Source organism: Malus domestica, chromosome 02 (assembly GCF_042453785.1).
Source record: "Malus domestica chromosome 02, GDT2T_hap1".
In the NCBI taxonomy this organism is placed as follows: Eukaryota; Viridiplantae; Streptophyta; class Magnoliopsida; order Rosales; family Rosaceae; genus Malus; species Malus domestica.
The window spans coordinates 32,035,425-32,096,372 of record NC_091662.1 but is presented as its reverse complement, the minus strand read 5'-3'; the positions used below and the strand labels follow the sequence as shown (position 1 = coordinate 32,096,372).

Sequence of the window (60,948 nt, the reverse complement as noted above, 5' to 3'; positions counted from 1 at the left end):
TAATTGCTTTACATGAAGTAAGTTGTGAATGTTCTTGGTTAAGATCAATGATCCATCATATTCGGAATTCATGTGGTCTAATTTCGAAGATAGACAATCCCACTGTCATCCATGAAGATAATGTAGCATGTGTTGCCCAAATGAAAGAAGGATTCATCAAGGGTGATAAGACGAAACACATATTTCCAAAGTTTTTCAGTGCACATGAGCTTCAAAAGACTAAAGTTATTGAAGTCAGACAAATCTGTTCCATAAAATCTGGTAGACTTGTTCACCAAATCTTTACCAAAGTGCACATTTCAGAAGTTAGTGCAGAGTATCGAATTACGTCGACTTACCAATCAGCTAAATTTGGAGAATGCGAAATCAGGGGGAGCATCCATGATACATGCTTGTTGTACTCTTTTTCCTTCGATTAAGATTTTTCCCACTGGGTTTTTCCTATCAAGGTTTTAACAAGGCAACATAAGCATACTTAACACTATATCAACAATCCAGGTAAAGTTGTACTTTTTTTTCCTTCGCTATGGTTTTTTCCCACTAGGTTTTTCCGAGCAAGGTTTTAACGAGGCAACTGATGTTGATATGTGGGCATCCAAGGGGGAGTGTTGTAGAGATAATGAGTGAAGGAATGCCCAATCAAAGAAATGAGACTTGGGAATAGTGTTTGTTTGAAACTTTCAAAATGTAATCATTCCTCATTTGTAAGGTTTCACGGAAGTGACTCTATAAATAGAGCACTCCGTATGCTATTGAGACACACTGCGAAAGAAAGCAAGAGAAATAATATCAGTATCTCTCACTTCCTCTGCAATACTTTTGTGTTATAGTAATAGTGTGATATTTTGCACCTGTTTCGCTCCGATCCTTAGCAAATGTTATCTCTCTAACTTTTGCTTATTTATAACACATATCTATTTATATGTAAATGATAACTAAATGATCTTGTATGTTATTGATTTTTTACAAAAATTATATTTACAAAGTTATTTATTATATGACCAGTTGTGATCATAAATACAAAGTTTTGTAAATCAACCACGAAGAGTTTTAAATAGTAATTCCTAATCATCGTGAGTCACCATATTTTTATGAATATTTTTGTCAAACTAACCCCTCTGCTTGACCATGATATTTACACATCTTTCGCCGAAAAATCAAAATGATTTACGATGAACAAATTCATGCAACACTTCTATCGATTTTCAGTTTTAGGGACTTGAGTGAGAAGTTATGTCAATCTCATAAACAATTTTGACTAAAAAGCCTTAAAATTTTACTATTGCATAGAAACCCGATCACCCATCCAATAGGTGAATTGGGTTTGGTTAAAGTATTATTAACCTGATTGAAACCCACCTATTCAAATGTCAACACTTTTTTTTTTGTGAACAAAAAATATTATCTATATTAAGGGGAGGGGTGGACTTATTCTCATAATGAGTTAGTAATAATATGGCTCAAATTCGTCTTTGGCGATAATTGAACCTAAGACCTCTCGCTTACAAGTGAAGAGGAATACGACTAGACCGTAGTACTAAGTGACAAATGTCAACACTTTTTAAACATACATTATATTAGATAGATGTGTACATAAAATTAAATAGTTATTAAACACATTTGTTTATGTATACTTTATTTAACCATAAAATTAAGATATTATGTAACAAGTAGTGATTTTACAAAACCAAATTCACATGATTTAAAGTCTAGTATGACATGAATTTTGGAATATTTGTCACTCATACTCACATTAAAAATTAGAAACAAAACAATTAATTCTAACTCGTGAAACTCACCAACTCAATCCGCCTGAGTGATTTGGGTGGTTAGGTTGGTTGTCCATTTTCTTGAGTAAAAATGAGTTTCAACGATGATAATCCGAATTTATTGAATTGGCCAACGAGTTGAGGTTGGTTATCCGTTTTCTTGAGTAAAAATGAGTTTCAACGATGATATCCGAATTTATTGAATTGACCAATGAGTTGAGGTCTCAATTGACCAATCCAACTGATGCTTACCGTCAAATCGACGGTTATAGTAACAAGTAAACATTGAGCAAAGGAATGCTATGTATTAACCTAAAACTTTTCCGGCCAGAATGTCACGTGAGTGCTTCCCAGTCGAAACCCCATCCATCTTGGCGCGCAACCACCCTCGAAATTCCAAAGCAATTCGCAAAGCCAGGGTTTTAGTTTCCAATCTTAAAACTCCAAAACCCCAAATGGCGCTTTCTGCCCTATCTCTATGAAACCCTCAGTCTCCCTCCACCCTCCTACCATGGCCCTAGCTTCCAGTCTCCGCTTGTCTTCCTCCATCCTCCGCTACCGCCTCGCCGCCCCGCTCAACCCGACCCGACTCTCCGGTCTCCGCCACAACCTCTCGGAGCTCCGCTTCCTTTCAGCATCATCCTCCCGCACCAGGACCCGCGTCCGCCCAATTAAAGCGAGGCTCCTTGACGAACCCCAAAAGGAGGACCCCGGTGAGGCGCAAGATGGGAACGGGAGTGTGCTGGTCAAGGACACAAGCGAGAATAGCGAAAGAATTGTCCGCGTTGAGCTCCACAAGGAGGCCACTGAAGCCTACATGGCATACGCTATGTCTGTCCTGCTCGGCCGCGCCCTGCCCGATGTTCGTGACGGTTTGAAGCCCGTGCACCGCCGGATTTTGTAAGTGATGTTTGATTATACATTGTTTGGTTGCTGAGAGAAGCTGTAGGAATGCAATGCACGAATTATTAGTCAGAGACTCAGATTGATGCCTCATATTCTACATTTCTCTCTAACCACAGGTATGCAATGCACGAATTAGGGATTGTATCGCGGAAACCGTTCAAGAAATGTGCTAGAGTTGTTGGAGAGGTTAATAATACTACGACACTTTTTGTTTCTTTTATTTGAAGCCCCAGTATCTTTACATTTACACTTAACATGTATCATCACGCTTTAATGCAGGTTCTAGGAAAATTCCATCCCCATGGAGACACTGCCGTGTATGATTCCTTGGTGCGAATGGCTCAGGTAACTATAGCATTTCCTATTAACCAACAAGTGAATACATTTCTAAAGTTAAGGTGGAAATGTTAGTTGTAGATGTACAAAATACCGCAACTTATGTTCTCTCTCTCTTTTTTTGGTAGCCTCCTTGAGCCTTGTAGTGTTTCATTTTTCTCATTTATTACAAATTTTGATTTTCTCAACTTTAGGAGTTAGTTTCTGTAGAACTATTCTGAAACGTTCGAATGGGTTCTTTCTTCATTTGGGTCTTCGTGTGCCTGTCATGTTTTTTTTTTAAGATGTCTTTCTGGATGACATTGGAAGTTTATTGAAAAGTGTAATCACAACAGTTGTTGAGAAACCACTTTGCCCAACATTTGGGGAAAAGATGATTTGGAGAATTATAGTGAAGTGGGGATGGAGGTGTTATGGGGAAAAAGTCAGATTTTGGTCCTCACTTTTGGCTTCTGTGTCATTGAGTTTTGTTCTATGCCATTTTATTATGTAATTGCATGGAAAGCAGGCTTGCAATTTGTAGTTTTGGGGATCTGATTATGAGAGAAAGTGTACTGTTTCCTTTGACGTTCAGGTTCTGTTGACGTGTTGTTTTGGTGGATTATCTGTCCAGTGGACATTATTTTGTTTTTTTAAATTTTAAAAGAGTTTTCTTCCCTCTTGACCATTTACACTAAATTGGAAGGGTGCAGTGCCTTGTTCAATCTTAGTTTCTTCATATAGATGTAGCTCTGTGGGTTATTTTTCTTTCTGCTCTTGGTGGATTTTTTATGAAAAAGTTTTTCCTTACCAACAAACTTGCGCGTCTTTGGTATTTATGGCTGGAAAGAAAAAGAGCTTTTGACGGTAGAGTAATCAATCTGGAGAACAGAAGCTCAACATCATTGGTAACTCTTTGAATGTACAAGAAAGGCTACACCATCCTTTGCTGCTTCTTTTGATTTTCTCTCTTTATGTATATTAATTTCTGTATCCTAGTACACTTGGGAATGTCCCCTTAATGTCATTACAGCAAAATGCCATTACTTAAGGAAACCTCGTTTCCCGTAATTCCAGCTTCTGGATTCTGCTGAATTTGCTGAATTCTTTAGTTTTCTTTTTCTTTGCTGAATTCTGATGTTATCGAATTTTAATTAGTTAGTTCAAGTGTTCTGATTTCTTTAATAATATTTCCAGGATTTCTCCTTACGATTCCCACTAATCCAAGGGCATGGGAATTTTGGTTCTATTGATGCTGATCCTGCAGCTGCTATGCGTTACACGGAATGCAGATTGGAAGTATGTTCATATGTTGTAGTTACCTTGAACACCATATTGGTCCTGACATGCTATTCTTATATTTAGGATATCGAAATAAATATTAAGATCCTTATCATACATGTTTACTCCAGCAATCGGTCAACCTCTCTCTCTCTCTCTCTCTCTCTGTGTCCTTCCCCTCCCCCTCTCCCTCTGATATGCATGTCAATTATAATGATTCTGTGATAATTTTTTAGTGTTTTAAAAGTTAAAAGATCTTGATCCAGAGTGTTAACTTTATGTCCATTGGATAGTGGCAGAGTGTGAACATGTTGCATTGTGCTGGAGTCCGGATACGTATTCAAGCAGTTTGTGAACCATTATTCAAAAGCATTTTTTTTTTCGTTTTTGCTTTTTCCATGACCAGAGTGTTAATCTTTATTAAAAGTTGTTATTAAGGCCCTAAAAAAATCTGTTTTTGATAACTATTAAAGTAAAGTTATGACATGATATTGTAGTAGGCATGCTGATATTTACGGTGCATTACTTGTTCAATAAGTCCCCTTTTTCTTTCATATGCTTTATTTTTGCAGGCACTGACAGAAGCAATGCTGTTGGCAGATTTAGATCAAAATACGGTAAGATCCATTCATTATCTAGTCATACAGCTAATATACTTGCATCATTAATATGTTTGTGTGCACAATGTGATTAATGTGGTACAGGTTGATTTTACTCCAAATTTTGATAATTCACAAAAAGAGCCATCAGTTTTACCTGCTCGACTTCCAACTTTATTACTGAATGGTGCTTCTGGGATTGCGGTAATTTTTTTAAGATTTCATTGTCCTTCATAATCAAAAGCTGCTGCCTCTGTTTTGTTCTTGTTCTTCTTCAGTGATTGTGTGTGTGTATATATTATATATATATATATATATATATATATTATTCACACATATGGGTATATATATTTTCAGGTTGGCATGGCAACCAACATTCCTCCACATAATCTTGGGGAATTGGTAGATGTTCTTAGCGTGTTAATTCACAATCCAGAAGCTACGGTAAGTGGTTAAAGGTTTTTTTTTTTTTTTTTTTTTTCATATATGTTTAGGTATATTACAGTTATTCTTTTGAAAAGTAGAAGTTCTGTTGTACATTAAATTTTCAATTGGTTAATAGTGCATGTTGATAATACTTGTAAATATGTGTTGTATCCTTCAAATGACTATCACAACGTATTGTTGGGGAAAAAACTTTCATTGTAAACAATAAAATTTAGTCCGTTAACGAAACCCAACTGAATGTAACAGAGCTTGACCTCCTCTTCTTTTATCTCCAGTCGCATTGTTGTTTCTATCTTTTTCTCACACAGTGGCAGCTCTTATTCCACTGACACCGTTGAGGATATACTTTCATCCTATATCTGTGCTAGAACCCTTGTTCTGTCAAACAAACTTTTAACACATTTTCCATTCAAAACTACATCTATTGATTTGTAGAAATGCAGCAATTACAAATATAACCATGGGCTACAATGGGTTTTGATATCTTTCGGATTGCTCTTGAAGTTGAGCCATCCTTTAGGAAGATTTGAAACTTTGATATTAAAGCATCTCGCTTATTGTGCCATACGATTTAACGTTTAAGTATGACTACCTTTCCTTATCACTTTTCTTCATAGAAGTAAGAGGCTTCATTGGGCATATTCTGAACCCTCGATTGAACTAAAAAGAACTTTTATTCTATTTCTCTTTTCTTTTTGTGGTTTCTTTATTTTCCCTTTCATTTTGCCTTTTGAATTTTTGACGTTTTGTTTTCCCTGTGGTAGTTGCAAGAATTACTAGAATACATGCCAGGACCAGATTTTCCAACTGGAGGACTGATTATGGGCAACCTTGGGTAAGTGGGAACTAGTTATAGTTTGCAATTAGAAACATGGTCTATTCTAATATGCACAGATGAGATATGGATAGCATCCTCCTTTTAATAGCTCTTTCCTTGGTTTTTACTAGTTTTTATCATTTTCAACGTTTTCGCTTGAATAGTTTGTTTCTACAGGGATGCGGTAAAATTCAATGTGGTGATGGGAAGTGGTGATAACAGATATGCCTTATATTACACACTTGCTGCTATTTTCATGGGGCTATATTACTATGTTTGTAGTTGACAGTTTTATTACATTTGTCTGAACAACATAGAGAAGAATAGTGCACCTACTGTGATTGAAGATATCAAATAAGTTTATGAGAGAAATATAGGAATGCCATGGTGATATAATTATCCCTTTTTCTTAGCCGACTGCTTCCTTATGCATTCATTAATTTTTTAATATATGCTCATTTCTTCAAGAATCTTGGACGCATATCGAACTGGAAAAGGACGTATTGTTGTAAGAGGGAAAACTGATGTTGAATTGCTTGATTCTAAAACAAAGAGAAATGCAATTATCATAAAAGAGGTAACTATCTTGGTCGTATTGTATAGTTTGCATTAAATATGCATATCCTTAGTTTTATCAAAGAGTTACTTATTTTATGGATTTTCTGCTCTGCGAATAAATTAGATCCCTTACCAAACCAACAAAGCAGCTCTTGTGGAGAAGATAGCTGAACTTGTGGAAAATAAGGTGACATTCTTGCAAGAAGCAAACGATCATTAAAAAGTGCATTCTTCACTTAAAGTAATAAGATCATACACTGTTGTTAATTGTCATCACTTTTTTGTTCCTTTCATGTTTCCCTTTTCTTTAATTATTTTTTCTTTTTTCTCCCTTCAGATTTTGGAAGGCATAAGTGATATTAGGGATGAAAGTGATCGTTCTGGAATGCGTGTGGTCATTGAGGTATGAAATTTGTTTTATGCCGTATGCTGCTCTGTGTAGCTTGTAGCTTTTAAATACAAACATGCCGAAGAACTCACATACTATGGGAAATTTAGTTTGTAAAATGGTATGCAGTTCTTGTCAAATACTAAAAAATTATTCTGCAATTGATTGTGATCTGTTTCCATCCTCTTTTCAGCTTAAGCGAGGATCTGACCCATCAATTGTTCTAAATAATCTCTATCGCCTCACATCTCTTCAATGCAGTTTTAGTTGTAACATGGTGGGGTGAGTGATATCTTTCTCAATAACCATGAATATAGGTCGAGAGTTGAGATTTCTGGTTCTTGGTTCTTGACTGGTGTATACATTTTTTTTCCCTATACAGCTCTAGCCGGCTTTTTGAGCTAAAATTGAAACTTGATATTTTGCCTTGAAAGTGAATATTATTTCTCAAATGTTATGACTTCAAGGAACCAAGATATATGGTTGGAACTCCTACTTGTATACTAATTTCGTAACGAAAATGAAATTAGTCTATAGTTGTTGGATTATGTTATTTCAGTTAAAGCTAGTAAAACAAATATCTCAATTGTTGGTAGTGGTTTACAAGGCTGTCTGATCAAATGAAACACAGAGCCATGATTTTCAAGGCTCAGAGCCTTATGGGTTCTCATTGTATTTATTTCAACGTTGTTGGGACTTGGGATACCTTGAAGGCAAATTTGATGAAAGCCATTGTAATGTCCACAAGGATGGGGTGATAAATGCAACAACCAACTAAAGCAAAGTGAGAAAGGTTCAATGAGAAGTAATGAGTTTAGGTTATTAAGTTTGGTTTCTGTATGAAACGCTGTATAAAGGAATGGTAGATACAATCGGACAAAAACAAGGTAATTAATTCTGTGAAGTTGTGGAATACTTGTTGACCATGCTTGCATCAGATGGCTGAAAACTGCCATTAGTTCTTCATTGTAAACCAGAAATATCAGTGAAATACTGTCAATATTTTCGATTTTTATGTCGTGGTCTATCTTTGGAATTGACATCATATATACATGTATCATTGGGAAGTTGTTTAGAACCAAAGTGGTGAAATGTCCAATGTAACCTTTATTGCAATGTCACACAATATATTTAATAAAGAATCCCATGGGCTGAATTTGTTCCTTCGAAATGAATCTGGTGTTCCTGAACTTTGGTTTCCTCTTTCTGAAAATTGCATTGAATTTTTCCTGCTCACGTGATTCATCACAATACTTGGATTTTCATTTAGTATTTTTTACGATTCACAGTATTCATAATGGGCAACCTAAGCAGATGGGTCTAAAGGAATTGCTGCAGGTACCTATGTTTGATCTCTATAGTATGGATGCCCAACACCTGTTCTATCTTTTCACACATGCATATATTATTATCATAGGAAATAGAATGCTTAAGCAAAAGTTTTCTTCAAAATTTCTCTTCGAAAACTTGACTGTTGTTTGGTTTATTGTGGGTAAATTCTTTTAAATTTTTTTTTTGCTGGATTCCTTTTCCCCCTTAAGAATTCATGTCTTACTTAGTGCTAATTGGGCTGATGTTGGTTCATTAGTTGATGCTTTATAGTTGAATTTATTTTGGTTTTATGGTTTTACACTGAGGGCATGTTTACTTAACGGAAATCGAAAAATGGATGAATAGGAGAGCATAAAAATAGAAGAAGTAAGGAAAGAGAATCAAATCAACTAGCCCTTCCTAGTTGATTTAATTCCTTATTTTTAGGTATTTGATTATGAATTTTAAGGAAAAACTTGCATTTTTCCGATTCCTTACATGTAAGTAAACACAGGGGAAAATTAAGGAGTGAAATGATTCCCTTACCCATATTTAGGTAAACGCAGGTAACTCAAGAATCAAAGTGATTCAAATTCCTATTCCTCATAAGTAAATTCTTTCTAAAGTGTAGTGGACTTCATACATAGTAGGGAAATAAACTCTTTCTAAAGTGTAGTTGACTTCAATACATAGTAGGGTGGGCTGGTTTCGACAAACTATACTTACATTAAGGGCAAACTTCTTCAAAATTCAGAAATATTTCACTTGGACGGTTAGGTAGTTCAGATTCTTGAGGCTCCTGGTTTAAGTGTTATTTGCCATTTAGTTCCCCTGCCCCTATTATAAGTCTAGTCACCACAGCAGTCATTGGGAAATTTAGATGTCTGATTTGATAGATAATTTTGCAGGGATTTTATTTAACTTCTTGGATAAATTTTTCTTAACTCAAACCTATCTTGTTACTGTTTTAATTTTATTCTTTTTGGTTCTAAAGCATGCAACTAATGGTTGATATTTGGTTCATCACTCCTAATTTGGCTCATCACTCCTAATTTGGCTCATCACTCCTAAGTATTGATGATTAATTTATTTTCAATCATTGTCTTATAGAGATTATCATATTCTAGCATTAAATTATTGGTAGTTGCCTTGATACAAGGTTCTCAATTTCTTAAATGTTGAGGCTGTGATCAATATTACTTTGTTTATTAAATGTTGACAGGCATTCTTAGACTTCAGATGCTCTGTTGTCGAGAGACGAGCTAAGTTCAAACTTTCACAAGCACAGGACAGAAGACATATTGTTGAGGTATGCTAGTCATTTTCCTAATTCTAATGAATTATATTCTTAAGTTGTCATAATTATAATATAGAGATTTGTGGACATCCATGTATGTGGTTGGATCTGTTCTCTAAACCACAGGTGAGAACTTGGAGAAGACTTCATTCTTTTTCCCATTGCATTTCATATTATTCTAGCTTGTGTTTATGCACTGCTGTGTTATCGTGACTCCAATTTGATATATCCATACTACACTGCAGACTCATCGTTCATATGTATGTTTTTGTTGAAATAGGGCATTGTTGTGGGCCTTGATAATTTGGATTCAGTAATTCGTATACTAAGGGAAGCTTCAAGCAATGCAGTTGCATCAGCTGGTTTAAGGACTGGTAAGCTCCTCTATGTTTTTGGGTTTTTTCTTATCTTCAACTTAAGTAGATAAGTTATGCTTGAAAAGAACTGAGACATTGTATTCCATCATTGTCATTAAACTTCCGTTTTTCTGGATATATAATTTTTTGTGCTGTTTATGTTCTCTTGATTCGGTTTTGAGACTTCCCTTTGCTAACATAATTTTTTGGCACTTATTTGGGGTTTAGTGCAACAAAAGTTATGGACACTGATGGTTTAATCAGTCAGAACCATTCAGTGAGCTTTTATTTTTGTCAAATTTGGTTTTTAGGGGTAAGGTTTCATTAGTGCCTCACTTAGCGAGGCTTTTTATGAAATAGGCTAGAATTCCAATTCAGTAACAGTTAATCTAATCATGTTTTTCAATTATTTCACATTTCCTTGATGTCCTGGATTTGGAATTTAGTTTCTTTGACATTTGGAGTTCTATCATCTCTGGAATGCGAACTTTATATTCAGTCCATAACCTGATATGTTATTTTATTTTTTTATCAAATGGATATCTTAGCTTGATCAACTGTGTAAAATCTGCTTCCCAAGCTGAAGCCACAAAATCCTAGGTCACAATCCATTGCCAATTGATTTTGGGTTGGATGTGCTAATTTTAAAAGTGCATAATAATTTGTGAAGCCATATATATGTCTAGCTGCAATATATGTCACCTTACACCTTAGCTGGTTCCTGAGTTTCCTTATTGTCACCAACGGTGAAATTTTTTTCAGTTTGTTTTCATATCATTTACTTAATTGTGATGGCTGTTATTCAGCAGTAGGTGTGGGCCAAAGCACTAATATTCTCTCGTATTCTCTTTTACAGAGTTCAGTCTTTCTGAGAAACAAGCTGAGGCCATATTAGATATTAGTCTAAGAAGAATTACCCAGCTTGAGGTGCATAATAGTCTTGCCATTCAATTGCATTGTTTGGTTGCTTAATGAGAGGCATTGCTCCTTAATTTTGTATCCTGTTCTTCATATTGTGCAGAGGAAAAAATTTGTAAATGAAAGTGAATCGTTAAAGGAGCAAATTTCAAAATTAGAAGAACTATTGTCAAGCAAGAAATCCATGTTACAGGTAAAAATCTAATTCCAATTGGTTGCGTGTATTGCAAAGGTGCAAGTGCATTTTCCAGTTATATAGTACGGGGATTGTATTGATTTTCCTCTTATTTGCTAGCCCTACCTCTGCCTAATTAGGGTAAGGTTATAGCCCAGTTGGACTCATCTTGGATTTGGTGTTATAGTTAATAAGTATTACATATATACTTTTTTGTTGAAGTGTTCACACCTTTTGCACGTTTTTTAGCTCTACGAAATAAATTCATGTATTATAGACAATCATATAATATGTACGATGAACTTTTTTCTTCTGTATAATCATTGGTGCATAGGCTGTCTTTGTATCTTTTTCACTTCTAGATATTATTTTCTCTACCCTTGTTTAGAAATGGTTTTAAGTGATCTTAAGCTATCCTAGTTTATAGGGAAGATATTTTATTTGTCCCATTATTATGAAACATTCTGTACTAAGGGAAACATTTATGAGATATTTAGGGTTCAGATTGAATTACAATGCATTTTCTTTTTTTCTTTTAATTAGTTGATTGAACAAGAAGCAAACGAGTTAAAAAGCAAGTTTTCCAGTCCGAGGCGTTCAGTGCTGGAGGACAGTGATGGTGGCCACGTTGATGACATAGATGTTATTCCTAATGAAGAAATGCTTTTGGTAAATGCTAATATCATCTTTTTCATGGAATTACATTTTGGCCGTTTTTCCAAAGAAAATATAAAATTAAATAAACCATTTGTACTTCTTGTTTCTTTCTTCAAATTTTCTTTGCATATAATTTTCAGGCCTTCAGTGAAAAGGGCTATGTTAAGCGGATGAAACCTAACACTTTCAATCTTCAAAATAGAGGAACCATTGGTAAATCTGTTGGGAAATTGAGGGTAAACGATGCAATGTCAGACTTTATTGTTTGTCGCGCACATGATCATGTTCTATACTTCAGGTACTTCTCTCCCTAACTTGGTCTAATGATTTGAAGAATTAACATTTGGAACTCTATGTATGTACTCGAGGACTTATAAAGTGGTACTTAGTATCGTAATGTGGTGCACTCTTGCACTTTTTGTGCTGATGTTGAAAAAATAATATTTCCTTTGCTATAAAGTGGTATTTGGAGAAGGAGAACTAGATCCAATGATTTAAAAGGCGAAGGCAAATCCAAGGCATTTGATGGATAGCCTCACCTAGGCAATATCCTCGAGGCGTGAGAGAGAGACTGAGAGAGATGAGTTTGAGCTTTATAAGAACCCTGCCCAAAACAACGTTGTTTTGGGCTTGGGCAGTGTTTGTTTTTAAAAAGAATCAAACGCTCAGGTGGCACCTCGACAACTCCTAGACGAGCATATAGCCCACTCCTGCTTGGCAGAGGTGTTTTCTTGATAGCCCTGCCCAAAAAGGGCCTTGGCTACTCTCAATACTAGTTTTTTAAAACATTGACTAGATCCAATACTTGTATCATTACCAATGTTACTTATCACAATGGTAAGTTCACATCATTCAACATGATGAGACACTATAAGACCCTATAATCTTTGTTGTTCCAACTGGAATTTTCTTCACTGCCACCAAGTGGAATTTTCTTCATGCGTATGAATTTTCTTCACTGCCACCGCATAGGAACTTAGGTACTATGCATGTGAAACATACTTAAACTGCATACTGATCTCATCCCATGAATTATTCATCAACATGTGGTTTGGTGTATGGATTAGTTCCTTGTATGGTTATATCAGGGGCATCATGATGTGCCCCTGTGCATCTACTTGTTCACTGTCGTCGCATAGGATGTTGGATGATAAAAACAGTAATGATTTTCACAGGCTTCCAACTTGTTCTGTATGCATTTACTAATTATAGCCTACTTTATGCGGAACCCCAGAAAATATCAAGTTGTTGAAAACATATTGATAAATCATCAATGGACAATCAATAAATGTAGATTTGATATTCTGTAATGTTAATTGCTTATACTGGTGCATGTAAGGGTGTCACTTGGCTGAAATCTTTTCTTTATAGATTGTTGCATTTGATTTGGGAGCTCCTAATCCTAAAAGACTGCAAACCTAGTTCTTGGAGTCATGCTCTATGGCCTGCCCATTGAAAGTTAACAAGGAATCTTCTGTTTTACTTTTACTATGAGTGGACATTTCCATCTGGTTCCAGTATTAGAATTGTGATACATTTCAAATTTGTTTGTTTGATTTTATCTAGATTTTACTTCTAACTTCCTTGCATCCCATGTCTTTGATTTTGGTGATGGATGACTTACAAAAGTTGTTTTGCAGTGATAGAGGAACAGTTTACTCTGGTCGTGCGTATAAAATTCCTGAATGCACCCGCACAGCTGCTGGGACGCCATTGGTTCAGGTAATTTACCCTTTCTCCTTGGCTTTTACTAATCAGTCACCCTTTTCTTGACATTCTATTAAAAGTTACTTATGATTGTCATTGTTTTTACACTGGAGCCAGATCTTAGCACTGTCGGATGGCGAAAGGATTACTTCTGTTATTCCTGTGAGTGAATTTGCTGAAGATCAATTTCTACTTATGCTTACAGTAAATGGCTACATAAAGAAGGTCTCTTTGAGTTCTTTTTCGTCAATCAGGTCAACAGGAATCATAGCAATCCAATTGGTTTGTCCTCTTTCTCCGATTTAGTCTTGATTACTGGTCATCCATAAAATTTTCTTTTGGCTCACAGCTCATCATTTATGTGACAGGTTCCTGGTGATGAACTAAAATGGGTTCGTTGCTGTACAAATGATGACCTTGTAGCAATGGCTTCTCAGAATGGAATGGTCATCTTAAGTTCCTCTGGTATTGTAAGTATACAGCAATTTCCTTCTCGTTCATACATTCATTTGCAGTTCAAACCTCTATGACATTTTTCAACTTTTACAACTACTACTAAAACTATTAATACTATTTTTGTTATTACTAGCACTACTACAACTATTTTCTTTCTCCTCTCTGAGGAGGCACTGTAGTTATTCATGACCATTGAAAGAAGATCATTTTATTATTTAAGTCCAGAACTTATTTCTGATCAGTGTTTGCCTGAAACATGATTTGCCACATTGCAACAGCAAGAATCGGAGCTTGCAAAACTGCTAATTTTTATTTTATTTTTTATGCAAAACTGCTTTGTATAAGGTGGTGTAAGCGTACTAACAATATGGTTAATTTACACTACTTTAAAATAAGTTTGGATATGATATGATAGGGTAATGTTAAGTAAGGATATGATAGGGTAATGTTAAGTAAGATTCATCATATCATATAATCATATAGAAAGAAAGTTACAGGAAGAAATATGAGGATATACATGCGATTCCAATAGAGTTCTGAAAAAAAGTTACCTATGATTGATTTTGTTTTCTTGTTCACATATTAATATCGTTAAATCAATTCCTGTAGTTTGTTTGTATGTACAGAAAGCATTGATTGATACAAAAGACCGCAGAAGTGGAGTGCAATTTGGAAAGTTTATGTGCTTAACAAAATTGTATATATTTTGAAAGTAATAAAATAAAATTCTTGACCAAAAAAGAAGTACCTAAATGATTTCAATGATAGCATGTTGTAAATAGTTTCTAGAAGACTTATGCGGGTCATACTGATGCTACTTCTGAGATCCTAGTAAAAATCTCTGTTTAAAAGCTGTTTTCATGTGAGTCATGCTTATGCTACTTTCAAGAGATGCAAGTAAACCAATGTCCCTATGATTAATTCTAGATGCATCTGGATCATGATTACCTTTGATCTAAGTCATCCTTCTGTTATGTCAATGCGCTTTATAGTATATAACAGTTGAATTTGGAGCTTTATAGTTTATAGCAGTTTTTGGAGTTCGGTTGTCTTATCAGTGTTTTAATTTTTTAGATAGCCTTCATGGATAGCTTTTTATCATTTTTTCGTTATACCGGATGACAAGTGATGCCAAGGGCTGTGCCGTTACTGTTGCTTAGTTCAAATATAGGTTAGGGAAGTTGTAAGAGTTTTTTATCTGGGGAATTTATCATCTTGTCTAATGTGACTAGTACATGGCTAGTACTATCTGTGCTCCAATCCGTGGTCATTCAACAGAAAATTTATCTAACATTGATGTAAAAATCCCTGAAGGATACTTTTACTTACCATTTTGCATCTTTTCATGTTCTGTACCAGATTCGAGCACAAGGGAGAAACACTAGGGGTGCTGTGGCCATGAGACTTAGAGAGGGGGATAAGATGGCTAGCGTGGACATTATACCAGCAGCTATGTGGAAAGACTTGGAGAGGGTGTCTGAAGCTCCCCAAGACGCGTAATTTTCTTTAGAAATAAAATTGAGTTGTTTCTAGCTTGTTATTAACTAATTGTTGATCAGCGTGATACTTGACTTTAGGGGGGGTTAGCTTGACCGACCAAAACCTAGTAATAAAATTTTCCTGGATGTTTGGGTTCCACCAATCTGAGTGGCTTCTCATTTAATCAAGAAAAGGGAGAGAATGTTGACAGTTTTGGGCAATCTGTAGTTAGAAAGTGGAAGTGATGGTGGGATTGAAGGCAAGTTAGATTAAGAAATAAAATAAACCAAATTTAGGGTAGGGGTTGATAAACAAACAATCGGAGGTAGAGTCATTCGACACGAGTAGGTCATTTGTACTATAGACCTACTAGTGGGCTAATTACCGAGAACCAATAGTTTAAATTCAGCAAACAAATGGCTGGAGGGAGGTTAAAAATAGCATGGGTTAAAGCTGTAACCAATGATATAATTACCATGACCTAATGGTGAGTTGACCCTAGTTATTGGAATCAATAATTCTCCAGAGCAGTGTAACCAGAATTATCTGATATGTTAATCTTATGTTTTGTGTTTATTTTTCTACAGTACTAGAAGTCTGAAGGGCCCGTGGTTGTTATTTGTGTCTGAGAGTGGATATGGAAAGCGTGTTCCCTTAAGTAGATTTCACTCCTCCCGGTTGAATAGGGTTGGTCTGATAGGTTACAAGGTATGCATATAAAAAAAAAAAAATTCTTTGTTGAAAGCTTTGTGATCTGTTCTTCGTCTTCAGCTTTTGGGCTCATTCCTTTTTCCCTGCTCTTTAATAGTTTGCCTTAGAGGATCGCTTGGCAGCAGTTTTTGTGGTCGGGTTCTCTGTGGCAGGTGATGTTTGTAAATTACTTTTTAGTCTATACTCTGATGGCTACGAGTGTTCTCTGGAGCCGTTTTAACTTGAATGTAAATTAACAGAAGATGGAGAAAGCGATGAACAAGTGGTTCTTGTAAGCCAAAGTGGCACAGTCAACAGAATTAAGGTGCGGGATATTTCAATACAGTCCCGCTATGCAAGGTAAACTTCAATTTTGGTATTTTATTTCCTTATGGTCGGAAATTTAAATTTAAATACGATGGAACAATAGGATTTGCATATTTGGTGTTAAAAAGTCAAATCCTTATTCTCTCTTATTGTGGCCGTGGTTGAATCATGCCAGTATTACATACTTCATATCGATATACATGTTTTCAGGGGAGTTATTTTGATGCGGCTAGATCATGCTGGAAAGATTCAGTCCGCTTCGTTAATCTCAGCAACGGACGAGGAGCCTGAGGAGGTAGAAGTTGAAGCTGCCGTACATGGCTAACTGTTAATCTTAACAAGTGGATAGCTCTTAGCAATAGGAGGATCAACTTGTAGCGCCAACCCTTGTTTTTGTTTTGGCCGGTGTTGGGGCGCTAATCAATCGTTCTGTTCTGGCCGGTTTTGTGGCGCTAATCAATCGTCTTGTGTTGGCCGGTGTTGTGGCGCTAATATGTATGTACAGGTAAGCTAAACCACAAATTTGGTGACCGGATTCTACCGAGAAGGGTGACCGTTTGTACCGCTAAACCCTAAGGTTTCTCCACGGTGGTAATGTATATCGGTCATTTGGTAAGGGTGTCCTTGCTTAACCTACCCTTTTTACTATTTTCAGATATCAAATTTTACCCGAGTGGTAAATGACAATATTACCCTAGGGTAAAATGGTTAACAAATACATGAGATTAAGGAAACCAAACCCACCTTGAGAAATACATCATATGGCCCTAAAATTAGAGATTAGCGAGTGACTTACTTGGAACGGATTCACTATCATTATGATGTTTCCGTTGAACAATGTTTTAACATATGTGAGTTTTTCTCTATATGGTAATGTTTATTGAAGGATGAGACTAAAAAGAGTGAGAATCATTTCTCTTTTTATATTGCGACACCAAGATTGAATACACAAAATACAACCTTTGTCAGATTTGGAGATCGGAAACCAAAATCTCCAGCCAGCCTGCTGAAACATGATCCATGATCAGATTGAATTTTGAGCGAATCTAACACGACCCAACAGTTGCCCTATTTTGATGGAAATTTTGCCGCAAAAAATGTGCTCGTGATTATTTGAACAAAACGATTTGTTAAAACAAGAAGAGAGTAATGTATGACAAACAACCATCTGATGTTATCAACTGATAATTTAGGCCATGCTATTTATACAAAACATCAAGAATCTTTCTAGTCACAATAACTTGTAAGAAGTTGTTAATTTTCTCCTAAACTTTTTATAATTAGCCAATTTCTTCTTACATCGGTTTTAAAAAATTTCATCTAATTTTTCATCTCTTTTTGTCACATGGCAAATGTGTGAGGGTAATAAAATAATTTATCCTTAATACAGTCAGCATATTTTTTTTCTTCTTTTTTTTTCACTTCTACTAGTTGACTCCGTATACTTTTTATTTGAATTAGTCATGGGGTTCCAACTTCCAATTAGTAGATGTAAGTATTGGCATTGCACCCAGCTGCAAGTATTATCATTCTTGATCAATTGGCTATTGCTTTTAGGTGATGATTTTAGTCTTTCACTCAAATTTTGTTCCAATTATTTTCATGTCCAAACCGAAAAACCTGCCCAACCCAATCCGCATAACAATGGGTTGGGTGGATTGGATTACGTGTTTTTTTTTGGACAAAATTTTGGATTACATGTTTGAGAGGCTGAAAATGGATTCTAAAAATCACTACCCGAGCCTATTGGGTTGGCCAACGGGTTTGGGCCCAACCCGGACCGACCCGCCCATTGCCCACCCTATGTTGTAAGCATGATGGATGGAAAATTGGATAAAAAAAATTTCACAATCTAACGTCATGGGGGGCATTGGCTATTTATAAAAGTTCAGGGGATTAATCGGCTAAAATTAAAGTTCATAAAGAAAATTGGCAGCTCTATACAAGTTTAGCGGACAGGTCGACACATAGGTCTATAAATAATGTGAAGAAAGAGGTTAGCTAAGCAATGAACCAAGTAAAAGAGAAATTAGATTGTTTATAAGTTGAACACAAAATATCAATGGTACGACCAACATCCACTCCTCCACTGTTTCCCGATACAAAAGTGGTGTTTTGCATACATGCAATTGCAAAGAACGTTGGTCTTTTGTGCTATGATAGCTCAATTCTTGGAACATAAGTAACTGCTACGTTTCTTCCCATTACCTGCAACATTTGGAAGAACAGAAGAAAGCATAGATTCAGAACATTCATGTATGGCACTCGGAAAATTAAACAGTTTGTAGCTTGAACTTCGTATGTGCTGCACACGAGGAAGTATATACATTTCACTGAGCAAAGACATAAATACTGTTATTAAAACAATCGAGAAAGCGTCAATCTATCCTCATTCATCATTACTTTACAAAGTTTTCAAATATCCTCCACTATTCCTAGATCATATTTTATATGCACCAAGTGTATGTCTGGTTAATTTTCAGAGTTTCAGACTATAGTTGTCAGTACCGAGAAAAGTATACCTACATGATGAAACATGTGAGTTTCCACTACTCGGTTTCAAGGGCAGCAATTTCATATCTGACTTCTTCCAAATGCTCATTTATAGCGGTCACAGCATCCTGCACCCCTCTAATGGCCTCCTTGAGATCATTATCATACTGGGCATTCGCTTCTGCTTCTTCAGTTCCGGCAGCTTCTGTTATCTCGTGGAGATGCACGCACTCATGCTCCATTGGTCTGTTAAATCTGCAATTTTCATGACTCACCAGACGCTCTGAGGGTCTACCAGCCCTCTTCAACACCTGAATTGTCACCGTCTTTAAAACACAAAAACAACCAGTATGCTTCATGTCAGAAAACAATGGAGACAAATCTTGCAACAAACAATATAAGTACAAACATTGCTCACAGTAGCAGAAGTGCACCAAAGATTGTTCCTTTTTCTTCATTTCTATTTATACAAGAAATATTAGAGGAGGGGAATTCGCACACAAGACCTTGAGTAATCGTTCTTAACTGCTTGAGCTACGAGCCCTTTACGTGGATCATGGGGTTCTTTATCTAGTTGTTCTATAACTATAAGGCTATAAGCATCTAATTAACTTGATACCAACAAAGCAAAGCCTGGCCAAATTATTTGAGCGGCAATTACACATGATAATATGAATTAAACAGAAAATTAAATTAAATTAAACAAAACTGGAAGGATATGATGAATTAAATTACCAAATTCAGTTTCTGCTTCTCGTGGGTCTGAACAGCTCTGAGGAGATGGGCTAAATCAATCCGGGAGAAATCGGGATCGTTGAGGAACAGCGATTCGATCCGAAGAACTTGCTTCGAGCACTCGTTGAATTCGAGCGTCACCTCACTGCAAACTTGCTGGTACGCCAACTCCGCATCTACTCCCGACGACGGCGGCGACGACTCTATATACTCCCCAAACCCTCGTTTCAGCTTGGCGTAGGCCTCCGCCCTCCGCTGCTGAATTCCGAGGAACTCGCGGAGCAAACCGACGGTTTTTGTTTTAGATGCCACACTTTCGTCTTCCATTGGGTCTGTGATTGATACCTTCTTGTCAAATTCTTCCATGCTCGGATCGGATAGTTCTTCCTCCTCCCTTTTGTCTTCCAGGCCCGATGGAATACTCACATTTATTCTCCCAAATTACCTTCCAAAATTTCCACGCAAACTCACTCGGGGAAAATTTGGGCTAAATGCTAAATGCTAAATCAAGTTCAAATTTCCCTTAGAATTTAGCCCATAAATCGGTGTGGGCTCCACCGAACCGAGTGAAAATATTTATCGGAATTAAAATTTTTTTTTATTAAAATATTTATAAAATTAATTTACGATAGTCTATATATTTATTTATTTTAAAAAAAATTAATTTAAGAAAAAAATAGCCTAAATTTATTTTTTAATAATCCCGGGCTAAAATTTTAGGCTAGAACGGTTAGAACAGAAAAACTGCTGTTTCTGGGCTAAAAACTAAATTTTTCGGGCTAAAATATTTGGCTTTTAGCCAAACCATTGGAGATGGTCTAAGGGGTGTAGTCAAACTAAGATTTTAAAGGATTTTAAAGGATTTTAAAAGTGATAGATTTGATAGGATTTAAGATGATTAAAGACTCTTACAAAATTCATATGGATTTTAAAGAATTTGAAATCCTAGGAGGTGAGGTTGGATTTTTTTTAGTTTTGGTTATATATACTTTTTGCTTTCAAAATCTCACAAAATCCACAACTTTTTAAAATCTTTTAAAATCTTAATTTTTTTAATACACTTAAATTTAGATGGATTTTAAAATCCTTTAAAATCTTTTAATTGACTACATCTAGATTTTAATGGATTCTACAACCCTTTAAAATCTTTTAATTGACTACATTAGAATTTTAAAATATTTTAAAATCCTTTCAAATCCAAGTTTGACTACACAGTCAAGACATCTGAACCCCATTTTGCAATGCTGAATGCACTCAAATGAGAAATGCTAAGAAGAAAGACTCTTGGGATGCCACGCCACTTTATACAGTCCGCTGGTATTGGGTGGAATAAAATCCCGAAATTTCCAAACTGAACCGAACAAATCTCAAAAGCATACCGAAAACGTTTCGAACAAAATTTTTTGAACCGTTCGGTATCCGATTCCAAAAAATTTATGCTTTCTTTCGATAATCCCGTCCCGAACCGAAAATTAGATTATAATAATTAATAATCAAATTATATTATTAAATATACAATTCTAATTATTATAGGCTGTTAGATTTGGTTGATCATTCATTTATAATTAAAACTCTCTTGAGTCGCTTGTCTTCATTCTGTTTCTCTCTCCACTTTTCTTCGCTCTTCTCCGCCCAAACCCGAATCTCTCTCTCTCGACTAGCCTCCTCCTCAGTCCTCCCAGGAGTACCACTCCATCCAATTCCTTGCCCGACTCGCAAATCTACCACCCACACCATTCATACACTTTGATTCTCCCTCTCTCTCTCTCAAGTCTAAATTGGACCAAGTCTCTCGGTCTCGGTTTCACCGTCGCAGATCCTCGCCTGGAATTCTTACGACGAGAAGCCACGTTCATGGAGAGGCGTCGTTAGGGCGCCGCCGCTGACAATTTCTAGGGTTTGATTTATAGGACTCGAATTATTTTCATCTGTGGTTGATTTTTAGGTTTGTGAAAATTTGGGATTTCTGAAATTTTGATTGTTTCTGGAATTGTATTTCTGCAAATGTCATTTGCAACATCTTAAAGATTTCCCCCGTGCCGAAATCTTTCCCCCCCAAAATCTTAAAGATTTCTGCAATTGTCATCTGCAATTGTTATTTACAACTCGCATACAACCATGTGTATGTCTTGGGTTGCATGAGGTCGTAAGCAATCAGTGGCAGGGAAGAAAAATTTCGTAACGCTAATGCCATAATGTACACAATATTTGATGATGCTGAAGACATTTGAACTTGATATCTAATAGCAATGGTCTTTCATATCCCAAGCGGTTAACACGGCTTAGTTATGAACTCCAAGTCTTGTGTTTGAAAGCAGAAAACATCTTGAAGACAAGGTCTAGTAAAAATTAAAAACTCATGGAGGGCTTTTTGACTACTGTCGCTTCTTTTTCTGAGAGATGGGGGGCCGAACGATCAGAGTTAGCGTGAGAAAGAAGACGGCAGCAGTGACTAGCCCCCTCCATCCTCCCAGATGGCAGTTATTGCCTCTATCCCTCGCTGCTGCAATTTTGTGATCAACATCGTTCTGTTGCTCTTCTTCTTTGTCTGAAAAACATACAAATAACAGAAAATTTAGAGAAAAATGAAATGAATACGGGGAGACCCCTAAGTGCTTTAATGGAGCATAATTTACCTGACTCCATGATGAGGGTATTCAACCATTTCGGCCTACAGAAATCAACATTTTTCATTTCTGCTTCATCGAACCAGGATAAGAAGTATCTTCCTGATATGTGCTCCAGCGGTGACAAATCTCCACCGATGACAAATGGATCATTAGGATCTGGAGTGGTGTTGTGTTGGGTACTCATCTTGTCTTGGTGCTCTTGCACAAGCTCAACCCCGAACTCCTTTACCCGAATAAACTTATCAGGTCTCGTCGTCATGACGGAAACAACCACTTCATCTCCACATTCTAATATTATTGTCTGATTGTCCGTTTTCCAATGGCTCAACCATGTCAAATCTCCTCCTCTATTTCCTCGACCACGGTATAATCGTGGGCCATAGATCCATTTCATACCCTTGCTCTTGTTACTCACTTCAATATTCATTACTGGATCACGACCCGAATGTCCCAAACTTACGTATGCATGGTTATGGTTTTCATGGATAGCAAAGATGTTCAAGCCTCGAATTTTGTGACTTGTAAGAAAAGGCACAATAAAAGAAATTGAGGACTTGGTACTTTTATAGCTGAACCGGCCAGGAACCTCATTCCCAGCAAAAAATGTGCTGTATATACCATGTTGATGCAGTCCCTGTGTACATGGCACGGAAACGACTTTATTAGGCAACTCTTTCCGATAAGAGAGAGAGAGAGAGAGAGAGAGAGAGAGGCACCTGAACGGGACTCCAAATCCAATCAACACGTTTAAAATTTTGCAAGCCGAAACTTTTCCTCATTTCCTAGTTGTGCAAGCTCAAAAGTTTCATCATTTCCACATCAACTCTGCCAATAGGTTCTAACTTGTGATAGTACTCCCACTCAATTACATTGTTGTTCTCACCCTCATAGGTCAATGCTCTCAACTCATTGGCTTGATATGTTATAGTTTTTAATGATATGCAACCATTTACACAAAGGAGTCCAATTTTCGGCAACCCCACAAGTGATTCGAGCCTCTTACATCTCGATAAAGAGAGACAACGGAGCCTCCTCAAACCTTTGATGAAAACAGGTAGGCTAGAAATTGGATTATCCTCTAAATATAGTTGTTGCAACGAGGATAGATTACTTAAATCCATAGCAAAGGCATCATCAGAAAGATTGCACCTACTAAGGTTTAACTTTACTAAAGAACATGGCAAATAAGTCAAGATACTCGAACTTGTACCAGGCCGTAATTCACTTAGAATACCATCTGTTTCGAGAGCTTTCACAGATTCCATCTTCTTCATCATCTCATCAAGATTTGAGCAACCAGATAAATTGAGTGTTTCTAGTGATTTTAGCATGCACATGTTAGGAAGCATCCTAAGATTCTTGCAATCCTCCATATTCAAGTACACAAGTCTCTCTAGGTTTCCAATGGATTCATGAACATCAAGCAGGCTTTCGCAATCTACAAGAATCAATTCCTCTAGATTGGGGCAGTATGAGAAGTCCACGGTTTGTCTAAGGCCATGAGAATGGCTCACATCAAGGATCTTCAATGAAGGAAGAAACTGCAGGAAAAAAAATTAAAATAAAGAAAAAAAACAGAGAAACAAAATTTGTGGGAGTTAATTCTAACATATGAAATTAGTCAACGAATCAAAACTTAAAAAAGCAAAAGAAGGAAAATGAATTGAGATGCGTAAAGTAACATACTTTTGTTCCTTTGTAGACTTGTGTCAAGTTACTAAATTGCATTTCAAGAACAATTAGGCACTCCAAAGGAAAATCAATGGGTATAGAATCCAAAGGAAATTCAGGCCAACACAACCATCTTAATCCTGTAGGGAAATTTGCGTAATATCCCTCTAGCCGTACACGTCTAAGATGGAGTAGTTGTAATTTGTGCATCCTTTCAAATGCATTGGTTTCAAAGACTGTCTCATTTGTGTTTATTGGACCGTTTGCAGGATGCGAATGCATGTCCAGGACAATACCTTGGATTGTTTCTGTACCCTAAAGAAAAAAAGGGAACAACATTAATATGGATAATTTTCACAAGAGAAAAACATATATATATATATATATATATATCTAAAAGGCATGTTTCTACTTACAGTCTTTTCCCTCAGTACTTGGAAGGAATCCTTACGACGCCATAGTCTACTACGTTTCTCAGGCTCTTCTGATTCTAGGCGAACTATTTCTCTTCCCATATCACGAATCAGATCGTGCATGTTCACCTTGTTGTCTGTATCAATTTTCACCAAGCATCTATCAATGAGATTTTGAATGCCAACAGTTGTATAGAAATCACATCCATCTAGTATTCTAACAACGTAGTTTTTGTCCCTTCCTATTAGGAAACAAGCAATGTGGAGGAATAATTTCCGGTCATGGTCATCTTGTAAACTGTCATAGCTTATTCTTAGTTTATTCATGATTTCGCCGTTAGGAATAACTTTTAGCTTCTCCAATGCACTTTCCCACACACCCACACTTTCACCTAACAGAGAAGAACCCAAAACTTGAAGAGCTAATGGAAGTCCTCCAGTATGTTGCACTAGCTTTTTTGAATATTCCATGTAACCTTCAGGCGGATGGTCCTGGCCAAACGCATGCCAGCTTAAGAGCTCCAACGATTCATCGTAATCCAAAGTTTCAACTTCGTGGACCTTAGTAACTTGGTGCGCCTTTAGCAACCTTTCATGCCTTGTTGTTATGATTATTTTACTTCCGGGATAAAACCGATCTTTCATCCGTAGTACTGCATCTAATTGGTCCTTATGGTCTACATCGTCAAGAACAAGAAGAACCCTTCTAGAGCTTATGGCTCTTACAATCTTACTTATTCCTTCACTGACGTTGTGCACTTTCTCCTTCTTCCCCTTCAAAATATCATAAAGAAGTTGCATTTGCATTTGAACTAACCCGTTCGGTTGACTTGCCGTTTCTCTGATATTTTCAACAAAGCTGCTCCCTTCAAAACTTGTAAAATTTGAATTGTAAACATATTTAGCAATTGTTGTCTTCCCTATTCCAGACATCCCATGCACAGCAACTATACCAACATCAGTTGATCCATCTTGTAACCATAAATTGATGTGTTTGACTCGAGATTGGATTCCAATCAAGTTGGATTCAACACCCAAGGGCATGCGAATTAGCTTGTCACCAATCACCTTGACAATTTTTGTGATAAACTTTGACTCGTACCTACGAATTTGAAAAAAAAGAAAAGAAATATAAATCAAACATGTTGTGTACCTAAGAAAGTTACAAAGGTAACAACTGGAAGGATGCTAAACTTACACATTATTTTGACAGCATATCTTAATTAGTTAAAAATAAAAATGAAACTTTGTTGACAATATGAAACAAGGGAAAACGAAATTATGAAAGTTATTATATGCACTTTTAGAAAAAGAATTATTGTATACACAGAGGTCAAGTCTAGATAACCAAACTATTTTAAACTGAGAGGGGATTCGAACTCGAGACCTGTAGAACACATGGGTTTAGAGAGACAAGAACAAATTGTTCATGTGAAAAAAGAAGGCAAAACAAATTGTTGGTTAAAAATAAATTAACCTTCCAATATTGACACTAGAAAGATAAAAGAGAGCAAATGAAAGTTACCCATCAGCTTGATTTGATAAGACCATCCCTGCTAGATCAGCAAGCTCTGCAAGTGCCTCCCTCCATCCCCGCACCTTATTCGGCGACTGAGTTTTCTCGTGACTTGCAAATGCTTTTCCGATGCTTCCCGTCTGCTTCCTCGCATGGGATGGATCGACATCGTAGAAGACTGGTAATACTACATGGTCCGAGGTAGTCCTCTTGCGTTCAAGGATCATGACAAGCTCATCAAGGCACCATCCGGATGACGCGTAATCTTTCGAAAACACGACAACAGACGTTTTTGATTGCCGGATTGCTTTCTGTAGTCCTGGCTTGATATCTTCTCCTCTCTCAAGTTCGTCGTCATCTCGGAAGGTGAGAAATCCTTTGTTGTTCAAGGCTGTGTAGAGGTGGTCGGTAAAAGTCCTGCGAGTGTCTTCGCCTCTGAAACTCAAGAAAACATCGTAACGGTAACCCCAATGAGTGTTGGAATCGGAGGATGTTCCTCGAGCTGCTCTCACAAGCGCCATAGTTTACGATCGATGAAGAAACAAAATAAATGCTGTGTCTTTGCCAGGGAAATATTTAAGGCTCTAATTAGTTGGCTCATTCCTATCTACTTCCTGGAAAAATTGCAAGTGAAAACGCGTCTGATCTTTTTGTAATTGACTCGTTTTATTCAAAGCAAAGTCACTTGGGTCGTTCTAGTCAAAGCAATTATTATTGTTAATTGGGGCGTTTTAGTCAAGCAAATGAAAATTTTAAATCTTTAAATGGGTCATTCGTTCTATCTTTTTAGATCATATTTTGTAAACTAAATGATGTGATAAATGATGGTTAGATTCCAATTTTAATGTTAGTAGAAAGAATCAAACCATCAACCGTCACATCATGTGGTTTACAAATATGATCTCAAAAGATGATCGCTCTAGCATCACCAAAAAAAGTATACGAACAAGTTTCACAAAAAATATGAGGTAAAGTTGTGAGTCACTCTGAATAGTACTTGCCTTACTACTTGTCATTATCCAATACTTATATCCACTCATTTTTTTTTATTAGATTCTTAACCATTTTTATAGTGCAACGTGTCATTTATCCAATCTTATGGTTTCCTCATATTTCTCCGTAAAAACCCTTTAAACCACCACATACACCGACACCAAGCCTCCTCCATTCTCCCTACTCATCTCAACCAACCCTCAAGCAAAATAACGTCTTTGCCAATCTCGACCAAATTGCCTTCTCAGTCATGTTTTTGTTAAAAAAAAAATAGATTTGGAAAGTGGAAACAAATATAGATGGTCATAGTAAAAATAATTATTGAGTTGTGATGTCGATATGGAAAAGATGGTTGGGTTTTTATAGAATAACAAAAAAAATCCTAATTTTTTCAATTAATTGTTTTGTCATTGGATTAATCATGGTTCTTGATTTTATACTCATCTGAATTCCGACTCACCTGAAAATGCCATGCGACACAAATGTAACTTTAAAAAAAAAAAATATCATTGGAAATCCAACGTCCAGAACATTCTGCTATTAGAATCCAATGACTTATACCCATAACCGTTTATTTATCTAAATGGTTACCCATAACCGTAACCATTTAATTTAAATGGATGGGTAACCGCAGTTACCCATAACCAATGAGTATTTGTCCATCCCTAATTGTGGCGGGCCGAAGACAGCTAAAGTTATCGTGCCACTGACAGAGTTCACGTGTACATTGCATATGTCAGACACCAAAAAAAAAAAAAACCACGTGGTTGATGTCATGCTAATGTCAACCTTGCCCACTGAATGGGCTTTACATGGCCCACCACTTACCGACATGTTAGATTGTTGCAACGAGCCGCACGATAAGAAGTTGTTAAGTTCACGCGTTCATTGCACATGCCAGACAAAAAATAAAAATAAATAAATAAATCACGTGGCTCATTCCTATCTACTTCCTGGAAAATTTGCAAATGAAAACTCGTCTGATCTTTTTGTAGTTGACTCGTTTTAGTCAAAGCAAAATTAGTTGGGTTGTTTTATTCAAAGCAATTGTTATTAATTGGGGCTTTTTAGTCAAGAAAATGAAAACGCGTCTTAAAGCATTTCTAATAGAAATGTTAAAAAAATAAATGTCAAATGTTAATTTAATGGCTAGTGTGGCAATGTCATATTTTTTTTTTTTTCCACCCGATATGATTTTTTGTTATAAATGATATTTGTATAACTCACTTTAAAAAGAAACCAATTAAAATAAAATTTCAAGGTCTATAATTGGTGCATTAATGGGGACTAGGATCCTCTCCTGAGCTAAGGATGAGGATCCTCCTCATCAAGGGATGTGGGCCGTTGGATGAAAATCCAACGGCTACAATTATTATAACTTTAAAGGGGACCTCTCTGTTTGTAGCCGTTTAATTTTCATTCAACGGTCCACATCAATTGATGAGGAGGATCCTCATCCTTAGCTCAGGAGAGGATCCTGGTCCAATTAATGGATTCTCACAATAAAATAATTAAAAATGATTTGACATCATTTTTTCTCATATGTCAAATTTGACGTATGAAAACTCATATGCCAATCTACAATCGTTTGGAGTTTGCTCCTACCTTTAAATTTGACTACATGACATTATATTTAGGATTTGACATCTTTTGAAATGATTTTTTCTTTTTGTATAATTGAAGACAGAGACCCAATACAACTTAATTATCTTTGACCAAAAAAAGCAAAAGACAGACCCAATACAACTTCATTATTTGTGTTGTTTTTTATCCAATGCTTACTAAAAAAAATGTAAATTAGAACTGATTTATATATATTAAGAAAAAAAATGCAAAAAATAATAAAGAAAACTTTGGAGCTAACTACTCATAAGAGACTAGAATGCCCTCATCAAATGGCGTGAGGTTCACATTTGTTATACATGCAGTTCAACCATCAAGAAGACCTAAGCTGCTTATTGCGACTTCTTCAAGCTCTCATGCCCATGATGGTAAAATAAGTCAAAGATATTAAATATATGATTAATAACAAAATCATATCTTTAAAGCTTTCTCTATTGAAGACAGCTTAATCAAGTCAAAATTACAATAAATCCAATCAAGTATTCTATAAGACAATTCCAAGATATTATTTAATAAAAATATTTTTGGGATAATTTTGTCCTACCGCATTTTCCATATAAATACCTTATTGTACACCAAATTTTGATAAGCTTTTGCTGCGGAATAAAGCTGTAAACTCTCTCTTTTTTTTTCTTTTTTTCTTTTTCCAGAAATAACTAACTTGAGGACAAGATCGACATGGTGGGACCAATGTCTCTTGGTACTGGGACAGAGGCATGATGATCATAGCGACCGACTACTTCACCAAATGTGATGAAGCTAAATCCGTGATGACAACTACCCGGATGGACATAACATCATTTGCTAAATACGAATCTCGCATTCCATCATCACCACCTAAACCTCATTCAGGCTTATCCGAGCAGTTCGAAGTCTCAAGAAATAGCCAAACAAGTCCTCACAGGCTAATGACTATTTCAATTGTTTTGCAGTCTTGTTTTGCTCAACTGCACTCACAACGACTTCCATGCTCTCCAGTGCGAGAGGGTAAACTAATCACCAACGAGTGTCTAAATCAGAGGAGGTTCCTTGAGCTGCTCTCACAAGAGCCATTGATTACGATCGATGAACTAATAAAAAACTGCTACCTGAGAAAAAATTAAATCTTTAACTGGGTCATTTGTTCCATCTTTTTAGACCATATTTTGTAAATTAAATGATGTGATAGATGATGGTTAGATTCCATTTTTAATGATTAGTAGAAAGAATCAAACCATCAACCGTCATATCATGTGGTTTACAAATATGGTCTCAAAAGATGGTCGCTCTACCATCACCAAAAAAAGTTTACGAACAAGTTTCACAAAAAAAAAGAGAGGTAAAGTTGTGACTCACCACACACATTATTAGTTGGCTCGTTAAGAGTAGTTCCATCAGTTTAGGGAGGGCAATGGTAAGGCATTTAACTTCCCTTATTATTCACTCTGAATAGTACTTACCTTTGTGCACTTCCACCTGTTAGATAAGGGCAAAGACAAGGGCAAGGTGATTGATATTCACAAAGCAAATCTTGGTTTTCGTTTTCCTTGTGACGGGCTTGGAAGAGGGGGACATGCCAAGTATCCGCTTGGGAACATGTCTTCTTAGGGCTATTGTGGATGTATAATTAGGGCTGGAAAAAAATCCCAAAAATCCCAAACCAAACCGAAAAATTTCCGAAACCAAACCGAAAAAATCCCAAACCGAAATTCCCGAAAATTTCGGTACCCAATACCGAACCGATCCTGAAGTTTCGGTACGGGAATCGGTCTCAAGTTTTTGGGATTTCGGTATTCCCAAACCAAACCGAAAAAAAAATATATATTATTTAATTTTTAAATATATATTTAGATCGATAGAGTCCATAGAAAATGAAGGCTTCAATAGTTGCACATATTTCTGTATGAATGATTTAAATCGACAGAGTCTTGCAATTGTAGCATCTACATTTGAATCCAGATTGGCAAAGTCTTGCAATTGTAGCATCTACATTTAAATTGACATAACTTGCAATTGGCACATATTGCAACGGGCTTCTTAGCAGATTGCAACCCAAAAGTGTTAAAAGGTTCAATTTTAGCCCAAAAACATAATATTTTAGTCCAAAAGCCCAAAAGCCCAAAATCATTTCGGGATTCCCGATTTGTCCCGAAATCCCGAAACTATTTCGGGATTCCCGAAAATTGGGATTCCCGAAAATTTGGTTTGGGATCGGTATTGAAATTGGGATTCCCGAAATTTTTGGTTTGGGAATCGGGACAAAGGTTTCGGTATGGGATCCCATACCGAACCACCCCTATGTATAATGCAATTTCAATAGTAATATTCCATTTCAGCTGGAAAATGCAGTCAGATGTTACGTGTCATGTTCGCCTTAGATTTTTTATTAGATTTTCAACCACTCTCGTCATGCTACGTGTCATTATCCAATACTAATATCCGCTCATTTTTTTTATTAGATTCTTGACCATTTTTATAGTGCAACGTGTCCTTTATCCAATCTTTTGGTTTCCTCATATTTCTCCGTAAAAACCCTTCAAACCACCACATATACTCACGCCAAGCCTCATCCATTCTCCCTACTCATCTCAACCAACCCTCAAGCAAAATAACGTCTTTGCCAATCGACCAAATTGCCTTCTCAGTCATGTTTTTGTTGAAAAAAAAAAATGATTTGGAAAGTGGAAACAAATATAGATGGTCATAGTAAAAATAATTATTGAGTTGTGATGTCGATATGAAGAAGATGGTTGGGTTTTTATAGAATAACAAAAAAAAATCCTAATTTTTTCAAATTTTAATTGTTTTGTCGTTGGATTAATCCTGGCCGTTGATTTTATACTCATCTGAATTCCGACTCACCTGAAAATTCCATGCGACACAAATGTAACTTTAAAAAAAAAATTACCATTGGAAATCCAACGTCCAGAACATTCAGCTATTAGAATCCAACGACTCATAGCTTGCCACATCATAAAGCTGTTGGTGGTTATTTATTGTTAGACTGTGGCGGGCCGAAGACAACTAAAGTTATCGGGCCACTAGCATAGTTCACGTGTACATTGCATATGCCAAACACAAAAAAAAAATAAACCATGTGGTTGACGTCATGCTAATGTCTGCCTTGCTTACTGGGCCGGCTTTACATGGCCCACCACTTATTGACATGTTGGATTGTTGCAACGAGCCACACGATAGCAAAGTTTGTTAGTTCACTCGCCAAGTTCATGCATGCATTGCACATGCCAGACAAAAAAAAAAAAATTCAATCATGTGGCTGATGTATGTTGACATTAGCCTTGCCAAATGGTGCAAGGGTGCGGGCCCAAGACAGCTGAAGTTGTCGGACCACTGGCAGAATTCACGTGTACATTGCTTATGCCAGACAAAAAAAAAAAAAATAAATAAACCACGTGGTTGACATCATGCTGATGTCAGCCTTGCCCACTGGGCGGGCTTCACATGACCCATCATTTATTGTTGTCTTGAATTGTTGTAACGAGCCACACGATAGCAGAAGTTGTCGGTCCACTCGCCAAGTTCACGCATCATTGCACGCGCAAGACACACACAAAAAAAAAAAAAAAAAAAAAATTAAAACACATGGATAACGTATGTTGACATTAGCCTTGCCAAATGGTGCAAGGGCAGTCATAAGTTGCATAGGAGTTTCGGCAGGCTTCACATGTCCCACCATTTACCCTCTTCTTTTAGGCCAACTGTAGTAATTTTTTGGGTTTAGTGAGGCAACTTTAGGGCCTTTGCCCTTACCTTCAACCAATGGGTGGACTTGCTCTAAAGTTTATTGAGTTCTAATGTGAGGCAAGGCAAGGGCCTTGAAGTTTCCCTCCAAACCAAAAAAATGCTCCAATGAGCTTAAAAGAAGATGGTAAGTGGTAGGCCATGTGAAGCTTGCCCAAACGCCTGAGCAACTTAAGTCCGACCTTGCGACTTCTAGCATAGCTAATGTCAACATACGCCAACCACATGGTTTTATTTTTTTGTGCATGGAGCATGCAATGCACGCGTGAAGTTGGGGAGTGGGTCAACAACTTCTATTATCGTGGGGCTCGCTGCAACAATCCAATAGCCACCATCAACGACTCTATGACATGGCAATTTTTGAGTCTTTCAATTTCCAATAGTCAATGATATGGACCGTTTTGTAATAGAGATAAGGTACACTTATGAGCCAAGCTTTAACAAACAAGTCGAGTTTGAACCAAATTCAAGCTATTTGATAAAAAGATACGAGCAGATCACTAGCTTTATGAGCTAAACATAGCAAAGCTCTATATCGACTTATTTCATTAACGGGTCTATTATTTTGTTTGATTTGAACTCATTTCATTGAAAATCAAGCTTAGATGAGCAAAAAAAGCCGATTCGAATTGTTTCGAGCATATTAAAGCCCTACATGTGGTGCTCACTTTATGAAAATTATGGTGTTTTGTTTTGAATGTGAGAACGATTAACAAGAAACAAGGGTGCTAGCTCAATTTCATTCCAAATCCACAAACAAAAGACAAATGGTCATAATTGAGGGATTGGAGGATATGGGAGAGATTAGAGGGAAACTGTTATAAAATTGGCTTGGGTTACATCTGTCAATCTATCACCACTATTTTAGGTAAGTCTCTATTATATTTTAAGAGGTGTTGGGTTTGAATTAGCCATTTACATGAGTCGAATATAAAATCTAACACTTACTGAATCAAGAGATTTACTACTAAACTGTGGTAGTATATAAGTTGCCCTTATTTAGTGTGCAACAATGTGTAAATCAAATGTGACGAACCTGACTCACTCTAATATTGCCCTAACTGGCCCACGAAGCCCATTTCAGGCCAAAATGTCTTTTGATCGAAGGTGGAAATAATTGATAGATTTGGGGAGTCAGGATCCTTGGTGGATCCTCTTTGTAATGATCTCGGGAATCCTCAAATCACATTCGTTCATCATATATCGTGCAGTCAGAAATCATTGTAATTTTTTTTTTATTTTCAAGCCTTACAACTCAGAAAAGGCATATACAAACTCAACAAAGCCTTCCACACTCTTGCTCAAGAGTGTGGAAGCAAAATCGTATTATATGGTTTAACAAACCTCCAACAACTACAACATGTAGAATGCCTTCCACACTCTTGCTCAAGAGTGAAGAAGCAAAATCTATATATGTGGTCTCTCCCACATTTTCTCGTCCATAGTTCACAAAAAAAAAAAAATGTGGCAAAAAAAAATTATGCCACAAAAAATCCGAAATTAATTAATTAATAATTATTTCGATAATTAATAATTATTTAATTAATTGTTAATTATTAATTAAGTAATTAATTAATTATTAATTATGACATGTGGAGAAGGTCAACAAAATTTCAACACATAGGAGATAACTACAACATGTAGATTGCCTTCCACACTCTTGCTCAAGAGTGTGGAAGCAAAATCAATTTATGGAGTCCTATAAAATGCTTCCCATACTTTGAAGGGTAGAGCTTCCCACATCCTTGAAGGGAGGGAGCTTCCCACACCCTTGAAGGGAAAAAGCTTTCACACTTTGAGGGAGGAAGCTTCACACCTAAATACAAAAAATTCAAAAAGCCTTTCACACTCTTGCTTAAGAGTGTGGAAGAAAAATCTATTTATGTGGTTCAAAAAAGCTTCAATCAAAAGATTCAACAAAAAATTCAAAAAGTCTTCCACACTCTTGCTCAAGAGGGTGGAAGTAAAATCTATTTATGTGGTTAAAAAAAAACTTCAACTGAAAGCTTCAACAAGAAATCAAAAATGTCTTCCACACTCTTACTCAAGAGTGTGGAAGCAAAATCTATTTATGTGGTTCAAAAAAAACTTCAACAAAAAACCTTCACCTACAAAGCTTCATTTGCAAAGCCTCAATCAAAAAGCTTCACCTACAAAGTTTCAACCAAAAAGCTTCACCTACAAAGTTTCAACCAAAAAGCTTCACCTACAAAGCTTCAACGAAAAAGTTTCATCTACAAAGTTTCAACCAAAAAGCTTTACTACAAAACTTCAACCAAAAAGCTTTACTACAAAGCTTCAACCACTCAAGCTATGTGCTCAAAGGAAAAGGATTCACCTACAAAGTTTCAACTAACGAGCTTCACCTACAAAGCTTCAACCACTCAAGTTATGTGCCCAAACGAAAAAGCTTCAACCATTCAAGGTATGTACACAAATAATATCAATCATGGGGATAAAGGGATAAATAATTATTTGAATATTTTTCAAAGAGTAGTATAGGAGTATTGTTGGATTTGTAATAGATATAAGGTACATCTTATTTTATTAACGAATCTATTATTTTGTTTGACCTCAACTCATTTCACTTAAAAATCGAGCTTAAATGAGCAAAAAACACTACAACAGAACTGGTCTTTTGTGGCGCACAAAGAGCGCCTTAAACAGTTATTCATGGCGTGAGCCCCCAAGCAATAAAAGCCCCTATCGTAAAAGATGTTTTGTCAAATACGACGTACTCCAGTAGTTGTGAATAATTTAAGCAAAATACGCCGTAAATGATCTTTAAGGCGTGCATTGTGCGCCTTAATTGGTATTAGATACGGTGTTAATGGAGTGTCGTAATACTGCAAAACCAATTACAGCATACATATATGCTATAATTTATATTAGATAGGACGTTTATTGAATGCCGTAACACTGTAAAGGCAATTACGGCATACGTCGTACATCGTAAAAGAATACTACCATCAACAATTAATGTTGATTATGCATGTCGTACTGTACATTTATTTTAATTTTTATTTTAACAATTCATTTTAGACATACCTCACTTCATAACATCTAAATTAATATTGAAATGAATACAATAGAAAGATAACAATAATCATCATAAAGACATTAAACTCCAAATACTTAGATTAATTAGTAAATATTGTCAATTACAGTACAATTGGAAGTTTTGGCACAAACAAAAAATCTGAATTGTTTTGTTGCTCTTACAATTGATGCACATCCTAAAGCTGACAGAGGTACCTAATGATGACTACAAAATAAAATCATACCAAAAAACACAAAGTAATCTCCCAAGCACATCCTCCATGTCCATAGTGCAACCAATTTGATCACAAAAGGGCACCATACCAACAAAATACAGAGCAATTCGTTTAGTGTTGTGCTAATTCTCAAACCTGTAAGACCACAATATATTTAGCAAGTGATAGAAAAACAAGAAAAGGAGTGTGTCATGAGGCAAGAGGAAAAGAGGAGAATAACTTAGTGGCTTACTAAAGAGCATCAGTTGCGACCTCTAAAACGAACTTTTGTGTGACGACAACTACCCGCATAATTCTGCGAATAGAATAAAAATCAGTTCCACAAACAAAAACATCCTTAATCCATAATCAAATTGTAGCCATGAATCTTAACCAATTTGTCAACAAGAAAGCATGTACTTATATCAGAATTGAATTTCACTTCTTCGATGATAAAGCATGTACTCATGTATTAATAATATCAAGCATATAGTAAATTTGATTAAGCAACGCCAAGGCAACTGTTATGTGCCTTCAAGCATCCATGTGATTATAATATCCTATACAACAAATCATAGTTACAACTCTTGCCAAAAAACAGCCTCTCGAACAGATAATGATAACAGAGATCTTATTTAGAAAATGCAGCATGCAATCACTAATGCGAAACCATGGGCAGACCATGGTATGCTAAGGCAGCTGACAATCACAGAAATATTTAAGAACATGTAGAAAGTATAGTGAAGTTCACAGTTTTGCAACCTCATATTATTCACATTTAAATAACAACAATTTCTCTACCAAACCTTAGATGATTCACACTCACCCAAAAAATTCATCTAATGACTCAAAAATCCAGCTAACGCACCTCTGCAACCTTCTCTGTCTCTTCAATTAAAGTAGTCCAGGCATCGAAATCCAAGGAAATGGCCCTCACAATGTTCCAGAGTCCATCTTCTTCGACAGACATGGCTGCAGCAAAAGAAAAGAAATAAATAAATATAAGAAAACATGTAAACTGTTAAATGAAGTAAATCCAGCAGCACAATACAGTTTCTTAGGAACTAAACGGAGGATAAGAGAAAATTGGATGAAATTCAAAGCGATCTTAGTGAAATCTGAACCCCAATTAACAGATGGAAAAACCATACAACTATCAACTATCTACACTGAACTGCCATGGAAAAACCCCAATTAACTCAGGACTTTAGGATTGGATGTTTGCTTGGTGACATTGAGACTCTAGCACGTAGGATGCAGGCCGTGTCTTTAGTCTTCCCGCCTAGAGAGAGCAATACTGCTGCTCACTCGGTGGCCAAGTTTGTTTTTAAGGAGGGTAGGGAGTTTGTTTGGGATTGTATTGGGCCAGAATTTTTGTTTAACAGCCTGGCCCATGATGTTAATCTATCTCTTAGAATTTAATATATCTGATTTGCCTTTGAAAAAAAAAAAAACACTGAACTGCCATGTAGCACAATAATCTACCACTCACGAATCAATCAAAAGACAGGAAAGTGACTTTGGCTAAACATATTACAGCGACGATAAAACCACCATACCATCACAATTATCGATCATGTTGTTCGTAACATATCAAGATAAGAAAAATAAGGGAACTAACCTGCATAGAACCTCCCAGTGAGATTCTGAAGCGCAGCTTGAGCATGTTCTTCCTCCCTAAATGAACGTACGTATTACTAACCTACATACACAAACACACAATCACAATCAATTAGAACCTCCCTTTCGCTTTAGACTTCTATCTAACTGTTCAAAATGGTATCACCATATGCATGGTAGTGGACATATACCCCCCAGAGACAAAGTGAAATTGACTTCCCAATGATACAATGGTAGAAATTTTCTCAAAACAGAAGAATGTTTCAATACAAAGTGGCCTAACAATCTCTCTATAATAAATAACACAAGAACTCGGGTTCAATACAAGTTAAGCGTCTCATAGAAGAACCCATGGTCACTAATTTTAACAGATACTTGGTTAATAGTCAGCTGAAATCTAGAGTGAAGGGGAAGAAGCAATGATACACAAAGCGCTAGACGTTTACAAACACTAGAAAAAATCTTAACCCTGATGCATTTCTAGAGTTAGCTAACTATACTAATAGCAAAACTGGCCCTAACGCATCGTGAATCCAATTATCTAATGATAAAGAGATTAGCAGTTGGAATTTCATCCAAAAAATTGATGACTTGGAATATTTATGTGACATTAAAATATTTAGCATTGTGCTTTTTAACACCAAAAGTTTGAAAAGGCATAACTACCAATAAAATTCACCACAACAGATAGAGGATTGGGCATATAACCTAAAAGACGACAGCTTCTTCATGCTTGCACTCAGCACAATGCACTGCTTTAGTTCGAGGAAGAGTAGGATCTGCAGCTACATCCTGCAATATTTGGGTGTGCTCGCTAACAGCATGGTGTATCACATTTCTTTAGGCACAGTTGGTCTCAGCAACCTCTTGCAAACAAAGGAAAAACATAAAATCTAATAAGTACATAACACAGTCACTATCAACCCTATGAATTAACTGGTTACGGAATTTATAAGTTAACAGAGGCCATACAAGGGAAGACAGTCACAGTAAAAAGAGTAGGTTCATTGAAAGATCAAATTTAGTTTGTGTCCGAGTTTTATCTAACATGTCTATTCAACCTTCAGGAATGATTCAGCTTGAAGTTTACAACTCGGAGAAAGAAACTTGACTCCGGTACTCTGTTATTGTTTGCCACCACAAGGCATTTGTTCTCATGGGTAGAGAGAACAGTTACAAGCAAATCTATGCAAACAGATCAACGCCCCAGAACTTGGCAGGTTGATTTGTCCGGTGTTTCCTGTCTACCTTTGCAATCAGGTCCATGTCCTCTTTGGTGAGCTCAAAGTCAAAACTTGGAAATTCTCTTTCAATCTCTCAAGTTTTGACGTCTTCGGGATGACAACTGTGTTCCGTTCGATGCCCCACCTTAGAACAACTTGGGCAGCAGTCTTTTTGTATTTCTCAGCCAGATTCTAACAAAAGAGGAATGTGATTGAGAAGAAACAATCTTACTATATTTAACTGGTAATTTGTAAAGAAATCCAGTAATTCAACTTCAAGCGATAAAAAAAGGGGTATGCTATCCACACACCCTTTTATACTTCTCCCACACCCCTTGTTAATTTCTATCCTTTGATCTTCTTTAATTCATTTGATCCGACGGCCGAAAATTAAAAGGGTGTGAGAGAAGTAAAAAGGGGTGTGTGGATATCACACCCCTAAAAAAAAAGGAGCTTACCTTAAGAACTGGATCGTCTAGACATGAAACTGAACCAAACCACTCGCTTTTGGCCACAGCACCTCCAAGAGGAGTGTGGGCAGTGACACAGATGCCATGCTTCTGACAGAATTTGACAAGAGATTCACGTTGGAAGTATGGGTGAGTCTCAATCTGATTCACGGCGGGCTTCACTTTGGAATAAGCTAAGCAATCTCTCGTGAGAAAGATATCATAGTTACTGCAGATAATTGTTCCATCAGAGCACAATTCATATGCAAAACAATTGACAAATGAATGAAATTAAAATGCCAGAACATAGACTATGAATCTTCCACTAGGGCTGGTGCCATATGTTACACTAAGCATGAAAGAGATAAGGAAAATTTAAAGGAGCTTCCCATATCATTTTGTGCATATTCAGAAGCACCCAAACTTGTTGATACTGTGAGGCACAACTCAGAGATTACTGAAATAAACCTAGTGATATTGCGCCATAATTTATAATCTTTCTCTAACTGCACGTATCATGTGTAAGTTTGTATTATGCATCAACAAGCAATAAGACACACATTACTGCAACGTTTCAATTTTCTTCAGCACATTCACTTATATTTTTGTGAGTTGGTTTCCCATATATACCCCAAATGAACTAGGTTGCATAGCTAATACTGTAATATATTGCATAGGAAGTAAAAGGAAAACATAACCTAAATTCGCAATATCATTATTGATTCAAGTAATGATCCTTGAAATGTGCAAAGTTTGTATGATCACCTAATTCCAATGCTACGAACTAAACCCATAGAGACTAGCTCTTCCATAGCATGCCAGGTAGTTTCCAAAGATATGGTTGTGTCTATTTCTAGCACCCCATCCTCATCCAAAGCACTGCCAGTCGTACCAACTCCTACATGTATATAAATAAATAGACAGATGAATTCAATAATCAATATAAGAATGAAACTATTTGATGACTAAAAGAAAACAGTTCATAAGAGAATCCAAGATAAGAATGAATTTTTTTTTATCGTTTTTATATTTTAATCATCTAAAGGCACCATTTTAACTCAATAAATTTTCACAATCATTTGTTAACCAGCATACATGAAAAAGAAACTAAGGTTGGATCCGGGACTCTGGAATTGGTTGCGGGTGGGAATGCCCAGTTCCCCAATATACAGTAAAACCTCTCTAAAGTTATACAGTTGGGACCAAACCAATTTTATAACTTTAGAGGTTATTACTTAATAGAGGTGTAGGCAAAAAATATTATTTTTGACTTATTTATCCTTATGAATGCTGTATTTCTTAAATAGGATTCCTTGGGCGCCAAAGTATTTTATTTCTTGCAAATTTTTGTACTCATTGACAATTATAATCATATAGAGACGTGTTTCCTTAAGATGGGACAAAGAAAAATTATAACTTATTACAATATGGAGTTTATTCTAATACATAATTGGTCCCAAGTTGGCAGCAGAATTTTTTTTTAATTTACTTTAAGGAGGCTATTCCATTTTAGAGTACTACTTTAGTGAGGTTTTAGTGTAATAGAATGAGCACTCACTTTAATTTCTCCCCCCGCTTCAGTTCCATTCCTACTAATAGCAAAGAAAAACCCAAGCCAATACTATCTTCATCAACCCCTCTTCTCGATCTTTCTAGCTTCACTTGCCCCTCACTGTCTGATTTCCTCTTCACTCTCTCCTCACACAACCTAATCAATGTGCCCTTTCTATCTCCTAACCCAAACTACTCACATAGTCATTGATCTTTTTAATATTCAGAATTTTAGAATCATCCATGGAACCCTAGTTTGATATGGATTAGCGAGTTGGATTAGTATTGCTTTCTGTTTCCTACTGAGCTCATTAAGCCTGTAATAAGTTTGGTTAGAATAGGTTATTCAGAAAATGTTATACACCTTCTGAATTTTCTTTCCACTTATCAATCACGTCCTTGACCATCCAAGCTGTAGAGACATCAGTTGGTAGCAAGTAAACTGTTTTCCTTTTGGAGTAATCTATAGTTTTCAATCACACACTAGTATTGTCAACCACATTTCAAAAAATAGTAGAGCACAGGTCACATAATATAATACAGAGAGGTTTTGCACAAAGTAGTCAAATACCAAGAATTAATACCGGTATGCTTGGTGGCAACAGGAAAGTGAACAAGGTACAGATCCAGATAATCCAACCGAAGCTTCTTCAGACTGTCTTTACAGGCCTCTACAACATGTCCATGATCCGAATTCCAAAGCTGCATTAAGGATGAAGAAACAGAGAGAAAAATACTAGTCAGCCGGAGCGGCAAATAAAATTTTGATTGAAAATACACTTGCCTTGGTGGTGATGAAGAGATCCTCTCGCTTAACAAGCCCAGTCGAAAATGCTTCTGCAAGTGCCTCCCCAACTTCTTGTTCATTCTTGTAATCAGCTGAAAGTAGCATTAACTCGTCAACGCATGTTACAACCGCGAAGGTAATTTGTGCTACAAGCTACGAATTACCGCCATATGGGCACAAATGATTCTGAGAACGTAGATTCAAATGTTTTAGCAGGCACAAGAATGATCTGTGAACGGAATCAGATTCCAAATTTCGACTGGTATGATGCCAAAGGCCGGAGCGAGTCCGGATATCTTGTATATTACTATCTATTTCTACTGTCCTACACCACGCACACACAACACAATGCTTTAGCATACCAGAAGCAGTTGATGCAACGAAAACCAGATGACAAATTAACGAAAGGAAAGGAAAGAAATCAAACCCATATGAACAAACAACAAAGTGTAAAGTTGGGTGAGAATTAAGGTGAGAAAATGAAGGAGGGAAAGAAATGACGATGGATAGTTGGATACCAGCGCAATCGAACCCAACACTGGCATGTTGAACCCACTGTTGAGTGTTATCGCCATTTTTCCTTCCTTTCTTTCGAGTTTGGATTTGGCCTCTGCCTCTGCCTCACTCACTGTAATAGTGGAGTTTGGAGTCCGCGACGGCAGCTGCTCCGCTGTAATCTGTGTTGTGCTAGGATAACCAAACCCGCTGGAACCCACTCAAGCTAATCCACAGATAATTTATCAAATGAAAATGCAAGAACAAAATATTAAAGACACCAAGATTTTAACGAGGTTCCTCCACAGTCAGTGTAACTGGAGTACGTCCTCGGAGCAGTAGGAGCTCACCCAATAATCCACTATCAACCGAATGGGAGTTTACAAAGTGTTGGCAATCTCACAACCCAAATAACCCAATACACCCAATAACTCTCACACTCTAAAGAAACAAATAGAGAAAAAAATATAGTGATTAATTTCTTCTCTATACAAAGCTTAAAGCTATTACAACAATAACACTTTGATGGAGTGAGAACTATCCAATGAAAGGAACAACAACTCCTCTCTGAAAATGGTACTGCAGCAGTACCTTCTTTCTCTCCCTCTCTTCTCTTCGGCTCCCCAATTTTTTCTGCTCTCTATTTTCTATTCTTCTATCCGACTCTCTCTACTCATTACAACCAAAACTTATTATTCAAAACCTCAACCGTGACTTCCCATGGACCAAGACAAAAAACCTTTTCCCTATTTTCCTCCCCAAAACAAGGAAAGGTGTTGTCCACCTTTGGTTTGTTTAATCTAAAGTATATGGCCACTTGGCCACATAATCCAACAATCTCCACCTTGGCCAAGTTCCGAAAACGCCATGATAAGCCAACCAACACAATTAGCACACAACATCACTCCCAAACACTAGCAAGAGAACAACTCATGCCGAGCCAAATGCTCCAAAACTCCTACTGCTCAACGCCTTCTTTATATAGGCAAAATGTGAGCCAAGTTCAAACAGTGAACAAACTTGGCTACACCAACAACCTTAGTCAACATATCAGCGGGGTTGTCTTTAGTTGGAATCTTCTGGAGAATGATTTCCCCTTCACCAACAATTTCACGAACAAAGTGATAACGCACATCTATGTGCTTGGTCCTCGCATGATGAACCTGATACTTAGCCAAATAAATGGCACTCTGACTATCACAATGTACCTCCACCTGCTTCTGATCAACCCCCAAATCTCTAATCAGCCCATGTATCCAAATGGCCTCCTTTATAGCTTCAGCAACTGCCATATATTCAGCCTCTGTAGTAGACAAGGCAACAGACGACTGCAAAATGGACCTCCAACAAACTGGTCCTTTAGCCATAGTAAACACATAGCCTGTAGTAGACTTCCTTCCATCCAGATCACCTGCATAATCTGAATCAACATAACCAACTGCAAAATGACCAATACCAGAGTCATCTCTCTCAAAGCATAAACCAACATCTCGAGTACCATGGAGATACCTCAATATCCACTTAGCTGCTTGCCAATGCTCTTTACCTGGATTATGCATATATCGACTCACCATGCCAACTGCATGAGCAATATCCGATCTAGAGCATACCATTGCATACATCAAACTACCAACCAAATTTGCATATGGTATACTTTTCATTTGCAGCTTCTCTTTATCATTTTTAGGACATTGTAGAGAACTCAATTTAAAATGAGGAGCCAAAGGGGTACTAACCGGTTTGGTTGAATCATGAACTCCAAACTTCCGAATCAACTTCTCAAGGTATTGTTTTTGATTCAAACTGACCAAACCTTTCTCTCTATCTCTAGTGATCTCCATGCCAAGGATCTTCTTCGCTTCACCAAGATCCTTCATCTCGAACTCGTTCTTCATTTGTTTCTTCAATTTCTCAATCTCTTCAACATTCTTTGAGGCAATCAACATATCATCAACATATATCAATAAATAAATGAAAGACCCATCTTGCAACTTCTTGAAGTACACACAATGATCATATTGACTTCTAGAATAATTTTGGCCTCTCATAAATTTATCAAACCTCAAATACCATTGCCTTGGAGATTGCTTCAAGCCATAAAGCAATTTCTTCAATTTGCAAAACAAATTTTCCTTCCCTTTCACTATATACCCATCCGGTTGACACATATAGATCTCTTCATTCAAATCACCATGTAGGAAAGCCGTCTTCACATCAAGTTGCACAAGCTCAAGATCATACTGTGCAACAAGAGCTAACATAATGCGAATTGAGGAGTGTTTCACAACCGGAGAAAAGATTTCATTGTAGTCAATGCCCTCCTTTTGTGCATACCCTTTAGCAACTAATCTTGCTTTAAATCTCACATTGCTTTTCTCATCAGCATCTTCCTTCTTGGCATACACCCATTTGCAACCGATAGCTTTCTTGCCCTTAGGCAATTTAGCTAATTCCCAAGTCTTGTTCTTCAAGAGAGAATTCATCTCATCACCCATGGCATTGCACCACCTTTTCTTCTCCTCACTCTCAATAGCTTCCTCAAAATTGGATGGAATCTCATCAGTGATAATAGGAAGAGCAAAAGCAACATAATCACTATACCGAGCTGGCTTGGTAATTTGTCTCTTTCCTCTGTTCTTGGCAATAGACTCTTGTGGTGAAACTTGCTCTTCAACTTGAATAGAATCTTCAAGTTCAACTTCTTCAACATCCTCATGGTCTCCAACTTCTTCACTTGTAGTGGCTTCGACATCAGCGGAAATAGGATTTGAAGTACCAGAGGCAACTTTCTCAAGCTCCACCTGTTGGACATCTTTCACATTTTTCTCAGAGTCTTTGAACATACTTTCTTCATCAAATGTCACATCTCTGCTGATTACAAGTTTCTTCATCTCTGGACACCACAACCTGTAACCTTTGACACCACTACTAAAACCAAGAAAGATAGCCTTTTTGGCTCTAGGATCAAGTTTATTTTCAGTCACATGAAAATAAGCAGGTGAACCAAAAATACGGATATAGTCATAATCAGAAGAAGGTTTTCCAGTCCATACCTCCATTGGTGTCTTACCCTGAATAGCAGCTGAGGGTAACCGGTTGATGATGTGACATGCATAATTAACTGCCTCTGCCCAAAATGACTTGCTTAAACCCGATTGAGACAACATACATCTAACCTTCTCAAGCAAGGTTCGATTCAATCTTTCTGCAACTCCATTTTGTTGTGGAGTTCCCCGAACACTGAAATGTCTCACAATTCCTTCCTCTTTGCAAACTTTAAAGAAAGGATCAGATGTGTATTCACCACCATTATCCGATCTCAAAATCTTAATCTTTCTCCCAGTCTGGTTCTCAACCATTTTCTTCCAACCCAAGAAAATGCTTAACACCTCACTCTTGTGCTTCATAGTGTAGACCCAAGACCTTCTTGAATAATCATCAACAAAGGTCACGAACCAATGTCTACCACTCAAAGAAGGAGTCTTTGTAGGACCCCAAACATCCGAATGCATATAATCAAGAATGCCCTTCGTCTGATGTACAGCAGTACCAAATTTCACTCTAGTTTGCTTCCCCAAGACACAATGCTCGCAGAAATCAAGCTTACAAGTCGTGGCACCTTTTAGAAGACCTTTTTTCACAAGCCCTTGTAGAGCTTTCTCACCGGCATGGCCTAATCTCATATGCCACAGACTAGTAGTATCTGAATCAGATGTGCCCATATTTTCAGAGACTACAGATGCTTCACCTGTCACAGTGCTTCCCTGCAATAAATACAAATGGCCACATCTAGGAGCTTTCATCACAACAAGTGCACCATAAGTAACTTTCAATGTCTGTCCATCTGAATGAAACCTGAAACCCTTGGATTCCAAAGTACCCAAAGAAATAAGATTTTTCTTCAAATTCGGTACATACCGAACACCTGTCAACTCTTTAACCATGCCATCATGCAACTTCAAACGAACTGTACCAATCCCTTTTGTTGTGCAAGGATTGTCATCTCCCATGAACACAACACCACCATCAAACTCTTTCAAGCTTGAAAACCAATCCTTGTGAGGAGTCATATGATGAGTACAACCCGTATCCAACACCCACTTAGTAGCACAATCAAATGATGAGGAAGTGGTTAAAGCAAAATCAGAAAAATATGTTTCAACCTCAGCAACATTAGCTTCAGAACTTTCTTTGCCTTTGGTCTTCAATTTTGGACAATCTTTCTTCCAATGGCCCTTATTACGACAAAAGGCACATTCATCCCTTTCCAAAGGTTTTCTACCTTTAGAGTTTCCTCTAGGTCGAGACTGTGATTTTTTCCTGCTAGAAGATGATCTTCTCTCCGATGATCTACCTCTAACAAATAAAGCTTCAGAGGTACTATCATGATTTTTATCTCTATGCCTCATTTCATAATTCATCAAGGCATTTGACACATCTTCAAATTTCACAGTTTCTTTACCATACATAATAGTGGTAACAAAATGCTCATAAGAGTCCGGCAAGGAATTCAACAATATTAAGGCCTTATCTTCATCCTTAATATCCTCATCTAAATTTAACAAGTCGGCAATCAACTTATTAAAAGCATCAAGGTGTCTAATCATTTTTGTACCTTCTTTGTATTGGAAGCGGTAGAGCTTTTTCTTCAAGTGTAGCCGGTTCTCTGCACTCTTCGTCATATACTTGTCTTCCAATTTTTGCCACAACACACTTGCTACCGTCTCTCGCATCACAAAATACTTCTGAGTTTTTGCAAGGCACAACCGAATTGAAGAGCAAGCCCATAAATTTAATTTCTCCCATTCCGGCTTCGACATAGCTTCCGGCTTCTCTCCCAAAGCGGCAAGTAGATCTTGTTGAGCCAACACATCTTTGACCTCACATTGCCACATCCCGAAGTTGTTTGTGCCATCAAACTTTTCCACTTCGAACTTTGCATTTTGCACCGTAGTTCTTGCAAACCCGGAGGTGCTTCCAAAAGGATTCTCATCTTGCCCGTCTGACATCTTTGGCAACTAGACAGTACCCAAGAGCAACTAGTGCTCTGATACCAATTGTTGTTCTAGGATAGCACCAAACCCGTTGGAACCAACTCAAGCTAACCCACAGATAATTTATCAAATGAAAATGCAAGAACAAAATATTAAAGACACCAAGATTTTAACGAGGTTCCTCCACAGTCAGTGTAACTGGAGTACGTCCTCGGAGCAGTAGGAGCTCACCCAATAATCCACTATCAACCAAATGGGAGTTTACAAAGTGTTGGCAATCTCACAACCCAAATAACCCAATACACCCAATAACTCTCACACTCTAAAGAAACAAATAGAGAAAGAAATATAGTGATTAATTTCTTCTCTATACAAAGCTTAAAGCTATTACAACAATAACACTTTGATGGAGTGAGAACTATCCAATGAAAGGAACAACAACTCCTCTCTGAAAATGGTACTGCAGCAGTACCTTCTTTCTCTCCCTCTCTTCTCTTCGGCTCCCCAATTTTTTCTGCTCTCTATTTTCTATTCTTCTATCCGACTCTCTCTACTCATTACAACCAAAACTTATTATTCAAAACCTCAATCGTGACTTCCCATGGACCAAGACAAAAAACCTTTTCCCTATTTTCTTCCCAAAACAAGGAAAGGTGTTGTCCACCTTTGGTTTGTTTAATCTAAAGTATATGGCCACTTGGCCACATAATCCAACAATCTGATCTATTTGCCTTTGTCACTCTCCGTATTAGTGGGCATTCAAAGATGGAATTAAGATAATATCCTCTTTCTGATGAGTCCAAAGGAGAGAGATGGTTTCTCTTTGTCCATTTGCCGCTCTTTTTTTTCGTAACGCTGCAACCGAAGTATTGAGCTTGAGGCAAACGAGAGAGATTTTTTAGTGTATTCGGACCAGTTCGGTCGGTCTTGAAGGATTTTGATCCTTCTCTGGTTTAGATGAGCGAGTGTGTCGTTACGTCGTCAAGATTGACCGGCGTAAAAAAGATGTGGAAATTATTGTGTTTGTGCCTTGAATTTGATTTCTAATCAAACGATTGAATGGCTGAGTAAGGAACCTCTTTTCGACCTACGTTCTTTCTCTACCATAAAAACAAAACTTTGAACGAACAACCAAATATTGTGAAACAGTTAAGGCGAAGATCGAGAGAGAATGAAAAAAGAATTGAAACTTAATCTACTTGCGAAAAAGTAAATTAAATTAAGAACGAAGGCATAGACAATAAAAATGCTTTGAAAAATTGTCATTTAATCCTTGACCCTCAACTTGGGTCTCTCTTTGCCCTTGTACCGTCAAAATCTGTTAACAAATCTGTCAAAATTGTTTACATAAAACAAACGAAACTCATCATTGTTGAGATGTATGTCATATAAGAGCAAGTCCACTTGTTAGTGGATTACCAAGGGGGTGAAGTTGCAACAAGGTAATTACCATTTACAGTAAATAATACCTGCTTAGGGCAAGGGTAAGGGCAAGGGCAATTAACTTGCCCTTACTATTCACTCTGATTAGTACTTGTGTTTGTGCAACTTAACCCGTTTGGAAAGGGTAAGAGCTTTTTTATGCCTTGTAAATTTGTTCTTGAAAATGAAATGATTGTCTATTTCAATTATTTATTTCAAATACAAATCAAAATCCCAGCATTACAAGGTAGTACAATTCAAAACAATATTATTCTGAGTAGCCCACAACTTGGGGCATCCAATGCGTGGTGCTAGCGACATCCAACGTATGGCCTAATTTTTTTTTTTCTATCTTTTTTTTAAAATTTTTTCTGTTAAATTTTTTTTTTTTCCGTTGGATTAATCTTGGCCATTGATTTTCAAAATGATGTGAAAACGGATACACCAGAACGTATCAGGTGCCTCAACGGTGACATTTTAATTTTTTTCTGTTAGAAAATCTAACGGCTCACAGCAAGCCACACCAAGAAGCCGCTGGGGCTTTGCTGCAGCGAGGGCCACCCCTACAGCTATTGTTAGCCACGCATCTATTTTCGAGCGTGTGTTACACGCTTCTATGAGAAAAAAAATATTAAAATAGTGGCTGGTGTCAGCTTGCCCGTTTTGCAAGGTCGGTCTTATTTTTCTTAGGCTTTTGAACAGACAGTTCTTGACCCATCAATTTGCCCTTGTCAATTTGGGCTGATAGAGATGACATTTTGGGTTGGAGGACATCTTTTGAGCCCTTACCCTTACTTTCCACCAATCGGTGGACATGCTCTTAACCTCCCGTTGCTGCTTGCCAAAGCAAAACAGAAGGATTTAAATAATTTGTTAGTTTTCAATTATCTTCTTTGAAAATTAAAACTCTTAACAAAATTTTTTGTCAATACTAAAGAGTCCTATTTGTGCTAACTAAACACAATTTAAATATAGAGTGACACCTTCATCCCATTGTCTTATTATCTCATCGACTTTTTAATGAAAGTTTTAATGACAAGTTTACCCAATTACAAACTTACATAGGACATAAACAAAATATACAGAAAGTGTTTTTGTTTCGGAACTAAAGTGACATAGGCGGCCTCGCCTCTTCCTGTCTCTCTCCAGCTCACTACCACTCCTTACAACCCGACCCAAAACCAAGTGAAAGATCCATGATTTAAGTTGTTGCTCCCTTTCGGTGTTTGCAGCTCATATTGAAGATAACTTTGATTTTGCAAAGATATTATGCAATTCTTTGAATTTAAGTAATGATTCATGGTATAAAAGTAAATAGTGGAAAAGTGGAACAACTTAAAACTTTGGGTTTGTTTGTTTTGTAGTAGGACGAATACTTGTTTGGGTGCTCTTCAGATGGGCTTTCTGATTTGATCGACAAAATTGACGAAGAATACAGAGAGATAAGAGTTTAATAAACCACAATAAAACTTACTAAAGTTGGTCTTCGTAGAGCAAAATATTAACTGTATCTGGTTTTATTTGTTTGTTTCAATTAGATGCTTGAAGGCTTAATTTACAGATCTAAAAGGTTGGGAAATTGAGAAACTATCAACTTACCAATAAATTCGTCAATATTGAGTTTAACGAAGGGAACAGTGGGTCGATTCAAGGAAAAAAAATATTGGAGTTTTAAGGTTACTTTGGAGTAATCATAGGTGTGAAAATGTTCTCTTTTTATTTTTAATTGGGGGTGAAAATATAAGGTGGTTAGGAAATAAGAGAATGGAACCCTCTTAATATATTTAGGAGAAGAAATGATAATGAGCATTTCTTAAAGTGAGATCTTCCATATACACTTTAGCACAATTTTATGTCAATTTTCGTGCCAACTCTATAAAAAAGATTGTACAAAAAACATGAGGTAGTTTATGAAGAGTCTCAAGAGTTTTTATTTTTTATTTTTTATTTTTAATAAACGATATTATCTAACTAAAAGGAGGGGTTGAACTTATCCTCACAATAGGTTAACAATAATGTGGTTCAAATTCACTTTTAGCGATAATCGATAAGACCTCTTAGTTACAAGTGAAGAGGAATACCAAGGGCTGCCTAAGCCCGATTCCCCGAACCAATCCCTTTCGGGATGAGATTTCAAAATCCGAAACCGACCCAAAATTTCGGTATTCCAGAATTTTGGGATATCGGTTCGGTTCGGGAAGTAGATCAACTACAAAGCAAGGGTGTTCTCTCCCTTTCACAGAGAATAGTTTCATACATATTGCTTCATTCCTCATCCGATAAGATTAATTGACATGTATACCCAAAAATTTAAGTTAGCTTACACAATTCAACTATTATAACTCAGTTTTCAAATCTCCATTATGGTATCTTAGAGCTGACAGTCTAATAACCGAAAGCTTTAAATTTTATTTTTTTTCCCAATGGCGTCAAGTTCCAGTTCTTCCAATCCCATTGCCCTCATCTCTCTTCCCAATGCTTCCAACTTTCTAACTATAAAGTTGGATCGTACTAGCTATCCATTATGGCATGCCTAGATGTTGCCCTTGCTTCGAAGCAGGAATATGGTGTCTTTTGTCGTTGGAACCAACAAATGTCCTCTTGCCTTCTTGAAGGATGATGAAGGCAAAATCACTGATGAAGTCAACCCTGAATTCGATGCATGGGTTTAACAAGATGCCATGGTTCCTTCATGGATCAACAGTTCGGTTCATCCCATTGTCCTTGCCTCTCTCATTGGTAAGACAAGTTCTTATTCTACATGGACTTGTTTACATGAATGCTATGCTTCCCAATCTACTGGCCATCTCCTTTAATTATGAAGTGAGCTTATGAATACCCATTATGGTGACTCGGCTATTGTTGAGTTTCTTGACCGTATCCATTTTCTCGCTGATACTCTCCCCCTCTGTGGTTCTCATATCTTTAATTCTGATCTCGTTGCTGTTATTTTAAACAATGTTGGCCTTGCTTATGAGAGTACCATTGCTTCTGCTCAAGCACGAGATGAGGCCATTACTTACAGTGCCTTGGAGGCTCTCATTTTAGGTGCAGAAAGATGTAAAAAACTTGGATGCTTTCCTTTTAGGTGCAGAAAGATGTAAAAAACTTCACACTATGTTAAAAAACAGGCCCATTGTCCTTGCTGCTGGACGGGGCCTCTTAGGCCCTTATCGTGGTCGTGGTGCTCCTAGGGGTGGATGTGGTCACTTTAACGGTGGTGTGGTCAGTTTGTTCCTTACCCTCTGGGTCAAGGCTAGCCTGCTTATCCACCCATACCTGCTCATGATGGTGTTCTCTCATCCATCTCCAACTTAAAATGGTGGTCGCATCTAGTGCCAAATCTGTCATCGTCATCGTTATTTTGCCATTGATTGTTTCAATATGCTGAACATGGCCAATGAAGGTCGTGTCTCGGCTTCTCGTCTCCAAGCCTATGCTGCTGTCGCACCTACTTCAGCATCTACCTCTTCCACTGGTCTTCAAAACTGGCTCTTTGATTCTAGCGAAAATGCATACATCACCAATGACTTGAATCATGTTTCGAATCCACGCCCATACACTGGTACATATAATGTCAATGGAGTGGTTGACGAATCAGGTTCGCAAATTTCTCATGTTGGTATGTCCTTTATTCACACACCAAATCACTCTGTTACTCTCCCAAATACCCTTCATTGCCCTACTGCCTTAACTGATGTTATCTCCATAAATCAATTCACCAAGGACAATAATTGTTCACTAACCTTATATTCCCAGTTCCTACCATGTCCAAGACCTTTAAACGGGGATGATGCTTTTACAAGCCCGGAGTAGAAATGGCTTTTATCCGTTTTCAAGTTCTTCTATGGTCAACAATGAAGTCTCTGCATTTGTTGGTGTTAGAGCGTCAGATGCTATTTGGCATTCTAGGCTAGGTCACCCTGCATTTTCTGTTTTACGTAGTTTAATTTCCAACAATAAATTACCATTACATGGTACTGCAACCTACGACTTTTGTTCATCATGCCCTTTGGGCAAAAGCCATAAGTTGCCTTTTCATTTGTCCTCGTCAACGTCGTCTTTTCCTTTAGAATTAATACATTTGAATGTATGGGTTTCTCCTTCATATTCAATTAATGGTTACAAGTACTATGTTGTTTTGGTGGATGATTTTTCCCGGTATGCATGGCTTTATCCCTTAAAATTAAAATCTGAAGTTTTTCACACCTTTGTTCATCATGCCCTTTGAGCAAAACGGTCTCGTGGAACGAAAGCATTGTCATCTCGTTGAAATTGGTTTAACCCTACTTGCTCATGCTTCTCTTCCACCAATTTTCTAGGATGATGCTTTTCATGCTGCCAACTATTTGATTAATAGTCTTCCCACCAAGATTTTGAATGACATATCTCCCTTTAAAAAACTGTCTTCCAAATCACCACAAAATGATTTTCTCAAAGTATTTGTTTGTGCTTGTTCACTATTTACGTCCATACACTGATACTAAACTTCAATTTCATTCAAAACAATTCATTTTCTTAGGTTATTCATTAACTTATCAAGGATACAAATCTTATGATCCTTCCACATGGAAGTCTTTCATGTCTCGTCGTGTTGTTTTTAATGAAAAGCGTTTTCCATATAAAGAACTTGTTACTCCACCATTGTTATCCACCAGCACCCCAGACACAGTCCTTGATATTGAATCTTTTCAATGTCGTCAACCTCAACCTATCCCAAACACTTCTAATCCTATTCCACTACAACCTTTACCACATTTCTCCGCCACCATTTCAACTCCACTGCACCCTCCACCCTTTCCTACTCCTACCCTACCTCTCTTTACTCCAGGCACCTATTCCCTACCAACCACTACATCTAATCCCATGAATATTGAAACAACCAATGTCCCTTCTCACTATCCTTCGTCCACTCATCGCATGATTACGCGTGGTCAACAGAGTATTCAAAAACCTAATCCTAAGTATGCTTGTATCAGTGATGTTACTAATTCTTTGGTTGAGCCAGCTTGTTTCTCACATGAAAATAAGTCTCCAGTGGCGCTAAACAATGTCAGAGGAATTCAACGTTTTACAGCGCACTAGCACTTGGACTTTAGTTCCCTATCAGCCTTCCATGAATGTGTTGCCAAATAAATAGGTGTATTGCATAAAATAGAAGTCTGATGGTTCAGTTGAGCGTTTTAAAGCGAGACTTGTAGCCAATGGTTTTCATCAACAAGAAAGAATAGATTTTGGGGAGACTTTCAGTCCTGTAGTCACTCATGCTACCATTCATCTAATTCTTTCTATTTCTCTTCATTTCTAGTGGCCTATAAGACAACTTGATGTTCAAAATGCCTTCCTTCATGGGACCTTGAATGAGGAAGTTTACATGCGGCAGCCTGCAGGGTTCATCGATCCTCAGTTCTCTTCATATATGTGTCGTCTTCGAAGATCTTTATATGGTCTGAAACAAGCACCCCGTGCTTGGTTCCAATGTTTTTCCCAGAAACTTGAAGACTTGGGATTCATATATTCCCAAGTTGACTTGTCCCTTTTCACATATTTTGATGGCTCAACAATCATTTATCTATTAATCTATATTGATGATATCTTAATCACCGGGAACAATGGTGCTCAGTTGTCTCAGTTTATCAAACAGCTTGGACATCAATTTGCAATGAAAGATCTAGGGCCCTTACATTATTTCTTGGGCATAGAGGTTTCACGGACACCTTTTGCTATGTATCTCACTCAATCCAAATATATTTTGGAGCTTATAAAGAAAACCAACATGATTGATGCCAAAACAATCTCCACGTCAATTTCCAGTGGTCGACATTTGAGTTTATATGAAGGTGAGGCTCTCTCGGATGGAACTTTTTTTTGTAGTACCGTGAGTGCCCTCCAATACCTTTTATTTACATGCCCTGATATTGTGTACACTGTCAACTAAGTGTGCCAGTTCATGCACTCTCCAACTACTGCATATTGGGCTGCAGTGAAACACATCTTAAGGTAGTTAAAAGGCATCCATGATCACTGCCTTTGCTGACGTCGACTACACCGGCGATCCCGATGATCCTCAATCTATTGAAGGTCACTGCATATTTCTTGGGGACAGTGTAATTTCCTGGAGTTTGAAAAAGCAACATGGTGGTCAAGGTCCAGCACAGAGGCTGAGTATCGTCAGCTTGCCTACACCTTTGCACATCTATCATGGTTTCGCAATATTTTTCGTGACTTACATCTACCATTACCTCCACCTTGTCTCTAGTGTGACAATATCAGTACCATTGCTGCTACTTCTAACCCAGTTTACTAAGCCTGCATGTGTCACGTTGAAGTATATTATCGTTATATTAGGGAGAAGATAATTCTCAACAAATCGACGTTGGTTATGTTGCTACAACATATCAAGTTGCAGACTTTTTAACAAAGGGTTTATCCTCTATGCGCTTCAATTATCTTATCTCCAAGCTTCCAGTTCGTCAACGCCCTGTCAGCTTGCGGGGCCGTGATAAACTTATTCTAGATAATTCTACAAACTTTAAAGATCAGTCCACGTCAGCACCACCAATATAAATGAAATCTTCCCACTGCAGTCTGCAACATAAGAGTTTGGTCTCATCTTAAACTTCCGCATTGCTATTGTAACAACACAGTCCATCATCTACACAATTCTTTCAAATAACACAGTCCATCATCTGCACAATTCTTTCAAATACTTATATATCTAATTCAAATATTTGTATTTTATCTTTCAATTGTAACAACCTCATCATTTGTAATTCTATATAAAGGAATGAATGAACACTCACTCATTATCGAGTTGAGCTTACACAATTCAACTACTATAATTCAGTTTTCAAATCTCCTTTAATAAGTACATACATATGAGTCATCTGATTTCTTTCGATGATATTCGTATCATAGAAATTGTATCCCTAGAAAAACAAATGCAAACTTGTACATGATTTTGATTCTGGTTAATGTATTGATTATTAATTCAATATTAGACGTGTGGAGCTTTGTTTGCCATTGAAAAGTAAAAAAGTCTTGGGTTACTTAGACTCCCCTATATATAACTATAGGTTTTGGTGATATATCAACCTGCTTATCAGAGTAAGATTAACTATTTATAATTTTGTGGTCAGCCATCAATTGTTGTTGTGTATGTATTGCCATCCATGAAGAATATGGAAGGTATTGGATTCTAAGAGACACTTTAGTAGCAGACAAATTGTCTCATGCTCTGCTATGCTATAAAGATGAGATCAACGCGCCTATGTATCTCTCTATCTTGATGGAAACAAGTAGCACGAGAAATGAAAATTTTTATAAACCTCATGGCTCACAACAATAAATTAGTATTACAATGCAAGACATATCTAACTCTCAGTTAACACGCAGCGAGGTATATGGATGTCTTGAAATCTATAAAACGTATGCTCGTTTTATTAGGGTTTTCCAAATTTTGACTTTGTATTGTGTACACTAGCTAGTTTCTCCCCCTAACGATTGTGTGCATATCAATATATATATATATATATATATATATATATATATTCAGTGGCGAAGCCAAGATTTCTTGGGGGAAGGGACGAACTTAAAAAGAGTGCAAGGTTAAAGAAAAATGACAACAACTAAATGTTTTTATATAGTAATGTCTTTGATGTGAAAATTAGGTTGACACACAAATTAAACCCTATTGATGACAATTGTAGTATTTAAGAAAGTAGGGATCGTTCTAGACCGGGGATTAACTAGGGATGCTAATCAACACAACTAAGACTCAAAAATACTAAACTAGACTCTATAGACTCAAAACTAACTCAAAACACTCAAAAAAGCAAGAAACAATAAAAAAGACTCAATTCTAGACCTAACAAGTGATTTGGACGAAAATAGAACTTAAAAGACTCAAAAGACCAAAAGAAAACAAGTTTTTGACTCTAAAAACAAGACTCAATGAATGTGGATTTTGTTTTGACGAAATTGAAAGTTAAAAACAAAAACTTTGAAAACAAACTTAATAAAAACGATTTTGGATGAAAAAGAATGGTAAAAGGCTAGTTAGAGGGATCCTTCTCCACACATGATATATGCATACGAATCGATTTCCAATTATTCTTTCGACAAACCATGAATGACAATGCCCCAAATTAATTGTATTGAACTAATTAATTCTCAGATTTCCCTAGATTCATTGAATTGAATGGATAACGCATCACAACCAAGTTATTCTTTATCAAGTTCCCTAACTATGGAATACGCATGATAGAAACACTTAACAAAGATCATTAAGTTCAATGGAAACCATAAGCATTGACGAGGCATTCATAATTATGAAAAGCATGTTACTCTTGCCTAGGATTTACTTAACACAATCGTGACTAACGACTTTTACTACTCATGAATATAAGTTCATAACGATTAGGTGAAATTCCCTTATACTCTAGCATCAAATTCAAGCATGCAACCTAAGTATGCATCCTTAATTAACACACAAGAACAAGTTCTTAATAAAATAGATAAGTAAACCACATCCACAATTCATGAAACAATAATAGGATGAAATCAATTCATATAAAACATATAATCATGGCTTCGAATTCACCTCTAACTATAAAGAAATTAGTTCCTCATGTTCGCAAATAAACAAAGATAACTTGAATTAAACATTGAAACAAAAGATGGAAAACACCTAGAAACGCTCCAACACTCCCAAGGCTTGGGCATAGGCACGGCACCAAGTAGCTTTTCCTTTCTCCTTCCTTGCAATCTGCGGCACAATGAGGGATGAATGTGTTTGAGGGATGTATGAATGTAGAAAAATATGGTAGAGAGTGGTGAATGATTTGTGCGGCAAGGGTTGGTATTTATAGGCTGGAATACATGTCAAAATCCCTAAGGATTTGGATAGGTTTCTGAAATTAAAATGGGATAAGGATTGTGAAACCAAAACCCAAGTGGAATGGGTTAAATCAATAAAAAACCAAAGGGGATTAGGGTAGAAAGGTGCGGCACTAATTCCTTCAAGGAGAGGGATATATTTGGCCTAAATCAAGAGGGAAAATGATTGAGATTTCAGGTTCTAGAGCTTCTAGAAGAAGGGAAGGCGCCAGATTTTTAGGTGTTTCTAGAAAAGATGTTTTAACACCAATTTAGGGGTTCTAGAAGGATAAGGGTTCTAGAATCTGAAATATATAGTTTAAATACATAATTATCCCTTAGAAATAGCTGGAATCAAGGCACAAATTGATTTGGATAAGATAGGATAAGATAAGGTTAGGTTAGGCAAGGATAAGATAAGATAAGGTTGGATAAGGTTTTGGATAATATCCCTTCTTTTGAGCTGATTTCTTATCTTCCTTGACTTGGATTTATTTCTTCACTCTTTTCAACTCATTCCTAGCCTCTTGAACTTCAAATTTGTCCATCCATCTTGCTCCATTCATAAGCTATCCATTTGGTGCCCAAAACTGCCTCAAAATGCTCCAAATTGCATTTTCTTGCCAACTTTGTCATATGGACCTACAAACACACGAAAATAGCTTAAAACACTATAATAAACACAAACAAACTATGAAAATGCAAGAAAACAGGCTAACTACGTCGCATAAATATGCTCCTATCAGTCTTCCATAATTAATCAATATAAACAAATTACAATTGTTGCTGGCAAGGTTTCATTTCATGAAAACGTCGCATAATAGGCTTATTATCAATAAAAGCAAATACATATCTCTCAATGTAAAAAACCATGCTATCACTCAACCATTGATCTCCCATTTTGTTATGCAGTGGTGTTTTCACAATCTTCATAGCAGAAAAAACTCTCTCTACCGAAGCGGTTGCAATTGGTAACACCAAAGCCAATGTAAAAAGCTTATACATTAACATATAGCCTTCACACCTTTCGGTTTTTTGCAAGATCACTAATTCCTCCCAATGATGAAAACTTACTATGCATCTTCATATCATGAATGTAATTGTCAAGTTGAATTGGAAGATTCATGAGGTCTATACGCTCAAAATCTTGAAGATAAAGTTGGGTTAAACGAACAATTTTGCTTTGTCAAAAGATGCAAAATTATTTACTAGACTCAAACATGCCATATAAGGAAGCAACTCGGTGTTTACCTCATTGAAGCGCTCATTCAATTCCTTTAGTTGCATATCAAGGACTTAAAAATAGAGGTCCACACAATAGTAATGGAAGTTTGTGATTTTTGAAGCTTTTCGTCTTGATTTTCCAGGTATGAAATGCAAATCCTTCATGTTAGGAACAATAATATCATGCTCCTTACAATACTTTTCTACATCATGAAACAAGTCCCCAAAGTCATCATCTCTCAAGGATTGTAGTCTTTGCTTGCATACTTTCACTCACACCATCGCATTCACAATATCTTGATCTTTCTTTTACAATGCTTATGATAACTCATTTGTAATTTCTAATATAAGTCTCATCAAGAAAAGGTGAAACGCAAAATCAAAAGTTTGTATGTCTTTGAATAACCTAGTTGCTTCACCAAGATTATCTTGGTTGCGGTCACTTTTAATCCATTCAACCACCTCCACCACGACTTCAAACATAACAATAATACTAACTATAGTACCATAATGAGAGTTCCACAGTGTATCACATGGACGCATGAGACTACTTTTTTGATTTAACCCCTTCCCAGTTTCAAGATTACCAAGATTGATGAGTCTATTTTATATTATATATTTTACCCTAATCTTAGTATATTTTGGTTAATATATTGGAAGAATTTTGATACTTTGAATTGTATTTTCAATATAGGACTTTCGACTTCCTCTGGAGCAAAACAGGATCAAATGGACGAATTTTGGAGTAATTCCAATTGGAGGACGTTCATGAGTCACTTAGCTTGATCGTATCAAAATTTGGGATTTTTCCACCAAGCGGTTATTTTCTGGCGATGAAATAAAGAAGCAGTGCGCAGTGCTGGAAAATGACGTTTTTGGGCTTAAATTGCGTTTTTGGAGCCCAAGATGACCTCGGATGGGTTCGTAGCCTTCTGGAAAAGTGTTCAGAATATTCCAAACATTAAATCTAGCTATATTGGGCCAGTTTTGGAGCAGCTTATGGGCCAAAACGTGGTTGTTCAGATTTTAGACGAATTTTATCATTTAATTTAGGGTTATGTTTCCTAGGGTTTTAGGGGGTGGCTTGGAAAAATATATTGCTTAGCCGTCTACAGTTTTGGACTACGCTTTATTTTATGCAATTTTGGAGACAGAGAATTGTTAGGGTTTTGAAGACTTTTTACTTGAAGGTGCTTTCAATTCTTTTCTTGAATATATTTTCTATGATTTCAATTATGAATATGCGGAACTAATTTCTTTTGCTAGGGCGAAGCCTTGAGCCTTAGCATGAATATGTGATTTTTATTTAATTTCTTATGATTGATTGCATGTGTACTTTGAATTGTTAATCACCGGGATAAAAACTATCTAATTGTCGTAATGCCTGATCACCATTAGGATCTTTAGAAAAGTAATTTGATGCAATTTTGGTCGGAAGGTTCCCTGAAATTGACGCTGGCTTCTTGTGATTAATAATTGTAATTTCTCTTAGGATGAATATCACGTCTTAAGGATTGCATGGTTTTTCAAAGGATTTTCATAAAGTATAATGAGTCTTTCATGTTTAGATTTGATCCGAACGTCCGGACGGGTTGCATGTTAGATATACGTTCTATGTTGGAGGTTCCAAGTAGAATATGAATTAGGAAAATCTAACATTCAAAGTGGCATGTGTAGATTATAAGTAATTGGTAAAAATTCATAGGATTGCTAGGTGATGGTGGAACCCTAGTGCTTTCTTAATTTTATTCTCCCAAAACTGTTTTCTTTTCTCTCTAGCTCTAATATTGCAGATTGTTTATTTTAATTCATTAATTTCGTTTTTATTTTAATTAGGTTATAAAATCAATCACTTCAATTTCTACTTTACAATAATTAAATGGAATCTGATTAGTTCGAATTATTTAATAATTCATGTGGAGACGACCTTGCGAGATCCGTTTATACTACAATAACCTTGTGATTCTTGCAAGTAAAATAGGAGATTTAAGCCCTTTCACATGAGTAGTAAAAATCCTATCAAAGATCAAGAGCTTTCTAAATTTGTTCTTGTTGTTTCTCTCTAAATGCATCACGATGCTTACATGATGATCCAATAAGATTCACCAAACTACTAGCATCGATGAAGAAATCGGCAACATCCTCATTTTCCTTTGCCACGAATACAATAGCTAGTTGGAGTTGGTGTGCAAAACAATGAATATAAAATGCTTAAGGGTATTTGTTCAAAATCTTTGTTTTAAGACCATTTAACTCACCTCTCATATTACTAGCTCCATCATAGCATTGTCCTTGTAACTTGGACATACTTAAATTTGTTATAGCAAACAATCTCTCAATGGCCTCTTCAAGTGAGCTACTAGTTTGTAGAGGAGACATGTTGAACACCCAAAAACTTTTCAATTGATTCTCCTTTTTTGTTCACATAACGCAATACCACCGCTATTTGCTTTTTAGTTGAAGAATCACATGCTCCAACAATCAAAAGAGGAATTATACTTAAGATTCTTGGCACAAGTGCTTGCATCTACAAATTCGATGGCACAAGTGCGGACAGATCTTTTTGAATATCGGAAGAATTATACTTAAAATTCTTGGGAGCATTCTCAAACACAACCTTCCTAACTTGTTCATTATGCTTGGAAAGAAATTGCATAAGTTCCAAATAATTACCCCTATTGCTTGATTTCAACGATTCATCGTGACCATGAAAAAGGCAAACCTTGTCCCAACAACCATCTTGTGCACTCAAGTGAGGCACTCAATAAAGTATGATACTTAATG

The 60,948-nt window shown here is 36.8% G+C and overlaps 3 protein-coding genes and 1 pseudogene across 5 annotated transcripts; 1 reads left to right on the top strand and 3 right to left on the bottom strand.

The window, feature by feature from the left end:
* The first annotated feature begins 2,039 nt into the window (after positions 1–2,039).
* Positions 2,040–17,208, top strand: LOC103409048 (DNA gyrase subunit A, chloroplastic/mitochondrial). The gene is made up of 27 exons (XM_029095098.2): positions 2,040–2,669; positions 2,792–2,861; positions 2,955–3,020; positions 4,188–4,289; positions 4,844–4,888; positions 4,976–5,074; positions 5,228–5,314; positions 6,082–6,152; positions 6,603–6,711; positions 6,817–6,879; positions 7,030–7,095; positions 7,274–7,362; positions 8,370–8,418; positions 9,614–9,700; positions 9,969–10,062; positions 10,901–10,971; positions 11,066–11,155; positions 11,681–11,806; positions 11,935–12,092; positions 13,435–13,516; positions 13,619–13,783; positions 13,870–13,971; positions 15,317–15,453; positions 16,024–16,144; positions 16,245–16,299; positions 16,387–16,486; positions 16,664–17,208. Exons 1-27 carry the CDS (start codon positions 2,248–2,250, stop codon positions 16,776–16,778), a joined length of 2,841 nt encoding a protein of 946 aa, XP_028950931.1. The 5' UTR covers positions 2,040–2,247; the 3' UTR covers positions 16,779–17,208.
* Positions 17,209–18,462: 1,254 nt separating this feature from the next.
* On the bottom strand, positions 18,463–22,147 carry LOC103409057 (uncharacterized). Of its 3 annotated transcripts, none has more exons than XM_070809869.1 (4): positions 20,895–22,147; positions 19,682–20,126; positions 18,980–19,272; positions 18,463–18,661 (listed from the first exon to the last, which is right to left on the bottom strand). In XM_070809869.1, exons 2-3 carry the CDS (start codon positions 20,045–20,047, stop codon positions 19,003–19,005), a joined length of 636 nt encoding a protein of 211 aa, XP_070665970.1. In that variant the 5' UTR covers positions 20,048–20,126; positions 20,895–22,147; the 3' UTR covers positions 18,463–18,661; positions 18,980–19,002. The 3 variants fall into 3 exon arrangements, with proteins under 3 accessions (XP_070665970.1, XP_008346101.2, XP_008346108.2); XM_008347879.4 differs by having other exon boundaries at positions 18,976–19,272; positions 20,895–20,985; XM_008347886.4 differs by lacking the exon at positions 20,895–22,147 and having other exon boundaries at positions 19,682–20,184.
* On the bottom strand, positions 21,840–27,934 carry LOC103437103 (TMV resistance protein N-like). The gene is made up of 7 exons (XM_070809858.1): positions 27,905–27,934; positions 25,921–26,552; positions 24,399–25,497; positions 23,998–24,297; positions 23,028–23,852; positions 22,318–22,945; positions 21,840–22,229 (listed from the first exon to the last, which is right to left on the bottom strand). Exons 2-5 carry the CDS (start codon positions 26,430–26,432, stop codon positions 23,094–23,096), a joined length of 2,670 nt encoding a protein of 889 aa, XP_070665959.1. The 5' UTR covers positions 26,433–26,552; positions 27,905–27,934; the 3' UTR covers positions 21,840–22,229; positions 22,318–22,945; positions 23,028–23,093.
* Positions 27,935–35,380: 7,446 nt separating this feature from the next.
* On the bottom strand, positions 35,381–41,862 carry LOC103409005 (NADP-dependent D-sorbitol-6-phosphate dehydrogenase-like; annotated as a pseudogene).
* Positions 41,863–60,948: the final 19,086 nt, after the last annotated feature.

Bases quoted from the DNA above. Each gene is read 5' to 3' on its own strand.
- LOC103409057 (XM_070809869.1), bottom strand. From the start codon at position 20,047: ATGGAAGAATTTGACAAGAAGGTATCAATCACAGACCCAATGGAAGAC. The intron at 19,273-19,681 runs GTAATTTAATTC...TGTGTTTTAAAG, and splicing joins AGAAGCAGAAACTGAATTTG to ACGGTGACAATTCAGGTGTT.
- LOC103409048 (XM_029095098.2), top strand. From the start codon at position 2,248: ATGAAACCCTCAGTCTCCCTCCACCCTCCTACCATGGCCCTAGCTTCC. The intron at 7,363-8,369 runs GTGAGTGATATC...TACGATTCACAG, and splicing joins TTTAGTTGTAACATGGTGGG to TATTCATAATGGGCAACCTA. The intron at 16,145-16,244 runs GTATGCATATAA...GCTCTTTAATAG, and splicing joins TTGGTCTGATAGGTTACAAG to TTTGCCTTAGAGGATCGCTT.
- LOC103437103 (XM_070809858.1), bottom strand. From the start codon at position 26,432: ATGGCGCTTGTGAGAGCAGCTCGAGGAACATCCTCCGATTCCAACACT. The intron at 25,498-25,920 runs GTAACTTTCATT...TCAAATTCGTAG, and splicing joins TTATCAAATCAAGCTGATGG to GTACGAGTCAAAGTTTATCA. The intron at 23,853-23,997 runs GTATGTTACTTT...TTTTTCCTGCAG, and splicing joins AAGTCTACAAAGGAACAAAA to TTTCTTCCTTCATTGAAGAT.